This window comes from Schistocerca nitens, chromosome 7, assembly GCF_023898315.1.
Source record: "Schistocerca nitens isolate TAMUIC-IGC-003100 chromosome 7, iqSchNite1.1, whole genome shotgun sequence".
Lineage (NCBI taxonomy): Eukaryota > Metazoa > Arthropoda > Insecta > Orthoptera > Acrididae > Schistocerca > Schistocerca nitens.
Window position 1 is genome coordinate 549037260 of NC_064620.1, and position 72089 is coordinate 549109348.

Here is a 72089-nt window from a genome sequence, read left to right on the forward strand (position 1 = left end):
TGAGTCTGATTTCCCCGGATATTGTTCTCATGTTCCGGTGCAATTCTTCTCTAGGTCTTCGCATCCACCTCTCTCCATCTCTTTTGGGACCTCTCTCTTCTTTCTCTAGTTGTTCTGCCCCATTTCTTCCTAGTGTCATCGTCTCGGCAGCATATAATACTGCATTCCTCACTGTTGCCTTGTAGTGGCTTATCTTTGCCTCTGTGGATATATTCTTTTTATTGTATATCTCTCTCGTCATGCAGAAGGCTGACCTGATCTTCTTTATCCTCTCTGTTATTCCGTCCTTGGTCCTGTTCCTTCCTGTTATAAATTTTCCCAGGTATTTAAATTTGTCCACCATTTGCACAGTGCCTTCCGGTGTTTCCCAGTCTGCAGTGGTGTTTAATGTCTTTGTCTTGTTATAGGCGATCCTCAGTCCCACCTTTCTGGCTACCTTACTTAAGTTGTCGAGTTGTGTCTTTGCGTCTTCTTCCGTCTCACGTACTATTGCTATGTCATCTGCAAAGGCTAGGCAGTCCACTTGAGCCCTGTTATCCTTTTTGTCCATCACATGGGTCTTTGGTATTCCCATTTCCTCGTTTATTGCTCTCCAATGCCTGATCACTTCGTCCAGTGCTATATTGAACAACAATGGTGACAATCCATCTCCCTGTTTAACACCAGTCATGATATCAAATTCTTCTGACAGTGCTCCTCCGAATCTCACCCTTGCTTTTGTGTCGGTCAGAATTTCTTTTATGAGTTCTTGTGTAGTTCCATCAAACCTTCGATGCTTGCACAAAACAGTATCATCTGGCAGTTCTTCCTGCTGTCTGCGTGTACTCCTTGGCAAGCCACGCCGACAAAAATGTGTAGTGAGCAAACGATTAAGTCCCCAGCAACGCCGCACAATTTCTCAGCCGCTGCCACAGCGACCAGTGCTGTTAGCCCAAGTCGTTATCACCTCTTCTTCTGACTCTGGCAAAACGTCGGCTGTTAGACAATTACCTGGTCCCCGACGATGGGCCAGAAGATTGTCAGCCAATCTATAACAGCACTAGTGCTGGTCTCGACGTTGGCGGTTCCTGTCTACAGCGCAGAATGTTTTTCTTTTGACTCGAGGACACCCTGGGTCAGCCCACCGATGAACCAGACAACCTTCGGGGTCCCACAAATGCCTAGACCACGCAAACATGCTGCAGGATCGTCATCCATTTTCAGTGCGGTCCCGTTGCTGGCCCCTGACGATGTCGCCAGTTGCTGCAGTCACAGTAGGCTGACTACTCGTGTGTTGTGCGGATGAGAAGAGCTCAGAGTGGTTTCGCTCCAGTTCATACGCTACCAGACGCGCCCTCTGGCTGGACTCCGAGCGCCAGATCGGCGCTGTTAGGGTGGGAAGACACGCCTGTCACGAAGTTCAGTTTCATAAGAAATAAGATCTCCACACTCTGTTAAATACTCTAAAACAGGTTTTATTAAAGTATTTCATGCAGTTTCTTTACGGATGCTTTGAATTTGCTTAGAACCTTTTCCATTAATCCATGCCTTTCATTGAACTTCCCACATACCAACTTTACTTAAGTGTCCCATCTTTATCACTTTTTATTAATCTCTCTAAATTCTTATACGGTTTGACGTGCTCGACATGTTCCTCAATAATCTTGTAGTGGGATACTATCGGATTATTTATCACGATGTGGAATGCTTGCCGATGTCGTTGAGTAGTTTCTTACGAATGTCCAACAATCACACTTAAGCGCACAGCAGCATCGGCAGTGGGCAATTTAATAGTGCTGCTAATCCTATCTGGTAAATCTATATTCAGAACAGTAGAGTATCGGACACGCTGTTACTTCCACTTCCGTAAAACATTCACCATCTAGCATTCTATTAATCAAATACTTCTCTAGCCAATCACACATTTGTGTACTCGTAAGCAGTCGAAGATTTGTCAGTGTTCAACGCCTTCCGCAAATATTGAAGCTCGAATCCACCTGTTTAATTGGATCTATTGTTTCACATATGTGTATGAATGAAGCAAGTTGTGTTTCACACGAGTGATTTTCTTTGAAATTCTCTAGTATCCTGCAAGAGACTGACTTCAGCGACATTGGTCTGTAAACGGTGATTACAATCTCTTATTGTTTACATATGGAGGAGCAAGCTACGCGCCTTACTGGCGCCTCGGTGCTTTTGGATACGCATGAGATTCCCTATAAGTCTGTGCCAGGAAACGAGCGCATTCCATGGCGTATCCAATAGAAGATCTATCTTGACTTACGTCATGGACTGTGCCTTGTTATCTTTCATTAGACGTCACTGTTTTCCGAAAGCGAGAGCGCCAATACTGATATACCTCACTTGTGAGACTGTGCGGCGACCAGACAACGGCATGGTGAAATCTTCGTAATTGAACATATTTTAAAATGTGGAATTTTGCGTTTTGTGTGCTATCTTCAATTTCAACAGAGTATGTACCCACGAAATTATGAATGAAAAGTTTGGACTCGTTCATTGACATTACGTGCAGCCAGAACTTAGGATCTCGTCGTATACGAGCGGCGGTCAAAGCTAAGTTAGAGAAGGTGGCGGCTCCATACGTCCTTCAAAATGGCATCCATAGTGGAGATGAGCTGCGAGTCGTTGAGTTTCTTTTGGCGCAGAGCATCACAGATACTCTTACGCACTTGCAGAATGTCTATGACAACCTGTCAATGAGCAAAAGGACCGTGAGTCGTCGGGAGAGGCGGCCGCATCATCGCTACAAAATCACGCTATCCTGTCCCATCTCCCACGTGCCGGCCGGCGAAATACAGCTGTAACTCCTGTAATGTTGGAACGTGCGGACATTCCCATTAGAGGTGATCGACGAATCACAATGAAATACCTCGCTGTACCTGGATGTCTATGTTGGCAGTGCTGACTTACTCGTCATCCAGCTGGGGTACTGAAACGAATGACCATCTTTGCGGAATTGTTCGTGAGTTACGAGGCTGGTTATTACAATTATTTAGTCGGACATCGTCACAGGCGATGAAACGTTGTTTCATCACCTCTAACCAGAAACAAAGTGCAATCCATGGAGCGGCACCACATCACCTTTCCTCTGGAAAAAAAAGAAAAGAAAATCGAACACGCACCATGAGTCGATAAAGACTTGGCGACGGCATTCTGGGACTCTTAAGGGGCCCCGGAAAGGCTCAAAATCATGAAAAGTTCAATTTTTACTTTTTTGCGTTTTCTGAATCTGCAGACTATTACCTTCTAATAGATATATAATTTATTCAATTCCGAAGACTACAACTATTTTTAAATTTTTTTTTTTAAATTTGTTCTACATGGGCGTGACCCACTGTGGCGCTGTTAAACTGCTGTCAAATGGTGTTCTTATTAACGTCCGTGTTCATCAGGTACATTTTAGTGATGTGAGATAAAGTATGTGTTGTGGCTAACCTGTGATGGTTCAATATATATCGCTGGTGTGATTGTCGATTGTTTCATGTTTATTTACTCTGTCGTTATCTCGAAAATATTCGTAATTAATTCTGTTTCTGGAGTCTCTGTTTTGTTGAAGTATAATAATGAGTAAGGTTAACTGACAGTGTAATTGACAAAATACAGAACTATTATGGAATGGCTATTATGCAAAATACACAAAGTGTCGACGAAATGAAGAAGGCTGTTTGGGCTCTTTTTTTTCATACTTCTTCAACCGATGAAAATCCCCAACATAGCTTGTGTCCCAAAGAAGAAGACGGTTGCTGTAAATATAACAAAGGATTGCTAACTGGTGAAGTGTACACTAATAAGCATAGTCTGCCTCATGCAATAATGGAGGTGATAAAACCTATTTTCAGAGACTTAGCACCACCTGAACTGTTGAAAAAGTGTATTTACGGAAAAACTCAAAACCCCAATGAAAGTGTAAATAGTGTTATATGGTCGAGAATCCCCAAGACTGTATTTCTTGGAATAGAAACACTTCACTTTGGTGTGTAAGATGCTGTTGCGACTTTCAATGATGGCAACATTGTAAGGTGCAAGGTATTTAGAAATATGGGAATGAAGATAGGTTCTAACATGGTACGAGCGATGCTTGCTTTAGACAAGGAACGCCTTCGGGCTGCAGACAGGGCTGTAAAGAGTCTAGAAATACAAGCAAGAGTAAACAGGAGGAGGAACAAGAGGAAGCTGGAGGAGGAGTTGGACCTGGAATGCACTAAAAAGTTAATCCAATCTTTGTCGCTCGATTCCCAAAACTTTTATTTTCTCATACTAATTACATGTTTTCTAAGGATCTTCCAAACATATTTGTTTCAAACTTTCAGTAAATGTTACACAGTACCTTCTGCATAATTTAACACAGCCTTTTTCCAAAAAACTGTATATTTTTGAATATATAAATAAAAAGTTGCAAAATAATGTTGTGAATTTTCATTACAATTGAAAAAAAAAATCATCTTTAATAACTGAATTAAAATTTTGTAAAATCCCTGTGTTAAGTTGTAGCCCATATTCCAATAAATAATCTGTAAAAAGTTCAACTTCCTACCTCAAATACTTTGTGAGGAAAGACGTAATTTATAAGCGTTATTTTAACATTGCAAGTATAGGGCGTTCCGGAGTCCCTTAAAGGGCTAGGCTTTGTTTCTGTCCCTTCTCATGGTATAACGATCAGTTCTGAAGTGTATTGTGCTACCCTTAGGAAGCTGAAGAAACGACTTCGAAGTGTTCGCCACCACAAAAATGAAAACGAACTCCTTCTGTATGACAGTGCAAAGCCTCACACAAATCTGCACACTAGAGAGGAGCTCAGAAAACTTCATTCGACTGTTCATCCTCATCCACCCTCCACCCCGGATCTCGCACCTTCCGACTTCCCTATACTAGGCGTAATGAAGGATGCGAATCTGTACTCAGCAGTACATGGATGTTGGGAGATTATTGATGCAGCAAGGCATTGGTTCCAACGGGCATATAGGCTCTTGCAGTAAGGTGGTGCAAGACTGTCGCATTGAACGGAGATTATATTGAAAAAGAGTTCTTTTAGCCAAAACTGTAATTAATAAGTATTAGTGAAATCGATGGTGTTGAAAGTTTCAGTGAATGTGATGCGATTACCTGTAGTACTTTCAATGGTTTTAAAGTTTGTAACAGAAACGTATGTGCTTCTTAATTTATTGCAAATATAAATTTTGTTGCAAGAACCCATAGTAGATGTAACGTTGGCCATGATGACGCAATTTGTGTATGGTGCAAAGGACATGATGAGTGTGTGTGGAAATGTTGTTCGTGTTCGTGTTCAGACTGAACATTTTTTTATTCAATAAAGTTGCGAATGTGCAAAAAAAAAAAAAAACTACAGATTTATTTCTCTAAAAGCCAGGAAGCGATTCTTCTTGGTGTGGTAACTCTCAGGAGCACCCTGGGATTCTCTCTCTGTGAGGCACCCCTGTGCCTCTCTGTGAGTCGCAGGTCGATTGCTTATTATTGCGCAACACAGAGCTGTATGACGTAAGGCGCGCCACGGGTACTGCAGTCTGTCCACCGAGCTCGACTGAATAAAACCAACCTGTTTTCAGGTACGAAATGTGTTGCATTACTTATTGAAAGTCCCTCATATCTTCTATAAGGCGTTAACTTTGAAAATTATTGTAAACTTCACGCTAGGGCCTTCTTTAGTGTGCACGACTTGCTACTGACTTTCCTCTGTCAGTTTACCTACAGTCTCTTTTGTGGTAAGAGTATAGTAGTATGTTTTTCGCAATAGCGCCATTATACCGCGGTGGGGCTCTGCCTTCCTTTAATACCTCACTTCGAACGTATTTATGCAGACCGCGATTTGTTAGGCTTCTCAACTTCAGCCACAATTGTTCCGTGTTTGCGGATACGAACTAAATGTCCACTAAATAAGTTGGTAATAACTAGCAGTTCGACCAAACACATATAAATACTATTGTGTCCTAATGTTTTCCTTTGGAGATGTTTCCGCCACCTACCATGTTGCAAGTGTCCTGCAGCTATCGCTGCATCCCGTATCCCTGTCGCCAGATGCCACGATCTCGCCCTCCCTCCTCATTCTCTTCCTTCTTAGATAACACTTAGCTACATTTTCCGTGGTCTTCCTGTTATTCTCCTTCCAATAGATTGCTATGAAGTTAAATCTTTTGCCCATCTGTCTTCATCCATTCTTTTCACATGTCCAAATCAACCTAGGTATATTTCTTCTATTTTACCCGTAATACTATAATGATTCTGTGTCCTTTCTCTTTATTTCCTCATTTTTACACTTGGTCAAGTCGGGAAACTCTACAGCATCTTCTCAGGTGATCCATTTATAAAGCTCTGAGTATCATTTTATTTCTTTCTGTGAGTTCCGAGTACTCGTTCCCATAGATTGTTATTCATTCCACGACGGATTTGTGTAAGTGAATTTTAAACTCGTTTTGAGGATCAAAGTACAGGGATTAATTTTTGGATAGCCGTCTTTCCCTGCTTGATCAAACGAAAAAACTACAAAGAACGAAACTTGTCTAGCTTGAAGGGGGAAACCAGATGGCGCTATTATTGGCCCGGTAGATGGCGCTGTGTTCTAGGCGCGCAGTCCGGAACCGTGCGACTGCTACGGTCGCAGGTTCGAATCCTGCCTCGGGCATGGATGTGTGTGATGTCCTTAGGTTAGTTAGGTTTAAGTAGATCTAAGTTCTAGGGGACTAATGACCACAGCAGTTGAGTCCCATAGTGCTAAGAGCCATTTGAACCAAGCCATTAGATGGCGCTGTCATAGGTCAAACGGGTATCAACTGCGTTTTTTTTTAAATAGGAAGCCCCATTTTTATTACACATTCGTGTAGTACGTAAAAGAAATATGATTGTTTTAGTTGGACCACATTTTTCGCTTTGTGATAGATGGCACTGTAATAGTCACAACCGTGGTATAACGTAACATTCCGCCAGTGCGGACGGTATTTGCTTCGTGATACATCACCCGTGTTAAAATGAACCGTTTATCAATTGCGGAAAAGGTCGATATCGTGTTGATGTTTGGTTATTGTGATCAAAATGCCCAACGTGCATGTGCTATGTATGCTGCTCGGTATCCTGGACGACATCATCCATGTGTCCGGACCTTTCGCCGGATAGTTACGTTAGTTAAGGAACAGGAAGTGTTCGACCACATGTGAAACGTCAACCACGACTTGCAACAAATGATGATGCCCAAGTAGGTGTTTTAGCTGCTGTCGCGGCTAATCCGCACATCAGTAGCAGACGAACTGCGCGAGAATCAGGAATCTCAAGAACGTCGGTGTTGAGAATGCTACATCAACATCGATTGCACTCGCACCATATTTCTATGCACCAGGCATTGCATGGCGACGACTTTGAACGTAGTTTACAGTTCTGCCACTGGGCAGAAGAGAAATTACGAGACGATGACAGATTTTTTGCACGCGTTCTATATAGCGACGAAGCTAATGTTCTACTAATGTTACTACAAGATGTTTCAACGCATGACAGAATGGCGATGTACTTCCAACATGATGGATGTCCGGCACATAGGTCGCGTGCAGTTGTAGCGGTTGTAGCGGTATTGAATAGCATACTTCATGACAGGTGGATTGGTCGTCTAAGCACCATACTATGGCCCGCACGTTCACCCGATCTGACGTCCCCGGATTTCTTTCTGTGGGGAACGTTGAAGGATATTTGCTATCGCGATCCATCGACAACGCCTGACAACATTCGTTAGCGCATTGTCACTGCATGTGCGAATATTACCGAAGGCGAACTACTCGCTGTTGAGAGGAATGTCGTTACACATATTGCCAAATGCATTGAGGTTGACAGACACAATTTTGAGCATTTATTTCATTAATGTGTTATTTACAGGTAATTACGTTGTAACAGCAAGCGTTCTCAGAAATAATAAGTTCACAAAGGTACATGTATCACATTGGAACAACCGAAATAAAATCTTCAAACGTACCTACGTTCCGTATTTTAATTTAAAAAACCTATGTGTTACCAACTGTTCGTCTAAAATTGTGAGCCATATGTTTGTGAGTATTACAGAGCCATCAATCACAAAGTGAAAAAAGTGGTCCAACTAAAACATTCATATTTCTTTACTTACTATACGAATATGCAATAAAAATGGGGGTTCCTATTAAAAAAAAACGCTGTTGGCATCCCTTTGACCTATGGCAATTCCATCTAGCGGGCCAACCATAGCGCCATCTGGTTTCCCCCTTCAAGCTAGACAAGCTTCGTTCTATGTAGTTTTTTCGTTTGACACTTAATTCGTGAGATATTTGGCTCGGTGACGATCAATATATATATATATATATGTGTGTGTGTGTGTGTGTGTGTGTGTGTGTGTGTGTGTGTGTGTGTGTGTTTGTGTGTGTGTGTGTGTGTGTGTGTGTGTGTGGTGTGGTGTGTGGTGTGTGTGTTTTCAGAAGAAACAGTATATCTTGAATGACTACCGATGTTACGTTCTCGTATTCACAGGACTTAGAAATTAGTACGCTCTGCACAAATGATTAGATGATTAGCATTTGAACCTTATTGGCCCACGGGTTTAAGGCCAACATCGACATCGCGTCTCAACCATCTACCGATATTATGTGTCAGAGGCTGTCGCTGTCGCTATAAACCGTAGGTAATGGATCAGTGTTACCTGATCAGACGTGCAGGATGCCTCGCAGAAGTATATGGGTGACACCACCCAGACCACCCCACGAGAGGATCGAACGGCACTGGAGGGATGATGTACAACCATCGCTGGTCTGGCGCAGCTGTGGACCAGTTTAACACATTGAACACTATCAGGGGTGACAATCTGTCGCCGTTCATTACGGTGTGGGTTACATGACATTCGTCCACTTTCCCGTCTACCTTCTACCAACGTGCAGACATATTTCAGATGCAATGGTGTATGAAAAAACATCACGGGTTCAGGAATGGCATCTGATAGTGTTTTCGGTCGAATCCAGGTGCTGTCTGTCTGAGAATGATGGTTGCATTTTTGTTCGCCGCTGACAGGGGGAGCGGTATTACAGTGACTGCATTCACACAATGCATACAGAGCCAACTCAAGGCTTTAGTGTACGTTTATAACTGCCTGTGATGCGATGCGATGCGACGCGACGCGATGCGAGGCATAATGGCCAAAGCGATGTAATGCGATGGAGCGTTCACATTGCACACGATACAGCGAGCGCGCGCGATCTGGCCAGCAATTGAGCAGTCTCGGCACGATGTTGTTTTTCCTCGACACAGTAAATTCTTTTTTATTAGGAAACAGGTCTATGAGAATTCAACACAGTCGTGAATGGGTGCATGAAATCAACAAGGAGAGGGGGGCTTTAGGAGAATTTCATCATTTGTACAGTGACTTGAGAAAAGATGAGGAGAAATTTTGGAATTATTTCAGAATGAGTACAGAGACATTTGATTATATAGTGTTGTCTGTTTCAAATAGATTACAGAAGCAAAACACAAATTTCAGAATGGCTATTACCCCTGAAGAGAAAGTTATGGTCACCATGAGGTAAGGAAGACAGAGATTGGAATACGTCAAGCAAATAATTGAGGACGTAGGTTGCAAGTGCTACTCTGAGATGAAGAGGTTAGCACAGGAAAGGAATTCGTGGCGGGCCGCATCAAACCAGTCAGTAGACTGATGAAAAAAAAAAAAAAAAAACAAAAAAAACTTAATACATTTTTTGTCCTTAGCGAATTAACTGCAAATCCTAAGAAGATCCTACACATCCTTCAATTACGCTCATTTCATTCTTTTTCAGATATTAATCGGTTGGGAAATCTTTCCATGCACTGTCACAGTCGTTTCGGATGGGTCTAACTACAGTCGCACAATGTGTGCATGAAACGTGCGCCGCAATATGTGAAATTCTGAGCCCTGTACATCTGCCTTCTCCTACTATACCACTGCTTCAAACCGCTGCAAAACACATGTGTGCCAACTGGAATTTTCCGAATTGTGTGGGGGCCATTGATGGTAAGCATGTTCGGGTTAAATGTCCCCCTCATTCTGGGACAATGTATTACAATTACAAAAAATATTTTTCGCTTGCTTTACTATCTGTAGCCAATGCTAACTGCAGATTAATAGCAGTTGACATTAGAGGCTTTGGCAAGCAATCAGATGGTGGCACATTTAGAGCAAGTAACTTGTACAGTAATATTTTGAACGAAACTGAAAACTGGCGTCCACCGCAAGAACTATGAGGTACTTCAGTACACATTAGTGTTGGTTGGAGATGAAGCCTTTCCAGTACTGGAAAACTTAATGCGCCCTTTCCCTGGACTGTCACTGACTGAGGAAGAGAGGCTATTTAACAGGAGGCTATCGAGGGCTAGAATGGTGGTGGAACGCACTTTCGGAATTATGGCCAGCAAGTGGCGTCTTCTCCGAAAGGAAATTGAAACTTCTGTAGAACATGCAGACATTATTATTCAGTGCATCTGCGTCTTTCACAATATAATAATCCATTAAGATGGGCCTGACATTTCCCTTCAATTGTCTATTGACCAGGACATAACAACAGCAAGCTTCCAAAATGACAGAGCAAGCAGTAGTGCTTCAAGAAGATCGAGGAGAGTCAGAGAGGCCTTCAAAAACTATGTCAACAGTCATTAATGCAAATATATTTCATGTCGAAATTATCAAATTCTGAAACTAATGTGAACGTCATTTCATTACCAAAATACTGTAATAGTATATATACACAATTAAAATTAGAAAATAAACGAAGTTGTTTGTGTTACTTATTTCTTGGAGTCTTGTAGCTCTTCATTTTTTTTTTTTGTACTTACTGTTAGTTCCACAATCTTCAGCTATTTCATTCCATGCTTGACGAACAATATCCCTGTTGTGGTAATATTTATTTTTCTGGTCCCACAACATGGAGCGTTCACGCACATTGTTAATTAGTCTTTCGACGTCCATCGCAAGCAAGCAATTACTCCAGACAAAGGTACGTTGTCCAAGACGCGACGCACACTAGCGACTGCGACGGGTCGCTACGTGACGTCAGAAGTTGCCTGCTGGCGCATGCGCAGTTCGAGTTTGGGATGCGACGCGCGACTGTTGCGGCAGCTGTCGCAGCACTGCACCAGTGAGCAGTGTTGCGACGGAAGTCGCACGACACAAAGACGTACGGCTGCCAGAAAGATGTCGAGCCAGTCAAGGAAAACTGAAATGAGCCACTCACAGGGTGTGATGCTCTGTGAGCTGGTCTCGCAACATCCTTGCCTTTACGATTTGAAGAACCCTAAATATAGACACTATGTTCAGACACAGAATTTGGGAAGAAATTGGTGCACATTTGAAACTGGCAGGTGAGTGAAATATATAATATTTTCCCATTAATGCAAATTTTTCAGGCCTGTTATGAAAATCATATAATCCATGCAGATGTAGAATTAGAATGATGAAAATGAACTTGAAGGTCAATTTTTGCATTACTCTTTTTTGTGACGATAAAAATTGAAAACGGCAAGTACATTACAAAATGAACAATCTAAAGTATAACGAGAAAGTTACATTTTACAATACCTTCACTTCGAAAGTAAACGGTAGATTGGTGTCTTGATGATACCTTGTAGTTGTGAAAAACCACCACCATATTGTTGTACAGCTTTCTGTAATCAATAGATGTTCGTTTTTGAGGAATGCGTTTCTCAACAGATTGCGCAAACAGTTTGCTGCAATAAGTAATTTGTCACATTCACTTCAATTCATTGGTAGAAGATGGTGCTCAAAAAACTTGTGCCAAAAGTGCACTACTGTTTTACAAGGCCCTTCTGGTCTGACACAGTTCACAATTAAAATTCGTCTTTTGTAAATCCTGGAGTCATCTTTTGAGTGCAGCTTGGCAAGAATAAATGTTCATGTCATCCATAACGACGTATGCTGTCAGAATATAAGAATATGGAAGTTCATTTGGATGGGAATAAAGAGTCAGTCGGCTATGAAAGTTGCCTTAGCTTGTTCCAAAAGTTTCTGCATGGGAGAAACTGACAAGTATAATTTGGGGAAATTTTGTGAACAAGCACGGACATTATGTCTTCCACATATCTGCTAGTGTATACTGTAGACGTTCAGAATGAAAATTCTAGAAATGTTTAAGGTGTAACCCTATCTTGTTGTCAAGAACTTGAAACGATGCAATGACGCTAGCGTGCGCTTATTGTTAATAAACTTATCTTTCATTGGAATTTTAGGTGAAATGTGCAAAAACACATGGAGGAATATTCGGGACTCGTATCAGAGAAATAAACGAGAAAGAAAGCTTGGAACAGGTTCAGATGCCTCAGTAAAACCAAGAAAATGGGTTCTGCTTGATCACTTGGCTTTAAGAAACCTACATTTCGTGGCATTTTAAATGAAATTGTCAAGAGCATATGGAGAAATATTAGTAACTCATACCGGAGAAATATATGACGTAAAATGGTTTCATTAGGTCGAAATGTGTCAGCGAAACAAAACAAATGTATTCTCTATCGTGTGATGACCACACGATTCTCGTTGCGCGTCGACAGAACTGGCGGCTAGTCGCGACGCTCCCGGAGATATATGAGCCCAAATTTCGGAAACGGAGATCGATATCATTCTGATCTCAACTTTAAAAATAATTTCGATATGTTAGCTTCTTTTCATCGGCAACGATGTATGACCTAACGTGAACCATACGTAAAGTAGCCAGCGACCACATTTTTCACTGTACACAATTCAAATTTTATGCAGTAGGTTACTTGTAAATTAAGTATCGGAATAACTGTGACGAATATCGGAAAAATAGACACCTCATTATCAAGCTGTGATGTGAAACTGTAAGATACGCAAACATCAATTTTTTGTGCCTTTTACTTTCCTCACAATTGATAGAGAAGTAATATACAGCGAAAAAAACACGCAAAACCGGAAGAGATACTTTTCAGTTTTTTAAAGTAAAAGGAGAATCTGTACCGAAAAAGTAACTCTGGGAGCCGATGTAACTTTGTTGCATTAACATACAGTATTTTTTAAAGCAAGAAAATCGGAATTCTTATTTTTCTTATGTATTTGAATCCGCCGCCGCCGACCGGAGCTTGGGAAACGGCGACGACTCCAGTCGTGTTGCGGCCGTGTCACCGTCTGCCAGGGTGGGAAAAGAGGAGGGGGCAGCGTCGCAGTCGCAGCCAACTGTCGCGTCTTGCACAACGTAACTTAAACGGGCACCGCTCTGTTGCCACTGTTAAACCAAGCCTGCCCATTGTCACGCGATTTCAGTGTGTCATCGCTCCGCTCGGCTCGGAATGACATCGCATCGCATCGCGGGCAGTGTAAATTTAGCATTATGGTGTCAGGTGTTGTTGGGCACAGCCACAAATCACAGCTGGTGCGTGTTCAGGGCATCGAGACCGATGTGACTTACGTGAATGACATCCTGCGACACCCGAGATTGGAACGGAGGAGAAGCAGCTTAAAGGTGGTTCGCCAGCCGTTGTGGCCGAGCGGTTCTAGTCGCTTCAGTCTGGAACCGCGCGACCGCTACCCTCGCAGGTTCGAATCCTGCCTCGGGCATGGATGTGTGTGATGTCCTTAGGTTCGTTAGGTTTAAGTAGTTCTGAGTTCTAGGAGACTGGTGACCTCAGATGTTAAGTACCATAATGCTCTAAGCCATTTGAACCATTTTGAAAGGTGGTACCTTCAACATTTCGTCAGGCACTTAGCTGTGAATTGGAGCTGTCCTAGTGTCACAAAAGTCATGGGATACCTCCTAATACAGTATCTGACCTCCTTTTGTCCAGTGTAGTGCACAGTGGATAAAGTGTTGGGATGGTACAGCCGTGTTCAAAATTATCCGAACGGCCTGAATTGCATTTCGCCTGATTCGCATGCAACCCGCATAACGCAGCTGTCTAGCAAGCCCTCTAATTGGTACAGTCGTTTCACTATTGAAAGTGGTTTCAACAAGTCACCCACGACTAGAAAAACACTGGTCTGTATCGCAGTAACTCAAGATGTAAAGTAATACCACGATACTACAAATATCAGGAAACACCTTATCACAGATAAGCATGTCCTTAAGGCTTGAAAGCTCTCATTTATTGCAATAAATGACATACCTGAAATGTTGCCACTCTCATTATTACGTCAGATAGGTAATGCACGTAGTAAGTTCGTAGTATTCATGATTTCCTCTTCAAAGTAACATACTGTACTTATTATTGAACACTAAACGACATTAAAAATTTAAGTTATTCGCGAGCAGCTAGATGAGAACATGTATGAACTTCAAATGACCCGGCGAACAGTCTCGTTCAGCATATGGATTCAAACCCAAGTCATGCAGGCTAAGCAAAGACTTCGGGACTGACGGAAACTAACAGTCGTTCCCGACTAGGCATACAGAGAGTGATATACCTCGATTTTAGACAGTATCAGTTAGCAAATATCAACTTTAAATTACATAACGTAAACATTTTAACGGACCCTATTTCTTACCCAGCATGTATTGTCCCTGTTAACGAACTACGAGAGATGTTAAATATTGCTTCTTCACAAGTAACTTACTTGAAATGCCGTGAGGTAAAGCTTTGTGTTCTACAGTTTCGAACCCAGAACCTAATCGGATTGTTATCGAACCACAATAAACTGTGACATAACGGATTTTCTCGGCAGCAGCAAGATGTTTTAATTGAAGTGACGAGACGAAACATTATTTTTTTCCTTCCCAGGACTCCAATGCGGCACCTATCGTTGATATATTCTAAAGAAAGCGAGCGTTAAATATGGGCTTGTTACACCATCAGCGACATGTGAGCCTGTTTGAAATAGAAATTATATGATGAAGACTTCAGTGCTGACTCGTAATCGAACCCACACATATCGTTGTTGACCAAACACAAAGAGAAATCAGCTACCGAATTTTTCTCCATCAGCAGGTCGGAATAACATCCTTGAACTTAAAGAGATCTTACAAATGGTTCTGTCTCTCACTGGGAGTCAAAACCGACAGATAACATTAGTGTTAACAACGAATGAAAATACACAAAATGTCAAAATTTTTATCCACCAGCAGATAGGTGTCCTCATGCTAGAGCTTGATAATACATAGTGAAAACTTTAGTGCCGGTCCAGGATTCGATCCCATTCACGTGCAGTATGTGGAGATGTTGAGGAATCTGCAGTTTTGAACAAACAACAAATAGTATTTAAGTTGTAGTGTCATGCAGGAATCGAATTCCGCGTTAAGGGTGGTCTGTGTTGCATTCCTAGTTCAGAAGCAATTTTATCGACTTTCAGAACCTCAAATAAAAGATGGAATAAGTGTCCTGTGACCTTACATAGCGTTTGTTTCGTCACTGGAAATAAATAACTAATATAAGATGGTTACTGGTGATAGAGTTTCTACACGTTGCCACTCCTCATATTATTGTGGTTCAACCTAACGTCTACTTGGTAGAGAAGGAATATCATGATTAATGTGAATTTCAGAGGCTCAATTCCATTATACCTTTTTCACTTGGCGTAGTCAGAAGAGAATAGAGTCTCTCTCTCCCTATCAAAAATCATCGGCAAAAGTTGGAATCAAACCCAGACCATAAGTATATGAACCGACCATCAATGCAACAGACCACCAAATCCTCTCCTCTGTGACTCATTTTTCTATCATAACGCCGTTGCGCCACACTGGATGAGGATTCTGACTCACAGGCTCCCGGTAGTGGTTTGCAGCATGTTCAGTACATTCATTTACATGGTTGACAGAATAGCCATGAACTAGCTGCCTCAGCTACCCAGTGCATACATTCGACTACATTTTGTAATCACCGAAATAAAATCATGTAACTGCCACCTACACAGAACTGCCAACAGTGTAGGTTGCAGAAATTTAAATGGGAAGTGTTCCTTTCCACTTGAGCTACTCTATTGCGCTATCTGTTTGTTGAAAACGTCGTGCAGTGCAAAAGAAAAGCTGTAACTATCTGTCTCTCAGAAGTCTTGATCCCGCCATATGCCAGGACAGTGGAATGCGGAAGTTCTGGAGGAACTGTTGTTGACTTCTGGAGCTGCTGTAGCTACACGTTAGCTAGTAGTGTAACGATAAGCGTCGTGCACCGTAGAGAAAACTTCGCGAGTTCGAGTACATTCAGTGCTACATTTATTAAAACGCAATTCAGCTGTCTGCTGAAGTTATCAATCCAATGGAACTTTGAACATAATTCCCCTCACTGCTCAACCCAAAATAGTCGCATGTGCAAAAAGGGCTAACTTCTGTGACATTTTGTTCTTTTCAGGTTTAATAGACAGCCAGGCAGCAGATGCATCTCCAAACACTTGCATTATGTATGAGGAGAGTGCATCATGCCAAGATACGTCAGAAAAGTATTTTCTATATTAGCTGTCGTGTGGTAGTGGCATTTTATGCTTCTTCAAAACATGTTTGACAGCTTTAACTCAGAACAAGCATTCTACATGCATGTAATCAATAAACTGCATGTGCATTGTCACACTATTGTAGATAGCATCAGAGACTGCGTTGATGATTAATTTCTGTCTCACGTTTACTATTGTTTTGACAACATTAAAAGAAACTTTACGAAAACTGTGCACTGTATTATAAGAAATGAAATAAAACTATTCACGATAACCCTACGATGACTGTCTGTTTTAATAAAACTGAGTATCTGTCCACAAGCGTACCTCTATCGTCACGAATTAGTAAAATACTACTCACTTAGATTTCGATTGGGTCTGTGCTTAATTGGTATGCTGTGCCATACTCAACAGGTATGCAAATGTGGCATTTCATAAATAAAGTTATGTATTCCTAAAAACCCAACATTTCCTTGTCAGCACTGGAAAGAGGTGTTACCTATTGTGCAGCTTTGTAAGTTTTCACCATTGCACTATGAACCGAAAGTATTATCTTGCGCTTTCCTTATCGATGTTTGATCTGACTGCTTGTAGCTCTTTCACAGAAGGGACAAACCGTTATAGTCAGCGAGACTGGAACCTCAAACCATAACAGACGCTTTTACATAGGTCAGCCCGTTACCACAGAGCTAGCGAAGAGGTATGAGTCTGGGATTTCTGTTAAAAGGCCAATAGTGGCTATAACTCGTAAAGCGCTATTTAAAGGACGATAGTAGTTGCAATTTCCACATGCAACGACTTTCCTGGGCTGAAAAGTGTAAATTTACAATCTTTTGTTACACCTCAAGCGATAATAGATTATTCAGTGGAAATGGCAGGAAAAATTAAGTGAAATTTGAGCCTCAATTCCGTGGACACCAGGAAGTAACTCCTCGGCCACAGAGTTGCCAAGCTTACCTTGCCTTGTTACCAAATCTTAGCTGCAATACCAGCAGGAAGAAGACGAACCGATGTGTTCCTACAGCAGGCTGGGAAGTGACCATAGCTGGTGTCTCAAAGACGTTGCTGCCACGGCCTGGAATACGTAATGCATCTGATTCGCATTTCTGTAACTAGGTTTATGGACTGGAGCGTAGTTATTAATAATACTCAGAACTGACCGCAAACTAAGCATCATAAATCAGTAACTCTCATAGTTATTTTTATATTTCTTTCGTAACTGTACTCAAAACTAAGAGATACATTCACGGACGTTTTCGTGCCTGGCCGATAGGAGAGCGCAACAAACAAATAAAAATAAAAAGGAATGTGTGTGTGTGTGTGTGTGTGTGTGTGTGAGAGAGAGAGAGAGAGAGAGAGAGAGAGAGTGAGTGAGAGAGAGAGTGAGTGAGAAGAGAGAGAGAGGGGGGGAGGGGAGAGAGAGAAATACAAAAAAGAATGAGAGAGAAAATGAAAAATATGTTGTAAAGAAACTGAATCACAGTATGTAAAGAAATCTTTCATTAAAATGACAAGTCCTACATCATTACTAAATGTCATATTCATGATCTATGGAACAAGAATTAATCTAATCAAATCTAATCTACTCTAAACTATTCATATTGGTGACTAGCCATGAAGTCATGAATTACCGAAATTTTCACCAATATCCAGAACCAAATTTAAACTTGAGAATAGAAAACGACAGTTTTTATAATAAACCGGGACTCCCATGAAGACCCTTTCGTCCCTGTTAACTAACCACGAAAGATATCTGATATACCTCCATTCAGAAGCAACAAGTGTGTATGAATTTAAAGATGAAGCGCATCATGTGAAGTTCTGTGACGAAGATACGAACCCAGCACATAATCGGATTGTTAACTAAGTAAAATCAAATGTTACGTGTCGGTCTTTCTCACCAGCTGCTAGGTGTTTGAATCTAAAATAAGGATACAAATTTTTGTGCCTGAGCGACAATCGAACCGCTCACCTACCGTCCTTTTTTTATCATCCAGAAATATAGCTTAACTATCAATTGCTTACTCACCAACAGTAAGAAGTGTGCGTGTTTGACTAGAAATAACGACACCTATTGCGATTGTTGACAACTCATGAACAGACATTAAAAATGCAGGTTAATTTTCACTAGCAGGCCGGTGTGCACGTGATAGGGCTTGAAACGAAATTAGGAATATTTTTGTACTGTATCGGGATTCGGACCCGCATACTTACCTTTGGAGGAGACCTAGAGAAGATTGCAGTCTTGGGAAAAGAAGTAAAATGATTCAACGATACTATTCCGAGAGATTCAGATCCTCGAAAGAGGAGATACATATTCGAATCACAGTCCAGCACCAAATTTTTCAGCGTCTCCAGTTCATTCAAGTACAAGTAAAATAGGAGCCCTGTTCCTTTAAAATGGTTCAAATGGCTCTGAGCACTATGGGACTGAACATCTATGGTCATCAGTCCCCTAGAACTTAGAACTACTTAAACCTAACTAACCTAAGGACATCACACACATCCATGCCCGAGGCAGGATTCGAACCTGCGACCGTGGCAGTCGCGCGGCTCCGGACTGTGCGCCTAGAACCGCTAGACCACCGCGGCCGGCCCTGTTCCTTTAAATGGCCTATGTCATTTCCAATGGCTCTGCCCAGTTGGTAATAATGGAACGTGATGTTTAATGCGGATTCTGGATTATAACGTCTTCCGCTTGACGTTACCAGGGGTAAAGTTAATCTGTTTGTGCCTCTTAAAAGTAAATGCCTGAACCCACGCATTGCACCTGTGATAGTTCGTTCCACCAGAGCATTGTGGCCACTTTTCCCAGCCCCAGGAGTGTGCTGTAACGGATGATGTGCTTAGCTTACAACATTAGTCATGGGGGGAAAAAAATGCGAGTCTCTTAAGTGGTTAAGTAGAATCAAGCTTCTGACACGGAGATCATGCTATTGTCATGTCAGCAGGATGTAAAGACACTTCTAGGCATCATAGCCTCGATGTGAAGCCATTTTGAAATGTTCACTACTTCAGCAAATTTCTTAGTTCGAGAAAATCCACTGTGAAGTGTGAAGTTACCGGATAATTCGATTATTACCGTCATTCTTACTATCATTTTCTTCATACTGCTGCTGGAACACATGTGATTGAAGATCATTTAATGCCTTTTGGTTATTATAGAAGTAGTTGCCCAAGAACATGTTCTTTTCCTGTCTACGGAATCCTTTTAATGTTAATACCAAACATCAGAAAGTACTCGTAGATTTCATTAAATCTAAAGTAACTGATGAAGAAGTTACTTGATAACAAAAACGCGCTGCCTTTCTTCATTTGCTTGCTCCCAGAAATGGCTGTCGAATACTGCCAAACCAAAGGCCAAGGGATCTTACTGCCTTTCGATATACGTCGCTGTCAGTTCTTCCATATGATTTGGTCGACGTGACCTGTTTCAGGTTGTGTATGACAGAGAATGCTTTAGAAAATCAAATGTTTTCCTGTGCAATAAACAGAAAGGTCTTCATTCTAAGCTATCCAAGTTCAAAATTTTCGCAATATTAGCTCAAATTTAATATTCGCTTCTATAATGTAGGAAGGTATTTCACAGTTGCAAAACCCGCATCCGATTCATTGACCTTACACTTAGTCGCTGACCATAAATTCTAGCTCAGAGTTATACCAGTTTAAGCAACCTAATGTAGCGAAGACTGTTTGCCAGTGCTCTTTTTCACCGGAAAATATCCAATTCACTCATTGGGCTGCATAAGTACACTGTAACAGTAATTTCTGTGTGTATGCAATGCATATGGATTGTAGAATTTAGTAGTGCTATCTCTTCCACTTCTGTAGTGGTGGTGGTTAGTGTTCAACGTCCCGTCGACAACGAGGTCATTAGAGACGGAGCGCGAGCCCGGGTTAGGGAAGGATTGGGAAGGAAATCGGCCGTGCCCTTTCAAAGGAACCTTCCCGGCATTTGCCTGAAACGATTTAGGGAAATCACGGAAAACCTAAATCAGGATGGCCGGAGACGGGATTGAACCGTCGTCCTCCCGAATGCGAGTCCAGTGTGCTAACCACTGCGCCACCTCGCTCGGTCCCACTTCTGTATACAATATGCCTGACCTAAGCGGGCCCTTTATCATTACAGGCCCTGGGTAGTGCAGCATCATAATGACAACAGTACTGTGCTTATGCTGACAACCTCACTATTCGTTTTACCTGATTTTGTAATCATTTAAATAAAACATGACCTTCCAGTGGGAGACATTTCGTCCCCCTTTTCTTCTGTGAAATTTGTCAGTAAGCTTTTTGCTTTCCGACCAGCGAAATGCGGCAGAGTACGGCCGGTAAACGATTCACAAATAACGATTTAGTGCCGTTAAGACGATTTCTTTAAACATTGTCGTAGCTGAAGGAATTTAGTTTCTTCTTAAATCGTCTTATGCAGCAACGTTCACAGATATCTCAAATAGGAAAAGCTCTGTATTCAGGTACAAAGGTTGTAAAACAAACTTCCCACAGTTTGTGTCAGGTTGACCCTTTCGTCTGATAGCACTGCGTAAGTATTTTCTCTAAGAGGTATCACAAGTAGTGTTACTGTAGCTGTGGGAATAATTGGTTGAAAACGAGTTTAACACCAATGGGTACAGCACTGCTAAATATTCAAATTGCGCCGGCTGGAGTGGCCGAGCGTTTCTAGGCGCTACAATCTGGAACCGCGCGACCGCTACGTTCGCAGGTTCGAATCCTGCCTCGGGCATGGATGTGTGCGATGTCCTTAGGTTAGTTAGGTTTAAGTAGTTCTAAGTTCTAGGGGACTAATGACCACAGCAGTTAAGTACCATAGTGGTCAGAGCCATTTTGTTCAAAATGATTATCAAAATAAATCTGAGTTAATCCACAAACTTAGGCGTATTTATAGTATTGAAGCTAGACTGTCTATCCCTGTCTCCCTTGACTGAGCACTGGAAGGCGATTACACCCACATATACAATACTATGAATACTTCGAACGCTATAGTTAACATTGCTCTCAAACTATTTTTTTTATTATTCTGGGTCGTTAGAGTGCAATATATGTTGTAGATGCAGTCTTAGACAAAAAAATAAAATAAAATTGACCGCCGAGATGTTCACGTAATGTGTAAGGTGGACAATACGGTCGTGTTACCCTCAGACTTCTATGTCCGGCAATATGCTCGATCTGGCCACATTGTAGACTGTGGCACTTCCCTGAGGAAGTCTTGACTGCAGTCTGAATGCATCACTCTTGACTTTGACCGTAGTTTTGAGGTAAAATCTGAGACTAGCTAATATGAAGTCTGGCAACTAAAAGCACACGTTGACAAAACTTTCATCGCCCCTTCCCTCTCGGGGCTGAAGCTATGAGTGTAATTCAAGCGAAACTACAATATATTTCGCTTTCTGTCACATTTGTAAGAACAGTTTGCTTCAACAATATTTTAGCGAGAGATTTCTTGGCTGACCATCTGCTTCTGAACACTGCATGCGTCTGGGACCCGTTTGCTGCCTACCGCCGGGGGCTGAGGCACTGCGCTGGCTCGTCTTCTGCCGAAAACATCTGCTCCACTCCTCACTCCCGACGATGTAAAATGCTTTCATGTTATTGAGTGGTGACCCATAATATCTGTCTACGATTTATGTTTCTCACTCGATAGCAATGGAGGGCCAAAACCGTTTTTAAATCATGAGTATTTTATTACACTAGTATGTTGTTGTTGTGGTCTTCAGTCCTGAGACTGGTTTGATGCAGCTCTCCATGCTACTCTATCCTGTGCAAGCTTCTTCATCTCCCAGTACCTACTGCAACCTACATCCTTCTGAATCTGCTTAGTGTATTCATCTCTTGGTCTCGCTCTACGATTTTTACCCTCCACGCTGCCCTCCAATGCTAAATTTGTGATCCCTTGATGCCTCAAAACATGTCCTACCAACCGGTCCCTTCTTTTTGTCAAGTTGCGCTACAAACTCCTCTTCTCCCGAATTCTATTCAGTACTTCCTCATTAGTTATGTGATCTACCCATCTAATCTTCAGCATTCCTCTGTAGCACCACATTTCGAAAGCTTCTATTCTCTTCTTGTCCAAACTATTTATCGTCCATGTTTCACTTCCATACATGGCTACACTCCATACAAATACTTTCAGAAACGACTTCCTGACACTTAAATCTATACTCGATGTTAACAAATTTCTCTTCTTCAGAAACGATTTCCTTGCCATTGCCAGTCTACATTTTATATCCTCTCTACTTCGACCATCATCAGTTATTTTGCTCCCCAAATAGCAAAATTCCTTTCCTACCTTAAGTGTCTCATTTCCTAATCTAACTCCCTCAGCATCACCCAATTTAATTTGACTACATTCCATTATCCTCGTTTTGCTTTTGTTGATGTTCATCTTATACCCTCCCTTCAAGACACTGTTCATTCCGTTCAACTGCTCTTCCAAGTCCTTTGCTGTCTCTGACAGAATTACAATGTCATCGGCGAACCTCAAAGTTTTTATTTCTTCTCCATGAATTTTAATACCAACTCCGAATTTTCCTTTTGTTTCCTTCACTGTTTGCTCAATATACAGATTGAATAACATCGGCGAGAGGCTACAACCCTGTCTCACTCCCTTCCCAACCACTGCTTCCCTTTCATGCCCCTCGATTCTTATAACTGCCATCTGGTTTCTGTACAAATTGCAAATAGCCTTACGCTCCCTGTATTTTATCTCTGCCACCTTCAGAATTTGAAAGAGAGTATTCCAGTTAACATTGTCAAAAGCTTTCTCTAAGTCTACAAATGCTAGAAACGTAGGTTTGCCTTTTCTTAACGTTTCTTCTAAGATAAGTCGTAAGGTTAGTATTGCCTCACGTGTTCCAACATTTCCACGGAATCCAAACTGATCTTCCCCGAGGTCCGCTTCTACCACTTTTTCCATTCGTCTGTAAAGAATTCGCGTTAGTATTTTGCAGCTGTGACTTATTAAACTGATAGTTCGGTAATTTTGACATCTGCCAACACCTGCTTTCTTTGGGATTGGAATTATTATATTCTTCTTGAAGTCTGAGGGTATTTCGCCTGTCTCATACATCTTGCTCACCAGATGGTAGAGTTTTGTCATGACTGGCTCTCCCAAGGCCATCAGTAGTTCTAATGGAATGTTGTCTACTCCCGGGGCCTTGTTTCGACTCAGGTCTTTCAGTGCTCTGTCAAACTCTTCACGCAGTATCTTATCTCCCATTTCATCTTCATCTACATCCTCTTCCATTTCCATAATATTGTCCTCAAGTACATCGCCCTTGTATAAACCCTCTATATACTCCTTCCATTTTTCCGCCTTCCCTTCTTTGCTTAGAACTGGGTTTCCATCTGAGCTCTTGATATTCATACAAGTGGTTCTCTCCTCTCCAAAGGTCTCTTTAATTTTCCTGTAGGCAGTATCTATCTTACCCCTAGTGAGATAAGCCTCTACATCCTTACATTTGTCCTCTAGCCATCCCTGCTTAGCCATTTTGCACTTCCTGTCGATTTCATTTTTGAGTATGCAGTATATCAATGTGGCACATAATTAATTTCATTGTTTCTGATCCAGTGCACTGTAATTAAAGCGTCACACCCTGTTCTTTTTCTTTTCACAGGAGATTATTCATAAATTTATTTTTGTCGTGGATCCATATGTGTTAGTCAAGGCATAGAGAGTAAATGCAATCTAATGTCTTTGGTTTCTTTCTTTGATTCCCTATAGTAAATGGATGCGAAACATTGAGTCAATACCTCTCAGAACCTACTCTATAGCTACTCAGGGACATTGCTTGTTTTGAGGTCCACACAGTAATTTATGGAGAAAGGAACGCCGTTCAAAAGTGATATTTAAAATATTCAATTGGATCTAAGGCGACAAAATTGCCCATATTTGAAGTTACCCAGAGTAAAAGTAAGTTGCTAAAGCTGCTGTTAGCAAATGTCTGCAGAGAGTTCCTAATTGCAACTGTGTAAATATACCATAAGGCCCTATAGTAATCAAGAGGTTCATTTCCTTCATAATTATCACCCTGGCATGGGAGTCTTAAGTGAAGAACTTCCACATTCCACTGTGCTGTGAGATAATGCATATGGCCGGATCTCGACTTCTGAGAGACAGACAGTTACAGCTTTTCTTTTGCACTGCACGACGTTTTCAACAAATAGATAGCGTAATAGGGTAGCTCAAGTGGAAAGGAACACTTCCTATTTAAATTTCTGCATCCTACACTGTTCGCAGTTCTCTGTAGGTGGTAGTTACGTGATTTTATTTCGGTGATTACAAAATAGAGTCGAATATATGCACTGGGTAGCCGAGGCAGCTAGTTCATGGAGATTCGGTCAACCAAGTAAATGAATGTACTGAACATGCTGCAAACCACTACAGGGGTCCTGTGTGTCAGAATTCTCATCCAGTGTGGCACAACGGTGTTATGGCAGAAAAATGAGTCACAGAGATGAGGATTTGGTGATTCAGTTCCGTTTGTGCCACGCTAGTGTACACTCGTACCTCGTGTCCGCTCCATTGCAGCATAAACAAGCCGCAAACTAGTTCATTTTCTTTGTGTTTTCTTGTGTTTCTCGTTACAAGGTACATCGTCCTCGTGTCTTCATGATTCAGTGTTGTGCAGAGTCTTTTGTGTCTTATTTTTGTTGGTTTCGACTGCTGAATAACAGTTTAACATGGAAAGAAAAGTTACCAGCAAGTTTTGAATTTGATAAGTCCACCAGAAATGTTCAGGAAAATTCCTTGGAAATCCACGATTGGATCGTTGATGTCATTGGAATTAAGTCCGATCAAGTCCATACGGCCTTCTTCGACACAGATCAATTCTGTTTTTTTTTTTTTCGTGAAGCTATTAAATCCTGTGATCCTGGATAAGATCCTGTTGAAATTTGGAGGGACTGCAGAATTCCGACATCGGGACTCTTCGGTGAGTATTGTGACTATTTGCAATGCTGGAATACAGTACAAGAGTGTTCGTGTTTTCAACCTGCCACTGGAAGTAGAAAATTGTTTTCTCAGAGACGTTTTATCGAAATATAGAGACGTGAAACAAATTCGGCACGAACGGTAGTCTCAGCACAAATTTCAGAGCTATAGTGATGTTCGTTCAGTAGAGATGCAAATCAAGGAAAATATTCCCTCCCACGTCTTTGTTTGTGGTTATAAGGCCTATGTCGTATGCAGTGGCCAGGTGGAGACCTGTTTCATTTGTAACGAAAGTGAACACACGCGCCATGACTGTCAAAGGAGAGTTTTTGTTCTAAAAAGTTCTTTACCACAGCGAAAAAAATCTCACGTTAGCTGATTTAGTGACTACAAACCAGGTGACAGATGTTGTAGCAACGACACCCGGTGTCAGTACTCAAGATTGTGCGGTAATGGCCCCTGCGGAGTTCCCACCATTACCACAGAAAGAAATACCGGCACAGGCTCCCTTTAAAAAGGTTACACCTTCTGTTAACCCGGCGTCACCAAACAAAATGAGACGAAGATGTGATGAGGATAGTCCGAATGAACACTCCTCACACAAAGATCGGGATACCAGCAAAAATGCCAGTTTTGTGGCGTCTGAACTTAAAGTTTCGGCTACCAACATAAACATTAACACCTAATCAGTCCTACTCTCGGCGGTAAACAACACGCCTGGTGCGCCTGAACCGCAGCAACGGGAAGAAAGCAATTTCAAGTCCAGCAACCACAACAAGTAGAGCCAGAACGTAAACAAACATAGTGTAGTCGTGAGCCGGTGGAGAGTGAAAGTAAACATACCGGCCGACATCAACATATCTTCCATAATAAACATGGGCGGGGAAGCGAGTGTTGATAAACACGCGGTCAGTGAGAGTGTTGGAAGAAGTAGTGAGCCACCGCAGAGCACGTCGGTTGAAGCGCAGGCAATGGACGTAGCGGCAGGTGAGATGAACTCCGACATCTGCCGCGACCCCCCACCCCCACCTTCTGCAGAAGGATCCGGCACCAGTCGGAGGCGTAGCAACGAAGTACAGCCCAATGTAAACGTTACGCGGAAAAAGAACAAAAACACTGACATTGCTGCTGAAGCCGATGACAGTCAAGAAGCAAGCGGACAGGTCGAACCGACAATAGATCGGTACGAGGGCACGAAAGTTCAACTCATGGAAGAAAGATAGTCATATACACATAAGACACTGATGCAAGCGTACAAGGTACTGACACAGAACGTTAACAGTATTAAGAAGTCCACACTCTGCCTATCTAACCTGTGTTAATTTCGGCAAGTATTTGACCCATTTCTAAAAAAACTATTTGATGCAAGACGTTAATATTTTTACTGTATGTTACATGATGCTAATAGAGTCAACTGAACTAAGATCTAATTTATCCATTGTATAGTTTTTAAGAAATACTTTTTTAAATTTATTAACTAAAAATATTAAGTTTTTTTCTGCAGAAAATATTTTTTGTGAACTTCCTAGTTGGGGGAATATTAATGACTGTTGTACCAGAGGTGGCTTTTTATGTTATGCAGAGTCTCTGAAAATTTCATTCATTTATCTATGATAGTTTCTGATATAATGGGGCATATGTACTGAAAATTTTAGTTTGCAGGAAATTGACCTTAAAGAAAAAACTTTAGAAATTTGTCACTTACAGTTAAAACTTTCCTGCTGCATATAATGGCCCTTATTTGGCCTCTAGCAGGTCTTCTAGCCTCTTTTTCACCTTCCTGGATGTTTGTCTTGCTTTCATGGCCATATTAGATGCAGACGTCTGCATCGGCTATCCTCATTTTAATGCAATGTTGCAGTCCAGTGATCATATTTTCACCAGAATTAATTACAAGCTTTTTCAGTACCCGACACTTTCCAGTATTACCGCAATTGAATGTAACAACAGCATCATGAACTCCTAGTTTCATTGATGCATGCCTACAAATACAGTTTTAGGAAGGCGGTTCCAAATTATGCTGTTGAAACATTCATTTGGGTTCTGTGTCTGCGCATGCGGACATTTCCTTAGAAAGTCAGGATGAGCCAAGTCTCTGAAAATAGGTTTAATTGCTGTAATAACAGCAGCAGGAAGAGAATTCTGGTGAGAATGTGATTCTGCAGTTGCCTGGGCCCTATTGTATTTGCACCACGAATTTTCTCCTGATGGACACAATCCATGACATGGCTTATCATCAGTAGAGGACATATGGAAGAATATGGTCCAAACATCTCTCTTCATTGCCTCCAGATTTTCTTTATTTCTCCCAACTGCCTGCCCATAGTATACCTGCAAGTTTCCTATAACATATACTGACAATCACACTTGAACAAAACAAACAGTGTGTTTGAAAGTGTGTTGTTTACAAATAGCAGAAACAAGAGAATACCAACTGTAGCATTCCAAGGATAGCCAACACACTCGGGAGTAAAAAAAAATCCCTAATGTGTCATGTAGGGGATATAAAGATCTAAAATATAAGCAGAAAAGTGGGTGATGGAAAAGTTGGCGTGGCACATAAACACACGTGGTAGGAGAATGCTCTTTAAATGCTCGAAAAAAATTTTTTTCAGCAAAATTCTTTACAGTGTACTTAAATAAAACCTTAATCTATTGAAATATGATGAAAACCGAAAATCGATTTTTTTCGACCTGAACACGGTGTGGTCCACTTAAAACAGATTTGGTTATCGCGGCTTTACAGCAATTACTCTATGAATCTGAGGCCGACATTGCATTTTTACAAGCAGTTGTTTTTACGGTTCTTTATATATATGACCTTAATACCATAGAATACGTAACTGTAGAAGACACTGCATGAACAGCTATTTTAATACGGAAAGGCATTCCAGTTAAAGACATTGAGCTGTTAGAATCCGGCAGAGGTATCGGCTGTACAATATATGAAGTGACTGAAGTAAATTTATACGCACCTTCCGGTAACACCAAAAAAGTCGAACGTTCCAAATACTTCAAGGAAGGTATTATTTATCTTTTTCGAGAAACCCCGCACTACCTCATTTTAGGCGGCGATTTCACTTGTGTCCTGCATGAGAAAGATCAGTCTCCAAAATACAACTACTGCAATGAATTACATGATCTTGTGAAACACCTTAGGCTAAAGACGCTTGGGAACTAAAATTTCCCACCCTAGTGCGATGTATGATTTCCAGCTCCACTTCGTCCAATCGTCTTGACCGAGTGTACATCACTGACAGCCTCTGTGACCGAATTCTTGCAGCTGATTTTATTCCGACCGCTTTCTCCTATCACTGTGCAGTTTGTATAACCATCAATTCGGACAAACAACCAACGAAACTATACAGAAACCTGTGGATGCTAAACGTATGGCTTTTACGAGACAAGGAGCTGGACGATGAATTTAGGGCATTGTGGAATGCTTGCCTGCCGGCTGCTGGTGGCCGAGCGGTTCTAGGCGCTACAGTCACGAACCGCGCGACCGCTACGGTCGCAGGTTCGAATCCTGCCTCGGGCATGAATGTGTGTGATGTCCTTAGGTTAGTTAGGTTTAATTAGCTTTAAGTTCTAGGCGACTGATGACCTCAGATGTTAAGTCGCATAGTGCTCAGAGCCATTTGAACCAATGCTTGCCTACGCTCATTCCATAGGCATCCATCCGAAGTAGACTGGTGATTAATATTGCAAAACGGAAACTACGCCAGTGTCTAATGTTTTATGGGAGACAGAAAGCAGGAGACAGTATGAAGACTACTGAATTTTATTATTCTGTTTTAAGGGAACTACGAGGGCCGTTCAGAAAGTAACCTCCGGTTGATTTAAAAAAATACACCAAGTTAAATAAAAATATTTTAATATATACATCTTACAACTACATCTTTGCACTATTTTTCTACATAGTCTCCATAGCGATTGAGGCACTTATCGTATCTCTTCACAAGCTTTGAAATTCCTTCTGCATAAAAATCACCCGCTTGTGCCTGGAGCCAGCCTGTGACCGCATCTTTGAGCTCTTCGTCGTCATCAAACCGCTGTGACCCGAGCCATTTCTTCAAATGCATGAAGAGGTGATAATCACTTGGCGCCAGGTCTGGGCTGTAAGGTGGATGGTTGATAACGTCCCACTTGAAGGACTCAAGAAGGGCCGTTGTTCTGCGAGCAGAGTGAGGACGGGCGTTATCGTGCAAAAAAACGATACCGGAAGTCAGCATACCACGGCGTTTGTTCTGTATAGCCCGTCGTAACTTTTTTATTGTTTCACAGTACACGTCTTGATTAATGGTCGTACCACGTTCCGCCGGCCGAAGTGGCCATGCGGGTAAAGGCGCTGCAGTCTGGAACCGCAAGACCGCTACGGTCGCAGGTTCGAATCCTGCCTCGGGCATGGATGTTTGTGATGTCCTTAGGTTGTTAGGTTTAACTAGTTCTAAGTTCTAGGGGACTAATGACCTCCGCAGTTGAGTCCCATAGTGCTCAGAGCCATTTGAACCATTTTGAACCACGTTCCATGAATTCAACCAACAACACCCCTTTGGCATCCCAAAACACCGTTGCCATCAGTTTTCTGGCAGAAAAATCTTGCGAGGCTTTTCTTGGTTTGGTAGGCGAATTTGAATGTGCCCACATCTTTGATTGTTCTTTTGTCTCAGGGTTCACGTACTTAATCCAGGTTTCGTCACCGGTCACGATTCTGTTTAACAATTGTTCTCCTTCGTCCTCATAACGTGACAGAAAGTCTAATGCAGAGGCCATTCTTTGAGTTTTGTGGTGGTCGGTAAGAATTTTGGGCACCCATCGTGCACAGAACTTGCGGTAACCCAATCTTGCTGTCACTATCTCGTACAAGAGAGTCTTAGAAATCTGTGGAAAACCAGTAGACAACTCCGACATTGAGAAACGTCGATTTTCACGAACTTTTGCATCAACTGTCTGAACGAGTTCGTCAGTCACCAATGATGGTCTACCACTCCTCTCTTCATCATGAACGTTTTCTCGTCCACTTTTAAATAAACGTACCCATTCACGGACAACTCCTTCACTCATAACTCTTGGTCCGTACACGGCACAAAGCTCACGATGAATAGCTGCTGCAGAATATCCTTTGGCTGTAAAAAACCTTATGACAGCACGCACTTCACATTTGGCGGGGTTTTCTATTGCAGCACACATTTCAAACTGCCACAAAAACTAAACTAGCGCAGGTACGACGTTCACTCGACCACGGCTTGATGCCGACTGACCTGTTGAGTGCGTGAACGCACAGATGGCGTCGCTACTCCCCCCACAACCCGCACTGTGACCAATCGGAGGTTACTTTCTGAACCGCCCTCGTATATGGTGACTCTCGTGATATAAACGTGTCTCTGTCACGAATAAAAAGCATCAAAGCTAAAATCGTTGTTGTGAAACGTAACCAAGTGTAAGGACTCAAGATAAAGTCTAAAACTCATTCTGTGCTGCAAGATGAAATAACATCCATGTATCACCTCATCAAACATAAGTCAAATCGTAGGAGGACCTTCATTGATGACGTGCTGACAAGCAATGGCAGAGTACTATCCAATGAAACTGACATCGTCCACTAACTGCAACAACATTATGGGAACTTACATTCTGCAGAACGTGTTGACGAGGATTCACCAGCTGTAACTGTCAGAACATTACCCAGTGCCTTTACTACTACCGACAATAATAAACATTTAGTCGATTATACTGAAGATGACTTTTAAAGCTGATTAGCAAATCCGCTGCCCATAAAAAGTCTAGCACGAGCCGGATTACCGAAGGAATTTTATTATAAATTTTGGAACGTCCTAGGGTCTACTTTTACTACAGTTTTAAATGGGATAATAAAAGGAGTGACCATCCCAAGGAATTTTAAGGAAGGGAAAATTGTTTTAGTGCCTAAGACCAGGGCACAGCACCGCATCGACAATTTCAAGCCGATTACTTTATTAAATGTTGACTACAAAATCGTTGCCGGGGTAATCAACAGTCGACTGTCTCCACTAATCCGCAAAATCTTCGCAGACGTCAGTCCTGCTTCCCTGGCCGGACAGTCCTGATGACGGTTTCACAATACAGAGACAATTCAGTAGCCTCAGTAACTAATTTGAAAAGTGCATTACTCTTCAGTGATTTCCATAAGACCTTTGATATTGTCAGCTACCGATATGTGGTACACATTATGAAACAAATTGGCTTTGAGGAAATGGTCACAGGACTAACAGCACGAATAACCATCAATGGTCAGCTGACACAGACAATAAATATTGAGAGAGGCTTTCCACAGGGCAGTCGCCTATCTGTGTTGTTGTTTGTCCTGTCATTGGAGCCACTGCTGAGGAGAATAAATAATACACTATCTGGCCTTTCAATTTCCGGTGTACCTTTCAGTGTAAGAGCTTACGCTGATGACGTGGGAGTACTGATTCGACGAGACTCGGAAACAAAAATCCTGAAAGGCGAACTAGAAAAATACAGCGCTGCTTCAGGAGCGAAAATCAACATTGTGAAATTTAAATTAATGAATATTAGAGGTTCTGCCGACTTAGCCATACCATTGGCCGAAACCGTAGACCAACACAAAACTCTAGGCCTTACACTCTATAGATGTCCATTAAAAATGGCGACAAAGAACTGGAGAGTGACCATCAACAAAATGGATGGCACCACATTAGAAGCTAGCTGGAGATCAGTGAATATAATTGAAGCAGTACGAATTGTTAACACCTACCATTTCTCCAAAGCATACTATGTGGCTCAGGTGTTTCCCATATCCAAGATGCAAACGAAGATAGCAATGCAGCTTGCAGCCACATATGTATGGAGAGGGCATATCTTCAAACTCACTTATGCTACTATCACCAAACCACGATTGACAGGCGGTCTTGAATTAATTGATTCAAATAGGAAAGCCACTGCATTGTATCCCAAAAGAATTGACAGTATAATAAATGAGAACCCAAACTCCATCACAACTAAGCTTTTCACCATACTTAGACATAAAAGTATATACCCGCCGTTTAATATCCAAAATATCAACTTCCATCTCAAACATGTTCACATATTCTATCTTGAGATGAGCTACTTAGGGCATAGTACCGTGAGAATCGCTTCTTTAAGCACAACGAAAATAATTCGATACTGGCAAAAGGACAAGCCTAACAACATCACCAATAAGCACGCAAATGTCAACTGGGCAACGGTTTGGAGCAACCTGCACCTGAAGATCCATACATCAGAAGTCTCATCCACCTGGTACCGAGTGGTCAATGAACTCATACCGTCCAACGAGAAGTTTCATCGCATCGGCGTCAGTGACACATACAGATGCCTTCAGTGTGGGCTGACGGACTCCCTGCTCCACAGTTTCGCCTGTAGTGGACACGTCCACAACTAGACATGGATGAGGAAAAGACTCCCTGTACTCACCAGAAGCTCTGAAACAACGTATACGCCGGAGATACCCCTGTGGCCCGATACATCCTTCTATCCGAAAATAACACGATTATGTGGCTGTTAGGTAACTACGTGAAGCATATTATCAACGAAAACAGCGTCGACAACCTAACAAGTTTCCAATCTTACATGGAAATTGAAAGATGGAGAACTACACAAATAAGCGACGAGATAAAGCACTTCAGCAACATGCAAGCCGTGATATTTGAAAAGCATGGCATAGGTTAATAAAAGTGAAGTTTTTTTTTCACTAAAAAGCGCAGTCCTTTTACTTTCCCTTGACACTGAATATTCAGTTTTATTTTCCAAAAATGCAAAAGTTTGGTTTTACATTCTTTATTTAAAATGTCATTAAGCATTATTAAATAACAATGCTGAAATGAAAGAGCGACAGGATCTACACGTTTCACATGAGGAAGCCTATTTAATTCCATAAGTGATGGGACAGCAAAAAGAGGAGAAATTTATTTATTTATGTATTTTCTTTCTTTCCTCTTATCAGTTCTATTGTGAAGAAATCCCTGTCCAACACAAATCTTTACCTCACGGCATTTCAAGTAAGTTACTTGTGAAGAAGCAATATTCAACATCTCTCGTAGTTCGTTAACAGGGACAATAGATGTTGAGTAGGAATTCACGTCCGTTAAAAATGTTTACGTTATGTAATTTAAGGCTGATATTTGCTAAGTGATACTGTCTTAGACCGAGGTATATCACTCTCTGTATGCCTAGTCAGGAATGACTGTTAGTTTGCGTCAGTCACGAAATCTTTGCTTAGTCTGTATTACCTGGATTTGAATCCACATGCAGAACGAGACGATTCGTCATGTCATTTGGAGCTCATACATATTCTGAACTAGCTGCTCTTGAACAACTTAAATTTTTAATGTCATTTTGTGTTAAATTATAAGTACGGTATGTTACTTTGAAGAGGAAATCATGAATACGACGAACTTACTACGTGCATTACCTATCTGATGTAATAATGAGAGTGGCAACATTTCAGGTATGTCATTTATTGTAATAAATGTGAGCTTACAAGCCCAAAGGACAGTCTTATCTGTGATAAGGCGTTTCCTGATATTTGTAGTATCGTGGTATTACTTTACATCTTGAGTTACTGCGATACAGACCAGTGTTTTCTAGTCGTGGGTGACTTGTTGAAACCACTTTCAATAGTGAAACGACTGTACAAATTAGAGGGCCTGCTAGACAGCTGCGTTATGCGGGTTGCATGCGAATCAGGCGAAATGCAATTCAGGCCGTTCGGATACTTTTGATTATGACTGTACAACCAATCACTTGAATTCACAATACGATGACTATTACTGCACTATCCGTTTGCTCTCACACTTCGAATTCCCGGAAGGCTCAGACATCAAGCACTTACAAAAGAAATTATACCTACAAAAACCCCAAAATATTTTAACTGTATCCTTTCTGTGTCGCAGTACGTTAGTACTATAACAAACTGGAACATATGATGCCAGTTTTTTCATCAGTCACTATAGATACAAATGCCACTGTTTCATTTTATTGTGAAATATATTCTCTGCACATTTCCAGTACTTTTTGTTATACCTACAACGTCCCACAGCAAAATTCAGATCACTCAAGGTGGAATTTCAGTAGTGAGGTTTTTTGGTGGCGCTGCGCTTCATTAGGTCCATAACAATAACCCTGTAAATTCTAAGACATAATATTCATTATGTTCATTTTGCTATGACCATTGACGGTGGCGATTTTGGTGGTGAATTTCACTAGGTCCATGACAATTCATGGAAGATTAGAGTGACCCATGTGACTACACAGGAGAACAATTTCATCTTCCGTGCACCGCAGGAAGCAACCGGCGCTACACCGACTTCAATGGATCGGTCGTGCTTCAAGGGACAGTGTTTTCTTTTTTTGTTTTGTTTTTGTTTTTTCTTTTCTAGTCATCTTCTTCTGACTTGTTTGATGTGGCTTGCCACGAATACCTCTCCTGCGCCAGCCTCTTCATTTCGGTGTAACACTTGCAAGCTACGTCTTCCATTATTTGTTGGATGTATTCCAGTCTCTGTCTTCCTCTACAGTTTTTACCCTCTACAGCTTCCTCTAGTGCCATGGAAGTTATTCCCGATTCTCAACAGATGCCCTATCATCATGTCCATTCCTCTTGTCAGTATTTCCATATATTCCTTTCCTCGGCAATTCTGCGGGGAACCTCCTCATTCCTTGCCTTAACAGTCCACCTAATTTTCAAAATTCTTCTGTAGCACCACATCTCAAATGCTTCGAGTATGTTTTTTCTGGTTTTCCCAGAGTCCATATATCACTGGCACATAATTCTTGCAGTCTTCGGAACTGAATGGATGATGTGGTTCTCGAAAGTTAGACGGTATATGGCGAGATTCATACGTTCTACACACCATCGTCAATAGTCGTTTTGTTGTAACTTCATCCAAGGATTCGAGAAATTGTGATGGAATTTTATCTATCCCTTCTGCCTTAATTGACTTTGTCTTCCACAGATCATTTAAAGTACACTCCTGGAAATGGAAAAAAGAACACATTGACACCGGTGTGTCAGACCCACCATACTTGCTCCGGACACAGCGAGAGGGCTGTACAAGCAATGATCACACGCACGGCACAGCGGACACACCAGGAACCGCGGTGTTGGCCGTCGAATGGCGCTAGCTGCGCAGCATTTGTGCACCGCCACCGTCAGTGTCAGCCAGTTTGCCGTGGCATACGGAGCTCCATCGCAGTCTTTAACACTGGTAGCATGCCGCGACAGCGTGGACGTGAACCGTATGTGCAGTTGACGGACTTTGAGCGAGGGCGTATAGTGGGCATGCGGGAGGCCGGGTGGACGTACCGCCGAATTGCTCAACACGTGGGGCGTGAGGTCTCCACAGTACATCTATGTCGTCGCCAGTGGTCGGCGGAAGGTGCACGTGCCCGTCGACCTGGGACCGGACCGCAGCGACGCACGGATGCACGCCAAGACCGTAGGATCCTACGCAGTGCCGTAGGGGACCGCACCGCCACTTCCCAGCAAATTAGGGACACTGTTGCTCCTGGGGTATCGGCGAGGACCATTCGCAACCGTCTCCATGAAGCTGGGCTACGGTCCCGCACACCGTTAGGCCGTCTTCCACTCACACCCCAACATCGTGTAGCCCGCCTCCAGTGGTGTCGCGACAGGCGTGAATGGAGGGACGAATGGAGACGTGTCGTCTTCAGCGATGAGAGTCGCTTCTGCCTTGGTGCCAATGATGGTCGTATGCGTGTTTGGCGCCGTGCAGGTGAGCGCCACAATCAGGACTGCATACGACCGAGGCACACAGGGCCAACACCCGGCATCATGGTGTGGGGAGCGATCTCCTACACTGGCCGTACACCACTGGTGATCGTCGAGGGGACACTGAATAGTGCACGGTACATCCAAACCGTCATCGAACCCATCGTTCTACCATTCCTAGACCGGAAAGGGAACTTGCTGTTCCAACAGGACAATGCACGTCCGCATGTATCCCGTGCCACCCAACGTGCTCTAGAAGGTGTAAGTCAACTACCCTGGCCAGCAAGATCTCCAGATCTGTCCCGCATTGAGCATGTTTGGGACTGGATGAAGCGTCGTCTCACGCGGTCTGCACGTCCAGCACGAACGCTGGTCCAACTGAGGCGCCAGGTGGAAATGGCATGGCAAGCCGTTCCACAGGACTACATCCAGCATCTCTACGATCGTCTCCATGGGAGAATAGCAGCCTGCATTGCTGCGAAAGTTGGATATACACTGTACTAGTGCCGACATTGTGCATGCTCTGTAGCCTGTGTCTATGTGCCTGTGGTTCTGTCAGTGTGATCATGTGATGTATCTGACCCCAGGAATGTGTCAATAAAGTTTCCCCTTCCTGGGACAATGAATTCACGGTGTTCTTATTTCAATTTCCAGGAGTGTATATTTCCAATAATGAATCCACTATTTCTTTTATATCGACTCCCGTTTCTTCTTCTATCACATAAAACAAATCTTCCCCCTCATATAGACATTTAACCTAATGTTTACACCTGTCCGATTTCTCCTCTGCGTTTAACAGTGGAATGCCCATTTCACTCTTAATATTATGGGTTCAAATGGCTCTGAGCACTATGGGACTTAACATCTGAGGTCATCAGTCCCCTAAAACCTAGAACTACTTAAACCTAACTTACCCAAGGACATCACACACATCGATGCCCGAGGCAGGATTCGAGCCTGCGACCGTAGTAGTCGCATGGTTCTTAATGCTACGGTCCTGGCTTTCAGTTCCAGCGAAAGTTGTTTTGACTTTCCTATATGCTGAGTCACTCCTCCTGACAATCATTTCGTCTTCGATTTCTTCGTATTTGTAATGCACTCCTTTGTGCACTGACTCGTCCTGACTAGTCACTTAAACCTTAGCTTACATTTCATCACAGCTAAATTGTGATCTGTATGTATATCTACTTCTGAATACACTTTATTATCCAATATCTGAATCCGGAATCTCTGAGTGACCACGATGTAATCTAACTGAAATTTTCCTGTTGTCCGGCCTTTTCTAAGTATACAGCCTCCTCTTGTGATTCTTGAACAGAGTATTCGAGGTTACTAGCTGAAATTTATTGCAGAACTCAATAGATCGTTCTCCTCCTTCATTCATGGTACCAAGCCCAAAGTCTCCCATAACCCTTTCTTCTAATCGTTCTCCTACAATAGCATACGAATTCCTTACGACTATAACATTTTCGTTTCCCTCGACGTACTCAGTTACCCGTTCAGTATCCTCATATTCCTTCTCTGTCTCTTCATCTTCGGTTTGCGACGTCGGCATGTAGACCTGAACTATCGTGGTCGATGTTGGTTTGCTATCGATTCTGGTAAGCATAACCCTACCACTGAGCTGTTCACAGTAACACACTCTCTGCCCTACCTTCTTATTCATAACGAGTCCTACTCCCATTGTACCATTTTCTGCTGCTGTTGATATTATCCTACACTCATCAGACCAGAAATCCTAGTCTTCTTTCTATTTCACTTTACTGACCCCTACTATATCAAGACTGAGTCTTTGCAGTTCCCTTTTCAGCGCCAACGACTTCCAAACTTCTGACATTCCATGCCTCGATTCGGTCAACGTTATCCTTTCGTTGGTTATTCAATCATTTTCTCCCTTCCCGGAGATCCGAATAGTGGACTATGCCGGAATCTTATGCGAATGTAGAGACCATCGTGTCGCTTTTCAGCTGCATACCACATGTGCCGTGGATAAACGTTATGTGTCTTTAATGCAGTGGTTTCTAGTGCCTTCTGAAACCTCACGGCGTTGACCATTGCTGGTTCTTTCGACTTTATGGGCAGCTTCCCTCTCCAAGTCAGTCGTATGCCCTGAACCTCTGTTCGCCCTCTTGGACAAGACCATTGGTTAAATGAGTGGAGAATTATTATTACGGAAGTCTCCGGCCACCAGTGCTGATGAGGTTTATTCAGAATTTATGTGATGGCGGGGTTCGAACGTACTACCTAGGACGTTTTGATTACTAATGAAAGACGCTATCCCAAATAATAGGTTACTAAATCGTTACTCCAGGACGATCACAGAGAAAAATAATTTGGTGAGAACTTTATAATATTCTCTCTTGTATCTTACCAGAAAATTGGCATGGAACATTCACTTCTTTTTGCTTGCCATGGTCAGTATTTCATGTGTGTGCGTTAACCGTTATCGTTTGTTGTGAAGTTATGATATTTATCTTGAGTCGAACGACATTGACTTAGTCTGTACAAAATGTTTTACAATATCACTTCAGCTGGTAAACTTTTACAACCATTGTTTGTTTCTATTTAGTTATATGATACTTTTGGGAATGACAAAGGAGGACACAGTCTCTGCATCCCTTAACCCCTACAATCTTTTATTGTTATTCTCTGAAAATGTTTGACAATATAATTGGCATCTTCCGTGAACTGATACCCACATCTTATTACTTGTTTAAATCGGTGTTTTAAACGATCTAAACACTTCTCTTTGTTCTTTTTGCTGTCTGTTACAGTTATGCATTATTCAAAGTCCTGACAAATTCTTATCACTATTCCAAAGGCTTTTTTAGGGCTGGTTACGCCAGCACCATTGAACCCGAGATAAACCTCATTAATTGTCAGGTAGTAAAAACTTTGCAATTCATTCAGTTAGTAAGAGCCTATTGTTGTTTCCTAATTTGTCATATGTTGTTTTGCTATTGAACTGAGTTAATATTCTTGTGTGGTTAAATGTTGAGATACATTTTCAAGAAATTCTAAGTCTGTTTCTTTAGAGGACTCAGCTAAAAACATTTTGTGCTGATAGCCTTGTAAAAATTAGTCGTGGGATCTTACAAGTTACCACTTGCCTGTCTGAGCCTCCATGATCATATGTTCCTAGAAAGCTACTACGTGAAAGTAGTGGCCGGTGTGGCCAAGCGGTTCTAGGCGCTTCCGTCTGGAACCGCCCGACCGCTACGGTCGCAGGTTGGAATCCTGCACCGGGCATGGATGTGTGTGAAGTCCTTAGGTTAGTTAGGTTTAAGTAGTTCTAAGTTCTAGGGGACTGATGACCTCAGTAGTTAAGTCCCATAGCGCTCAGAGCCATTTGAACTGTTTTACTACGTGAAAGCAGCTTTCAATAGCCAGTCGCTGCCATTTTTTATTTATTTTTTCATCATTATGTCTCTCTAGTGAGTAACATAACTAATTATGTTCGTACATTCATTGATGCTAGTCTGGCTACAAATTCATTGTTCCTGATGTGGAAAAGTTAAACACGTTATTTACATGATTGTGTGAAATGTCGTGCCTGTGTTTACCGAAGACATGTTAAGTCCGATATGATATGTTTATTGAAACATCTGGAATTCGAAATAGGAGAAACTGGAGATATAATGGCGAGTTTCTTAAAACACGTTATTTCACACATTTCAAAATTAAATCAATTTGTGCATCGTTTCTGAAAGTTTGAAAGAATGCGGCGAAGTAGCAATGTAGCCACTAGAATATCAGGCTCAAAAAACGAAGATCAAGCGAATAACAGATTCTGCTGAGACTGACGGCTACCAAGCTTACATTGATGAGTTAGCGGCGGGAGAGTGGTGGTACAGAGAGGAAACAAATACGACCACACTGGACTAGAAAAGGTAAGTGGCACTGTCTGGTGTAGAAAAACAGTTGCATGTTTCAGCCATCAAACCGTTACACCCATGTTGAAATTGACCAAACAGAAAATGTAATTCGCTCCTAATTTTTAACGGTTCTACTTTATGGTGTCATTACTGGCTGCAGTCAATCAAATTGCACAATTTTACTTCACCATACCTGAGACACGATTGATCAGCTGCGTGAGTAACATTCAGTATCCACTTAGATCTTAGCATCTGATCTCCATTCGCGAATGTAGACGAAAATCAGTCGAAGTAACTCTATGCAGTAAGGATGTTCCTCATAATCGTGTAAAGGCCACGATTCCTTATTGCAACCATTCTTTCTTATTTCGTGCTGCATCGGTGGGTCTTAATGATTATCACTTGTGGTTTCCTCCAGAAAAACTTCCATTTTCTCCATCACACATAGTTTTGACGATGTCTCACCAGACCTGTCTAGAAACGAATGTTTTCTAATCGGAATCTTTCACAAGAAACATTTGAGATTTATGAGGCATGTTTGATCTGGATACAACACCACAAGAAGCAGTCACAAGATTCAATAATCAAAAGTGAACAGTTGGTAGCTACATTCATAGTTTGTCTTTATACTGTTCCTTCAATTATGCAGATTAATAACAAATTACGTAGATTAAGTTGTAACTACTATAAACGAGGTCGTTTTTCTCTCTTGGTGACTGACATACACTCTGGGAACCTTTGTTAAATCCGATGCCCAGTTGGTCAGCGTCTGTAGCTGTTTTGACCTCTGTTTGTCGTTCAGTTGACCCCAGACACATGAATGCATAAAGCATATGACAGCGCCGTGGTGACTTCGAAACGCACCAAGCGGAAGAAAAATACAAAAATATATGAGTATTTTCGTATCCAATATTTCACATGTGATGTAAAATCTAAGTAACACTGTATTTCCCCTATACACTTATTTATAGATTTTAACAGTTGTGGAAAAATGGTTATTCGCAGGTTTTTGCCGTTGATGAGACTGCCACAGGCCTTCTCTGCTCTACGAAAACGTTCTGTATTCACGTTCCTTCATTATTCCGATATTAAGTGAAATATTCAGATTTATGCTTAACGAAGCTGAAATTATTAGATTAGTTGTGGCATCCCACAAGTAACCTGGTGTCTGGTAATAACCCATCTGTTTCGAGTCGACATCAGTTTAAGACCCGAGAAGCAGCCTGTTAGTTCCACCTTCTTGAACGGCTATTATTTCGGTTGAAGGGCTGCATTTCTACGTCACTACGAAATTATATTAGCCAAATTACAATTGAGTCTCCTTCTCCTCCGAGAGGCAATTTCTGCTTGCCGCAGTTGATTGCATTAGTTAATTCTGTTGCCCTCTCCTCTCTCAACCCGGTGATTTACGACCAGATTCTTCCGCTGCTTTTCGACCACAAAACATTTCGTCCTGCAATGACGCTTCATCTCCATTATTAGCAATGTTTTCCGTTGTATGCTATTTAGACCGCAATGGTTGTCCATAAATATCCTCGAGTTATAGAAATGCGATAATGTGCATCACGCGAAAATTTAAATAAATCGTGACCTATCTCATTCATGCTCAGTACATTACATTGATCAGAGTTATAAGTTAAACATTTCCTGAGCATTTTTAAAACGATTTTTCACTTCAATTACAGTATTTGTTTTTCCATTTTTTAGCGCTTACGCTTCATTCATTTTTATTAAAATACACTTATTTCTCTTAAATCGCTTCTGTTTAGCTATCTTATATTTTTATTGCGTCAGTTATGCAAATTTCTGTTTACGATACCTAAATAAAAACTAATGAACCATTTGGTCTTAGTCACTCTCTTGTAATGCTACACTTCAGACAAATCGTTCCCAAAATACAGAGAGTCCTGCTTAAACGTATAATAATATGAACTGTAATAACTTGAGAAATAGTTGAGATATTTATTGATTGTATGTTTCTAAGAATGTGGTAACTGAAATCTAATAAACCTCGTTATGCGCACCATTGGCAGCGCAACTAAAATCATATACGTATAAAACGTCTCTCCAGGTCTTTATAAACACTGGAGTCGTTACGTTTGCAATAGTTACACGAATACGATGCCGCAGATCTGGTAGATAACAAACTGGTGTCTAACGCACTAAATTCTTGATGAAGCTCCACAGAAAAGAATCAAGTTCGGCAATGTCTGTACTTCGACAGGGCCAAGCAGTCGAAAGATGTCCTCTCCCAGTCCAGTGCTTGGGGAACTATGGTCCAAGAATGTTCGCGGAAAGTTATAGTGCATCATCTTGTTCAAAGATCATGCCATAAGGAAGTTGTGGCACAACACACAGCTCCACTACGTCTGCGTATGTTGTTGCGTAAACTGTTGGTTCTACGAAGAAGAATGGGCCTATAACGTGTAAGGGGGAAAACGGGGTTTATACTAATGTTTGTCCAAATAAGACCAGTGTAAAGGTAAACGCAACGGCTTGATTAATACGCATCACATATGAAACGACTTGTGATACGCATGTGATACTTAAGAAAATATGAAAGTAGTAGAATTTTGATACGGTATTTAAAAATAAATGTCCACGTACATGTTTCGTGACTATTGGGGACAATGCTGCTATCCTTGCTGTTGCGTTCTGTTTAATCACATGTCCGATATTATAACAGTGGGGATAGGTACTGAACAAGACTGCTAGAAAATAGTTACAATTTTTCAAATATGAAAAAACGAGTGCGTTATTCGAATGCAGAGCGTTTTTTTCTCAAAGGATAACCAAACAACATTTTCAATACATATCACAAATGGATTTTGCTGGAACAGAATAGTCAGGAATGCAGAAATGACTAACCAAAGTTAACGAAATCTAAGCTAATGTATGTTATGTACTTAAGAAAAAATAAAAAATAAGAAAAATGCACAGATAAATCATTCATAGAAAACACGTTAGAGAGTAGTATATACATCTGCCACGAAGACAATTGTTTTGCACAGTTAAAATATGGACGCAAACTTCTCAAAACTAAATCGAATAGTTGTCACTTACATTATCAGCTAAAGCAACAGTTATATCTCGTGAAAGTTGGATAAATCCTGCCCTCCTTAATGAGATCGAACAAAACACCTTAAGGTCACTAGTCATCATGTGGTATTATATGGATTAAACACTGAAAGAGATTCAGCCTGAGGTAAACTGTCAGCTTTCGATTACCAACTTTCAATCAGTTCCCAAAATTTATAATGCTGCCGAAAAATAGAAGGCCTAGCAGCAAGCAGGTGTGAACACTGGCTTCCATATACACTCCATAACCTGTGAATCCTACAAGGCAATCAAACAGAAACAAATGCAATTAACTCTGAACTTCCCATCGTGATCACTTTAACTCCTACACATAGCTCTACTTTTTAAATTTTACTGTATTATACGGCTTACAGTATTGTTCTTCCATTGTTTTACACTTTTAAAATTTTGACATGTACTTTATGTTGAACACTTTTAGTTTCTAAAACGATTCCATTTAATCTCGTCTTATCTGCAAACTTTTACTTACACGACATGTTTCGATTACTTGTGACTTACTTCAGATCTGAAACAGAGTAAAACTAAAAATGTACTGTCTAATAGAATCTAAGAAGTAGAAATATGTATCTAAATATAGACTTTACCTAGATAGTTTCTTCAGTAAACCAGCTTGTCAGTCAGAATCTCATATCGTAGTACTATATTTGACAACTGCAGTCAGGGTTTTCATCAGGTATCTGATGGCGGTATGGGAGAGAGGAGGAGGATAGTGGGAAAGAAGGGAGGGAGGAGCGATGTTAATGGGGAGAGGAGCAAGGAAGAGATGGTCGGAATAACACTTTAACAACAGGGTCTTGCTGAAATTGTATAATTATGTAAAACTTATCATTAAAATTGTAAACCTGTACAACAAATGACGTGTAAACTGTAAAAGGCATGAAACAGTAAATTTATAAAATCGATCGAGAGGAATTGAGAGCAGTGAAAGAGTCATTGGAAAGAGGAGTAGCGACAGTGATAGGGATGTAATGGGTCTAACAATAGAGGGTCTTAGAGTCAAATTGAAAAAAAAAAAAAACAGTCATGTGAACATTTTCCGTTAAAATATTAAAAACGTAGACCAATGGATGTATAAAACTGTAAAGGGGATAAAATAGTAAATTATCAAAAAGGAAATAAAGTAACTAAAACTCAGTATCATGAAATATTAACTGTGAAACACTGAAAGCATAAAACCATGAAGTCCCGTTCTGAAAATATAAAAAGTAAATTTTTTACAAAAATTCTAGCTAAGGTAATCAAAGCATTGGACAATGGATGTATAAATAGTAAACGACGTAAATACAGTGAAATTGTAGAAATGGAATTTTGTGGAGTACCTAGAATTGAGTGGAGTGTCATTAAATATTACAAATTTTAAAAATTGAAGGTATAAACCAAGAATACCATTAAATAACAAATTGTAAATGTGAAACAACATGTAGCAACTCAAATTAGAGGGAACAGGATGAAGCAGGTATAGTTGATATAGCTGACTGCATTTGTTTCTGCTTGGTGGCGTTGTACGGGGCGCAGTTGTACATCAATTAAAACGTTCACTGCAGTTGTGAAACTCAGTACTCTGATGTGAGGTTATAAACAGACAAACTGGGTTGCTGAAGCAGCTACTTAGGTAAATTCTACATTTATGCGCCGTTCTCTACCACTTCCTGTAATTTATTAGATGGTACACGTTTAGTTTTACTTCATTTCAGATCTGTGGACGGTCCAGAGTGATCGCAACATATCATGCAATTAGAAATGTGCTACTGATACTGGAAAATAAAGGAGAATTGTCTTATATATAAATACAGTTGCTCCTTCTTTCGCAACTGATATGTCAGCTGATATATAGTAGTAGCAGTAGTAGTAGTAGTAGTAGTAGTAGCTTTATTCATCCTGCTGTGACTCGCCGATCGTTCAAAGTGCCGCCGCGCAGTTACGCGCGTCCTCTACATTCGGCGCTGTCTGCCAGCCATGCAGCAGCAGCGCCACCTAAGCGGCCAACCAGCCAGCGGCCGCTAGACTTGGGCTCAGTTATGATTTGTTAAACTGTACACACGTCTTACTCTGTTTACTTGATATGTGACTTTCATGTATTGCGTCTTCCTTGAAATGTATTTGTTCAACTTGGAGTTATTACACATCCATTGATCTCTTTTTGCAAGGATATAGGACATGTCAAAGTATTTACAAATTTAGATCAATTTAAAATAAGCTAATTCGTATACACATATATTTACAGACTTCTAGTTAGAGACAATAATTAGATTTACTCCCGGTATACAATACTTTTCTTACAAATAAGTTATTAAATAATGTAATGCCACACTGTTCACTCATATCTCACCATCAGTCACTGCACACACTATGAACGCATTGTTTCAAAACACTTCACTCACTACACACACGCACACACACACACACATACACACACACACACACACACACATACACACACAAGCTGAGTCAGCATCCCCCCATAGTGAGTTAGATGTTGAGCTCAGAAAGAGGAGGAGATGTTAGTATTGTGCTATGCATAGCTTGGGGTAAGTATTTCTAGAAAGGAAAAAAGAAGGTAAAAAACATAAAGGGAAAGTGTTATGTGGAATGTTGGATATTTTATAAACACTATTATTATTACTTATTTCTATAAAATTTTTTATTAAACACCTGTATTTTAGCTAAGTAATCCTTCAATGTATAAAATGTAGTACATAACAGGTACTTTTTAGTTGTCTTTTTAAATAAGTGTATTTTTCCTATATCTTCAATCTCTTTTGGTTTTTATTGTAAAGTTTTACGTATAATGCAATTTTGAGTTTTATGTTGTTTTTTTTTTTTGTAAATGTAAGTTGAGTCTATCTATTGTTGCATGGTCATGGACACAGCTGTTTGTGCAGTAATTACCAACGTTATTTCTATGTGTACAACTGCCTGCTAAATGTGTTCATATGGATCAGTAGAATCTGCTGTGTTTTGAACAGGTGTTTACAATGAGCTCGACTAGTATTTTTGGTTATTATTATTATTATGACTCTCTTCTGGAGTTTGAAAGTTGTGTTCATATTTTGTGCATTTGTTCGCCAAAAAAGAATACCATAGCTAAGAATTGAATGTACATAAGAATAATATGTAACTAAAAGACACTGCATGTTACACACTGATGATAGGATTATAAGGGCATAACGTGCTGATGACATTCTGTTTGCAAGTATCTTGGTGTGTTCACACCACTTCAGCTGAGAATCAATATTTATTCCTAGAAGTTTTGCATTTGTTACACAGTCTATAGAGGAGCCATCTACATTTATTTTAACATTGTCATTTTTCCGCTTTAAACCGAAATTCATGGCATTAGTTTTCTTTATGTTCAATGTCACTTTATAGCTTATTGACTAATCATAAACTTCCTTGAGAATTTCATTTGCTTTCTCGGCAAGGAGTTCTCTTGTTCTTACAGTGATTATAATGTTGCTGTCATCAGCAAACCGAATTTTTTCACCATGAGTAACACTACTTGGAAAGTCATTCATATACATCAGGAACAGTGTTGGTCCTAATATATTTCCTTCCAGAACCCCTATATTAATGTATTTTATTTCTGATAATTGTTTTACTAAATGTTTGGATCTATTTGAAGTATGTGCTACTTGAAGTATCTGCTTTCTTTGTACCCTATCTGTTAGGTATGATCGAAACCAGTCATTAGCTACCCCTCTTATTCCCAATGCTTTTAACTTATTTAATAGTCTTGTGGTCAACTGTATCGAACGCCTTAGAAAGATCCAAAATCATGCCTGTGACACTCTCATCTTTATCAAGAGCATCAAGTACAACTTTTGTGATTTCTGCTCTGGCTGACTCTGTATTTTTGCCACTTCAGAAACCAAACTGTGATTCACTTAAAAGATTGTATTTATTCAGGTAATTCATTGATCAGTCTTTCATAATTGCTTCTATTATTTTTGAGAATGGTGATAGCAGGAAAATGGGTTGGTAATTTTCTCTTTCTTCAGCATTATCTTTTTTAAGAAAAAGGTACAAATCCTGTCTGTTTTAACTTTTCTGGAAATGTCCCTGATGTGAAGGATTCATTTATTATATTTGTTAAGGGGCCTTATATAATTCCTATGCGCTGTTTCAGTACAAACATAGGTACTTCATCTATTCCGACTGACATTTTATTTTTTAGTCTCTGAACAGTTTTATTGACTTCATTCTCTGTGGTTGGAAGTAACATCATTGTATTTAGTGCAACATTACTTACAGGTGTTATATTTGTTTGGGGGAATTTTTGCTGTAACTTCTCTGCAACAACTGAAAACTGCTAATTTACATAGTTTGCTAAGTGTTGTGGATCATTTATTACCTTATCCTTCTCCCTTAGCAGTACATTATTCTGCATTTGCTTGACTCTCCCGGTTTCCTTTCTATAACATCACAGGCTGCTTTGCTTTTATTCTCTGCATTATGTATTATTTTGTCATTAAATGACTTTTTGCAGCAATCTGCACCTTCCTATACATTTTTTGTATATATGATAGAAATTAAAGAATTCTGAATCACTGCGAATCCTTTTCGTGGAACTGAGGTATTTAAGTGTTTGGGAGGACTTCTGAATACCTGCTGTTATCCATCTGTTTTGTGAGATGTTGATATAGACATGCATACTTTTCGAAATGCCTTTTCAGAGTTCAATATAAACAATGTGGTTTCCTTATACACTTAATCCCAGCTTTGTTTTTCTAGTTCTTTTGAAATTTTTTTATTTTTATGTATAATAGATGTCGTTTGTAGGCTTGTGGTTGAGGGAATGATTCGATGCCTGATTTTATTGTTATTTGACAGAGATTGGGAAATGTGTAATGGCAGTGACACACCAAAATCACAATTTCAATGCGTTGTAGTTGCTACGTATTTTACTAAATTCAAAAGCATTATAAAATCACAATCAGCATAATACAGGAGACTGCCTTACAAGGCCAGATCACTTGGAGAAATAACAAATAACTTTCTTTAACCGCAACAAGACCCATAAAGCTTGAAATTTGAATATGACTATGTAAATATACTCAGGTAAAGCTTTACTTAAACACTACAAATGTCCATAAAATCCCCATCAGAACTCTCATTAATGCCAATCAGCTGAGGAACAGATTAAGGGTAAGAACACAGATCTTTTAAGGTTTGGCTAGCCAACTTTCCGAAACAAACTATATACAAGTGATTAAAACAATTAAGGAGGTGCTTTAATTTTGAACAACCAATCTTCAAATTTACTTGCTCAGTTGACTAATCAACACTATTCTTAGAGTGATTACAACTAGACGTGACCAAATGACAATACCCCTAAAATGAGGTTGCTTCAATATTGGGTGTGAATTAGCGATAGACGCGAGCAGAACAAGGATTCAAACAAGACGAGAGATCCACGAGACAGGAATGACACAGAAATGTACTCAAATTTGCATTGTCACTGAACTTCAGATGCTATAATTCTCCACCGGAAAGATGGAATCACGCAACCGTGACAACATAACCCAAGATGTAAAGGAGAGGACAGGGCCTTAAATATCTCCCTGCCCCGTGGTGCTCTGCTCCCAGTGTGCTCGCGTCGACCACTGCCAATTATCTGTAACACAACACACATCAACGGAAGACAATATTCTGAGACATAATCTACACAATATTATCTAGAGAACAGGTGATCAGTACAACCGAATAGAAACAACGTAGCCTCCGTGAAACACTTGGCCAGTGCCAACCCTTAAAGTTTGATTAATCACTAAAAAATCATGCCTCAGAATTAAGATGACAAGAATGATCTCGGTGCTCATTTACACGCCAAACTACCAAATGAACTACAAGGTAGAGTCGAGGACGTATCTCGGCGTGTCTTGAAACGCCGTAGCCGGACTTACTCACTACTCGTTGCACTTCTAGCTACGTCTTTAACCAAGCTTCAGGTCGTATGGTTGGGCGTAGCCACACTTCTTCAACTGCCGTCAAGATAGTTAGTCACGACACCGAGGTAAGTGATAAACAACTAAAACAATTCCAGAGGATTTTTAGTTCACTGTCATATTCAATTAAGCCGCACGCAACCCACCGAAGTAACTCGGCGACTCCAATTCAATCGGCCGGCGTAGCTTATAACAGACTCAAAGGAGCTTGTCCTCCCCACCTCCAGGAAAACCAAATCACCATGGGCGGTGGAGCTTCCCTCACGACTCAACACGCCGTAGCCGCTGGCCCCGCTCCTGCGTTGTCCGACTCGTTCGCTTGCCGTCCTGCCTACGTACACAGTCCCACTTGACTATCGCTCACCTCCGATCCCGACACACTTCCCCAGCAGAGCGCATGCGCTTCCGTTAAATCCGCGCCGCCAAAGACGAGCTGAAGAGAAATAAGCATCGAAGTCGACTCAAAGATCAATATGACGATCGATGAAAACTGGCGCCAGAAACGCACCGGCTCAGATGGTCTGATAGTCAGACATCTTTTACAGCTACATCACATTTTTCCCTGTCCATATTTGTGGCCACATAGTCAGTTACTGATTAAGTCGTTGTAGTAACCCTTGTTGCACTAACCAATAGGGACATGCCAAAACTTTGAAGGATGTTCATGAAGGTGCTGCTGAAATCGTTTATTATATTAGTGTTGATGTTAATGTCCTCACAGAGAATTATGTTGACCTTGAGACTTTATCTAGAACTTCTCTTAACGTATTGAAAAAAGTGTCCATACTACCACTGAGAGATCTATACATACACATAATGATTAATTTCTTGGTGATATCAAGCCCTGTTAATTCAATAGCTGATATTTCAAAGTGTTTGGCTTCACTTACTGTACTGAGGTCATGTCTTGATTTGAACTCAGTTCCTTTTCTGATATAAATACATGATCCTCCACTCCTTGAAGTAGTTCTGCAGTGGGAGTTTGCCTTTTGATACAATGACAATACTAAATGTTGGATTTCTGTGTCTCTACACCAGTAATCAGCAATACAAACTACAGAGCAGTTCAAAGACTGGAGATCAACTTCTCAAACTTATATTTTATTTTTTATTGATTGCATGTTTTTATGGACGATTGTTAAGCCTTTGAAAAGCCCCATGTTACTCTTTCCAATGGTTTGTTTTTCTTTGTGACATCTGGTATATAAGATATTTCAGGTGTTAAAATCTGGCTTGTGAGTGATTCTTTTAGTATTTTTTTAAGTGCTGGAGATTCTGTTTAGGCAGGGGAAACTGTTGTCTGAATTCATCCTAAAAAGACCTACTTTTCCTACCTATGACAACAGGTATTTGACCATGTGTGGTCCGAGATCCACCCCCTATACTTTCATGAATCAGCTGCACCAGTCTTCCCTTCCCAGTCCTGTTTAATCGTAAGCCATTACTAGTGAAACCCCATCTGTTGATAGCCCCAACGGGCACCAAAGAAACATGAGCAAAGTGGGCTGTTCTCAGAGCCATCCCTAACACCACAGTGATTGGCTTCACAGCCCCATCAAGTTGTGGTCAATCATGACACTGGAACAGCTCAACAATGTGTACGTTGGTGCCATGAGTCAGGGAAGCTATCTTTTCCGGGTCACGACCTATGTCATATGCCCCATCCTTGTCAACTGTTTCCTGCCGCACCCACTATCACTACATGGTCCTCTTTCATAAAGTCCTTACATAAAGACCCAAAGGTCCTCTATCACATGACTTAGCCCTGCATTTGGCTTGAAGATACTGGTGGCCTGGCACGCTACCCCTAAACTTTCCTGTAACTGAGGGCCTACACCTCGACCATGGCTACTACCTAGAAGCAGCACTTTCTTCTTCCTAAGACTTTGTACATTTCTAGGCTTCTTGGCCTCAGATGAAGTGTGCTCCTCATTCTACCTGAGGCTCTTCTCCACATAACTCTGGCAGTGGTAGATACCTGTTTCTGGTGTTGATGATAAAACTGTCAGATCGTGTTCTCTTTCTTCCTATCCTCCTACCAGCTGCCAGTTCCCAACGACCCTCCTCCCCCATATCTCCCTTGATCCTTATGAGTTCCTTCCGTGCTTCCTCCAACTGTGACTGAAGGGACAGATTTTCCTTTCCTGTTCCCCAATCAAAATGCTCCTACTGCATACTCTGCGGTTCCAGGAGAGAGCCACTTCTATTCTCCCAACATTCTCCCCATTGCATCCCCACGAATGAAAATATTTCCTACAAAATTGGCAAACAAATCCGTTTACTCACTATCCTATAACAGCTTCCTCATTTTTCACTTATAGTCCGTTTCGAAAGAATAATTAGGTCTGAAGATTGGTTGTGTGAAAACAAAAAACGACACAAAGGTCTTATGTGCGGTGGTTGTTGTTTTTGTACTGATTTAGAGATATAGTGACAGAATAATGAATTTGTAATTAATTTGCTTTTAGAGACATTACGTTATCTGGCGTGTTTTGTCAGGTTTTTAAACGTTTATAATTCGGAAAATTTAGGCCTAGATCACGTCTATCCAACTAGTAAACAATACTAAATGTGTTAGTTAAATTCGATTTAGAAACGTTTAATTACACTTTTATTGTGACAATAGACACTGATGAAATTACAATTTTTTGTGTTTATGTCACGCAAAATTTCGGGTTATGTCGTGATTATCGGGACTTCGGCTAAGGAACAAGTTTTTTCATGAACAAGCGCTGCTGGGACGCTAATATTCAGTTGTGTGACAAGAGCGAACACTACAGCAAGTTTACAAAACAAAGAAAATTTAAATTTGACACTATTTCCTCTTAAATAAGTTTTTTTAGTGGACGAAGAAAATACCTGTGATCTCACTCAGCGGCCGTCTTGGTTATATTTTTACATTTATGATTTCTCTGTAAGTTTCTCTCATTTGGATGTGTTACTATAATGTTTCACCGAATGTAAATCCGTTATGCTGATGTCATTCTTCTCATTCCCTCTCCATGACGTCTGTCCCCTACGCCAATCCTCCTCACCTCACTTTTCATCCCCCACTCCTTTTGCTAACTATTTACCTCCCTCCCTTATCCCAACAAGCTGCGTATTTAAGCTGCAGACCGTTGTTTGCATAACCATAATATTCTGATGTGTAATTCGTGTATAGGTACGTGGTGTTGCTGGAGCAAGTACATAGGTAAATTTGACAGTTACCAACAATAGTTTCATTCTTACGGAAAAGTCGTCGAAAGCTCATACTACGTTTTTAACCGTTTTGCTGAAGATCATCTGGTGTGGCCGAAATTACTCATAAAGTAAAGGAGATCAACTGAGACGGTAAAATAAACAATATAACTTTTTTTAAAGATATTCATAATTTTTCGAGTTTTCTCACCCATCTACAGCATTAACGTACCTAACACTCCATGCTCCAGCGCGTAGAAAACCGAAGTAGGTTTTCTCTGATGACAACATCTTCCTTCAGAGACACCATACAGAAATCGGAGAGGATATTTACGTTTTTCCGGAATATTTTAACCCGGCAAGTGGCAACATATTTAAACCATAATTTAGGGCTGTACGTCCTCTAGCGATATGATGCCTAATTTCACGTGGATCTTATCTGTAGAAGAAACGCTAGGATAATTACCAGTGCACAGCAAACAAAATCAATTCAGCAAAACTCGATTGTGTACCACGCTTTCAGTGTTTCCATCTTGGATGTGTTTCTAATGAAACTATTGCTTCCACTGGTAACGATCACCTTACATAACGAAATTCCTTCCTCCGTTTCTAGCACTTAAGCATTCAGGATCTATGTGCATTCAGTTGTTCAACACTCATGCCGTAGCTGATCGGTCAGCTTATTTGAATACAAAGCTTAAGGCTGTTTCTTGATTCCTTCTACTACAATGAATATTTGCTTTTCTAGAGAACAGCCACAACGTGTTCGCAGCCTAGTGAGAGCCACTGAGGGTTTTTTGGAGCAGAAGTAGTGGCACCACTAACAAAAAGCTGACGTTAATTTGTGGGAATTCATAACATCCCCCTCTACAAGAACGTACTTTTATGCCATGCAAAGACCGTGACAAAATTTCGAATTGTTATTTATATATTTTAAATTCCTTCGAGTATTTTGTCATGTTGATAATATAGTCATCTACGTATTACTAGACGTCTTAGTAAAAATGTTTTACAGTTTATTTTCAAGTTCATATCACTGTTTCTTTTCCATTTATGTATTACATTCACGCAAAAATTTACCTAATACGCACTCGTATAGTTCATGGGTAGCAAACAGTCAGCAGAAGTTGTCGCTCTTCACAAGATATTACTAAAAGTGTCAGTACATGTTTTTGGTGACCGCTCGTTCCGAATGTAAGAAACGCATGGTCCGTCTGATATTATTGATGTTGTATCTCAAACTCTAAATAGCGACCCTGTAACATTGATTAAGTGATAAAATGAACCGTGGTTGAGTATCATTCTCATTAGCGATGTTATTTGCCTTCTGTTTCCTTTAAACGAAGTAAACCTTTGCGCTATCTGTAACTTGTCTTCATGGTCCCTATATGCAAGATAGAGATATGAAGACTGTCTCTAAATTCTTCACTTGATACTGTTTCTTGTAACTAGATAAATAGGCTTCCAAGGAATAAATGGAGTCTATCTTCAAGGTTTGTCAGATAAGGTTCTTCAACATTGGCGTTAAGCTCTTCGCCGAGTCAGACACCCGTTAGCATTCGTACCAGACTTCTTTGTGTACGTTCAATATTTCATGTTAGCGCACCTTGGTTATGGGTTCCACAAACCTGACTAATATTCGGAGATGGCAAGCACAAATTAGTTGAAAGCAGTCTCCTACATTTCCGGGCGGATTAGTGTCGAGGTCTGGTGTGCCGGCCAATCTGCGGATGGTTTTCCAGGCGGTTTTTCATCTGCCTCGGCGAATGTGGGCTGGTTCCCCTTACTCCGCCTCAGTTACACTATCTCGGCGATTTCTGCGCAAACACTGTCTCCACGTACGCGTACATCATAATTACTCTACCACGCAAACATTTGGAGTTACACTTGTCTGGTGTGAGACGTTCCCTTGGGGGTCCACTGGTGGCCAAACCGCACAATAACCCTGGGTTCCGTGTGGGGTAGCGGTGGGGTGAGTCGACTGATGTGAGGTTGTGAACCACTGAGGGCTACGGCGGGTACGAAGCCTCTCCGTTGTTTGTAGGTCCCCAGGTCAATACAATACAATCTCCTATGAACACTGACTGCATTCCTCTAATATCCTACCAATGAGCCGTAGTGTTCCTCGAAAGCTTTTTCTACTGGCACAAAAAAGTGTTTAGTTTAGTAATTTATTTTTAAATGATGTCATAGTCCGGCACCTATAAATGTTGAAAACTACTTCCATCTACAAAATTGTTAAGGCTTTCGTGGCCACTCGTTGACAAACTGCCTATTGGCTTCTGTCTCGGGTTCTTCGGCCGACGTTCATCTAATGATTTTTCTGACGTTTCGCCAGCACGAGTGGCTGGCATTGTCAAAGCTTCACCCTCCATTGCCGGTGGTGAACTGGAGGCGAGCTCGCGGCCGCAGACTATATGTACCTGGCGCGCCAACGTCCGAGGGCTTCTCAGCGGTCATTTCCGGTGCGGTTCTCCTCTTGCTACCTGCGACGGTCGTTCGCTGCAGTACGGGAAGCCAGGATCCGTTTACCTTAAGGCTTTCCTCTTTCTTGTTGAAACTGTTCGCGTGTTTTTGGATTTCTACAGCTTCTCTGAACAAGCGCGTGTGATAGTGCTTCTCTACAGCCAGAACTTCCGTGTCGGCGAATTTTATTACGTGGTCGGTCTCATTCAGTGCGTGTTCTGCCACGGCCGATTTCTCCACCTGCCCCAACCTGCAATGTCGCTTATGCTCTTTGATCCTGGTGTTAATGGATCGTCCAGTCATTCCGACATAAACTTTTCCGCATGTGCAAGGTATACGGTATATTCCCGACATTGCAAGTGGGTCTCTTTTCTCCTTCGCCGAAGGAGAAAAGAGACCCACTTGCAATGTCGGGAATATACCGTATACCTTGCACATGCGGAAAAGTTTATGTCGGAATGACTGGACGATCCATTAACACCAGGATCAAAGAGCATAAGCGACATTGCAGGTTGGGGCAGGTGGAGAAATCGGCCGTGGCAGAACACGCACTGAATGAGACCGACCACGTAATAAAATTCGCCGACACGGAAGTTCTGGCTGTAGAGAAGCACTATCACACGCGCTTGTTCAGAGAAGCTGTAGAAATCCAAAAACACGCGAACAGTTTCAACAAGAAAGAGGAAAGCCTTAAGGTAAACGGATCCTGGCTTCCCGTACTGCAGCGAACGACCGTCGCAGGTAGCAAGAGGAGAACCGCACCGGAAATGACCGCTGAGAAGCCCTCGGACGTTGGCGCGCCAGGTACATATAGTCTGCGGCCGCGAGCTCGCCTCCAGTTCACCACCCGCAATGGAGGGTGAAGCTTTGACAATGCCAGCCACTCGTGCTGGCGAAACGTCAGAAAAATCATTAGATGAACGTCGGCCGAAGAACCCGAGACAGAAGCCAATAGGCAGTTTGTCTACTTCCATCTGCTAGAAGAGTTGCTACATTTTCTGCTAAGAAATAGCGAAAACTGTACATCCATAGATTTACTGGTGCTGGGTATTTCTGTGTTGCCCTGCTTCAACCACCTCGTCCTATGTGTTGCACTTCATAACTGTCCTCTGCTTTCAGCTAATTTATTGCCACTTATTTTCACAGTACTTCGAGAATCAGGAATGCGAGAATATTGGGCGCAGCTGGTGAGGATGGTAGCGGCCGCATTGGCGGCTGATGCCGGCCACGAACAGAGAACGTACGCTCCTGCGGGGCGAAGCAGTAGCCACCCAAATTATGCACTGCCGGCGCCTACGGTGCTCCGTGTAGGCTGCCCGCGCTTCACTTTCAGTGGGAGCATCTGAGCACGCTGCATTCATCACGTTGTGACCTGGATTTGGGACTGGCACGGCCCTGAAATAACTGCTATTGGCAGCTTTCATGTATAATATCAGCATCAAAGAATACGACTGCTACATTAAATTCTAGAAGGCTAAAAATATTTCACACATACAACATAACACGCCAAATTTTTTATATAAATATCAACAAATCATTAAAACCTGTACGTAGAGCTAATAACGGAATAGCCCTGAACAGTTTTATGAGATAGAAATATACGTGCATCTGTGATAGCAGCCACTTCCAATTTTAAATGAGACAACAGATTTGCAAAACAGGAGGTTTTTGGACAACCGTCACATTTTAAGTAACATATGAATCAGTTAACGCAAGGGGTTACTTTGAGTATCTCGACAGATGGAAATTGATACTTTATGTAATAATGACTGTTGTATTTTGCGATTTTTCAAAACGGTGGTATATTTTATGCCACAGTAACGAAAGTAATTGACTGTGTTAGTGACGTTACTGTAAGAAGTTTTAACAGTTTTAACAGATTTCGGGAGCTTGTTTTTAGGCAGCCGCAGTTATATTGTATTAATGTTATGATCTAAGAAACGCAAGTTTAGTTCGCTGATATTTGGCCATGTTATAAAAACCACATTATGTTTTATGTAGTAAGAACTATTGTTTTCATACTGATGAAATTATGGTGACTTTTTTAATTACGATACATAGGACCTACTGTTGAACACAAGTGGTCAATTTTACCACTGGCATGAATTTTAATAGAACCTCGGCGTACTTTATGCAGCAACAGCAGCTCCACATTTTTGGGAGCCTCATGGTTCCCAAACAGCTGTGTCAATAGCTTTACTACACTTGTGCTGCGAAAGAGATTTGCTGTATACTATATTTTCTCCTGATTTGTAGTTGAACTGAGATTATGCTTTGTGAAATGACACTTACTAGTGGTTATGGGCAGTCTTATATCTGATTAGGTCGTTACAGCATACCTGATAATGGTCTATTTATGACTTAAACTGGTTGTGCAATAAAGTAATTAATATGATTGTGTGAAGTCACGATTTTTGTAAAATTTCTAGAAACTGTAAATCATTGATTCCTCAAAATAATGTGATTCTACAACTGTTTCTGCTTGTAGCGTTATCGTAATGTTTTAACTTACATTTTTTATTTTAGCAATAATAACAAGGCTCGTAATGCACGCATTACACTTATAATACGTCTGTAGCATAATCATTGACGCTCCTTAAAAAGTCACAATGTAAACTTATTCTTTGAACATTGTTCCTACATTTTTGTATTCACTGTGACTACTACACTAACAGAGAAAGGACACGTTGTGCCGTTAACTACATTAAGCAAAGACTGAGAAGCGTTTTGCTACAGCAGAAATGTTACAAAATACGTTACTGTATTCAGTATGTTACGTGCTGGAGTGCCCCAGGGAAATGTGTTAGTGACGCCGTCGTTCTTTATATATATAAATGTAAATCTGGCTATTAATTTGTATTACTGGCGTTTTCTCTCAAAATTAATACTACATTCATCAATCCGTTGAGTAGTTTCCTTTTGGTACTCTGATCGCAGAACTACGTCGCTAACTTTTTTTAATAATTAGTGCCCTTTACAATTTACAATACTATTACATCTTAACTACGCGACATACAAACACATTTCTCTTTGTACGCTTGTGATCTCCACATATTGTCTAATATGTGAGTTATTGGACTGCAGCATTAGTGAAACAGATATGACCACTGTACCCTGCCATAATCATTCCTTCATACCTTGTTCTAGAAGTGAAGTCTATTATTACTAACCAACATGTCCTGGGTCACATTTTCGACAAGAACCACTGTTTATATTTTCAACAAAAATCATCATCAATGACGCGGAAGGCTTCCGTTATAAGTTGTCATCCGCACTAGGCCAATGACCTTGTGAAAGAAGACAGAAGAGCGGATAGTGTTTCGTGGCACGCTGTTGTGCTTGGACTGGGAAAGTGCCGCTATTTCGGGAGAATCAGCAAAGATCAATGGCATTAGGATACAGAAGCCAATGGATGCCACTGTGTTAAAAAGTGTGACGTTTCTCATATTTAATGGAGTAGTTGAACATATTTCGCTAAACTGTTAACTATTGCAACATCCTGATCACGAGCGCTTAAACACAGTAATAATGCAATTCTAGGTCAGATAAACGTCCATTAAATACCGGACAAGATGCAATGGGTAAGTGATTAAACTGTCTATTTTTGTTCTAAATGTATATCTGCTTACATGTTAAATAAAGCTCTTCCCTACTTAAAAGTAATAGAACCCAGTAGATTGTCCTCTACGGAGAGTGGGCAGAAATCTGAGGTTGTTTGCTGATGATGCTGTGGTGTGCGGTAAGATGTCGAAATTGAGTGACTGTAGGAAGATACCAGACGACTTAGACCAAGTTGCTAGTTGTTGTGGTGAACGGCAGCTAGCTCTAAATGTGGAACAATGTAAGTTACTGAGGATGATACTGTATTACTAGTGGACTGCTTGATACAGTCAAGTTGTTTACATATCTGGGCGTAACGCTGCAAAGCGATATGAAATGGAACAAGCATGTGAGATCTGTGGTAGGGAAAGCGAATGGACGACTTCGGTTTATAGGGAAAATTCTAGGGAAGAGTGGTTCACCTGTAAAGAAGCCCGCATATTGTAAGCTGGTGAGATCTATTCTTCAGTATTATTCGAGAGTTTGGGATCTGTGTCACGCCGGCTTGAAGAAGGACATTTAAGCAATTCACGAGCGGGCTGCTAGATTTGTTACCGGTAGGTTCCAACAACATATAAATTTTATGGAAATGGTTCGTTAACCCAAATGGGAACCCCTGGAGGGAAGGCGACTTTCTTTTCGAGAAACGCTATAGGGAAAGTCTGGAGATTCGGCATTTGATTCTGACGGCCGAATGACTCTACGGCCACCAACATACATTTCGCATAAGGACCACGAAGATAAGATTAGGATTCACACGGAGGCATACAGACAATCATTTTTCCCTTCCTGTATTTGCGAGTGGAACAGGAAAGGTACTGTCTAGTAGTGGTACAGAGAACTCTGTCACGCACCTTGCAGAGGCTTGTGTATCAGCTATGTAGATGCAGGTGTGGTAAAGTTTAAGGATCAACGAATCGATATTAGTTCCCAGAAATAAACATGCCTCTCTAGATTCACGTAATATTCCTCAACTAAAATTCTACAATGCGTTTAACAGACTGAAAATCCGTACAGTTACTTTATGAAATCTCGGTAAAAACGAAGAAATACTGGAATGACGATATTCAACGCATGTTCTCGAAAACAAACGTTACTAGCACTACATCTTGTATTTTACTGTATAAATTCATTGAAATAAACTAACCTGCTCCAACTAACATCAGATGTCATTCCGATATTTACACACTGCAACGACTGACTCACTCATGTTTTCAGTGGAATCTTTAGAAACTGGTGTTGGCGTCTGGAAGGTTTTTGCTAACTGATTTACTGTAATGCTGCCAACACCGCGCACACTGTATGACCAGGTACGTCTTTCCCCAGCGAGTCTTATCACTGCAGGAAGGAGTGTTACTTGTGTAAATGGTTTTCAAACGTCGGTAGCGGGTGATCAATAAAGTTGTTCCCGTGCTACGGACAACCGAAAGATATAGCCTGTGTTTTTTTGTTTTTTTTTTTTTTCATGTGAGGATGGGACGGGTTGAGCGGCTTCGTGGTTTTTCCTAGCAAACGTCTGACATAATGAGCGAGCACCTGTTCGGCATCTGAAAGCGTGACACCAAAACGTGGAGACCTCAGACAGATGTAGGTGGTGTTTGACGTTGGTGAGGTGGACTTGGCGAAACAATACATTCCATTTGTCATAAGTGCGAACTTGAAGTGAGATGATTCGTTTGTGTCCTTCTCCATGCAAGGCGGCAGCCAATCCACCTTTCATGTGATTTTGTAGTTTAACAGGTCTGGTAGAGTATTTTTTCTCTGAACTGTATGAGTTTTCACATACTTCCGTCATGCAAGGGTAGAAGATCACGCTGGGAACCGAATTCGTTGATGGTGGAATTTTAGCTTCATTTTTATTATACTTAGTATTCAGCATCGTTCCTAAACCTGGATAGTTGCTAAACTGTACGAATGCAGATGTAATCGCAAACATATGTGCATATGTAGATTCGGGTGGAGTTCCTTTGTTCAGCTATGAAGCAGGGCTGGGAACAGCTGTTGAGTTTAATATTTTTTTGAAGTTGGCTTGGGCTGGCGGAGCGTCTGTCTGTCGAGATATTCTTTATACATGGCCTCTCAATTGGTCTCCTGGGACCCTACCGCAAGCCAAGCGCCTGTTAAAATTGTAGACCTTGAACAAATAGAATATTCTGAGAGAGGGAATCAGGCGCTGTGTCTCCTATCTTTTGACTGGAGGAGACGCCTGGTACCACTGAAAAAATTCGTCCCTCCCCCCCCCCCACCCCTGTCCATATAGCCGAAGAGGTAGTCTTTCGAACGGAGTAGCAGCCACAGCACTGGATTCTGGTGACTATGACGAGCCGTTTCTGTGCGCACAAGGAAGATGGTTTTGGACGGGATTTAGTTTAGATTTTCGTGTTTTTTTTAAATCTATTGTGAGATGTATTATGGGGTCTCATGAGTGATAACTTTGCTGTTGTTTAAATAAATTCAGATAGAGCCGACTTTGTTCTTTATCCGGTCACGATTCACCACATGCATCGTGATCCCGATTAAATTTCGTGCTTGTACATTTCTGACAGAGTCCACCAATAAACTTTCCGTTTAAGTCTGGGCAACAATAAGTCGCGTAATCTGCTACGCGTGCCGCACACCGCTCGGGGTGTGGTCGACGTAGCGCTACTGAAAGGAAACTCAATGGATTAGACGAGATGCTATTTTCATACTAGTTTAGCTAAAAGCACTTTCCCTCTTTAAATGGCAGCAATTTGTAAAGTCATTCTCCGGAACAAGTGGTCTAGCTTCTTTACCGTGTCTCCACGCATTGTTTTTGTCCATTGCATAACTGAGGTATGGTGACGTCTCAATTACCGTGGGTGCAATACCTAACTATGCTGTAGTCGGAATCACCAACTTGCTGAGTGTAGTTCTCGCACGGTTGTCAAGAGCGGATGAAAGTATCAGATCGCTTACAACCCAATGGTCACGGAACTCACGGATCCAAAATGGTCGCTAGCCACTCAACAGCGGCTCAGTAGTACCCACGAAAACACTGTCACAAAATGGTCTTAAACAGACAGATGGATACTGCGCTCTAAATCTACACGTATGCTCCACAAACCGAAGTGCATGGCAAAGGGTGCATCTCATTGAAAGACGTATCCCGTTCCATTCACGTACAGAGCTCTCTGTCCGCACTATAAGTAGTCTGTTCTTAGCGATCCTTATGGAAGCGACTAATGCGGTGTTGACCGATACATTGTTGCATTTTCAAAATGGTTCAAATGGCTCTGAGCACTATGGGACTCAACAGCTTAGGTCATAAGTCCCCTAGAACTTAGAACTACTTAAACCTAACTAACCTAAGGACAGCACACACACCCATGCCCGAGGCAGGATTCGAACCTGCGACCGTAGCAGTCCCGCGGTTCCGGACTGCAGCGCCAGAACCTGGAGCCTCCCGTCGGGTACACCGTTCGCCGGGTGCAAGTCTTTCGATTTGACGCCAATTCGGTGACTTGCGCGTCGATGGGGGTGAAATGATGATGATTAGGACAACACAACACCCAGTCCTTGAGCGGAGAAAATCTCCGACCCAGCTGGGAATCGAAACCGGGCCTTTAGGATTGACATTCTGTCGCGCTGACCATTCAGCTACCGGGGACGAACGTTTACTTAATGCTGATTCGTGAAACGCCGTAAGTAAATTCACGGTGGATTCTGTCTTCAAGCGACTGCCAGTTCACGCTCTCCACTGGATGAAACAGACGTGTGACCATTCAGGCTGTCCTTTTCTTCTATACGTCCATATCTATATCGTATGCGTCCCACACGCTTGACTTACGTTTTAGGATGGGTCACACGACTGTGGACACTTTTTTTCTGGTACTATACCAATGAAACTATTTCTGCCAGTTGCTTTATTACAAGTCAGCCTATGTGATCATTCGATTTCATACACCTAAAAATTACTACACCCTAGTATAGACAGGGTGTATAAATACATGTGTCCTTCCACACTTTGCATACTTTGTGGACAACTCGTGGCGTGTTCCGTATTTGGCCGAAATTAATTTAACATACGCTTCCTCCGAACATCGTCTTTAGCCACAAGAGGTGAGCACATCAAGGATTTCAAAGGTTCCCAAAGGAAAGACTTCATTGCATTCAAATATGGCGATCCGGCAGTTTTTAGCTAAACAAGTACGAAACTATCATTGCGTCTGGTCCACCTCGACCTAGCCACCACCTACTCGGAAACTATCGAGATACTAGAGAAACGTCAGTGTAAAGTGAGACGGAGCAACATCGTCCATAAATGACAATCCTTGTATGACGTCTAGAGGTACAGCATGAAGTAAATGAGTCAGAGAAATTCCACATTCTTTTGTCCATTAAGACTTGGCGGAAAGAAGAAGGGGACAATGAGATGGCCACCAATATTTCCCCATGCCACACGTTGGGATTGAAACTGTCTTTCTTGTCATTCTTCATGAGAGTTCTCATACGCCTAGACGCGATTGCTATGGTCCGATGGTCTGATCACCTGAAAAGCCAGGCTTGCCAGTTAATGATGATGATGATGTTTGGTTTGTGGGCCGCTCAACTGCGCGGACATCAGCGCCCGTACAAAGTCTCAATGTTTGCACACTCCAATATTTAATTCATCCTATCTAGCAACTTTCACGAATGATGATGAAATGATGAGGAGGAAACAAACACCCAGTCCCCGTTCAGAGAAAATCCCAAACCCGGCCGGGAATTGAACCCGGGACCCCGTCATCCAGAGGCAGTAACGCTACCCACTAGACCACGAGCTGTGAACTTGTTAGTTAAGAGGGTAAATGACAAGTACTGCGGAAACACAGAAATCTGTCCTAACATCCATTGACAGAAAGTTGTTCTTGGATAAAAATTTGCCTCATTTAATACTGCCATCCACTGATGTCTATATGTGTACACAAGATACTCATGCAGCACCTTCCAGAACGCCTTCACTTCTCTCTCTTATCCTTGCACTTCTAGATGGAATTTCATCCACAGTGAGAAACACGTTCTCAGGTGTTCGTACATCCGTACATCGCGTGCTATCCCACAATCTACAACTCTATTATCAGATGAGCTTGTCTCTCTGAAGCGTTGGTGGGATCGTAGCAACATTACTTCAAAAGGTAACTGCGTCCCGGATTAACGTTTTGCATAAAGTTGACATGCTGCGACGTATTACCTAAAACACACAATAACCGTGCTGACGTTGTGATACTGTGTTCGGGACTGTAATGTATTCATCTACAGTATCAATTGAAACTACAACCAAGATGATAGGTTCATACTATCTAATTTTCTGGAATCGCCTGAAGGCGATTTAGATAAATCACGGAAAACCTGAATCAGGATGGCCGGACGCCGGTTTGAACCGCCGTCCTCACGAATGCGAGTCCAGTGTGCTAACCACTGCGCCATCTAGCTCGGAAAATGTATGGGGTGAGAAAGCTGTTGTGCAATAGGATAGTTTGTGACATATCTCCGAGTGAACTCGATTTTGTAAAACGCAGCCAGTAATGGCGTTGAGTATTAAATTTATTGGTAATTTGTTTTGTGGAAAGAAATCGTATTTTATACCCATTGAATTTTATTTAGTTTCGAAGTTACGAGATTTGTGGTCTAATTTACTTTTGGAAATCTGATTCGCTGAGATTAGAAATAATGAGATTATACAAGTGGTCGAGACGATCTAAATGTCTGCCTAACATACTAGCCAATAAGAATTCAGCATTTGCCACGCTCGGGGCTTTGTGCCTACGATCTGTGACACGATGTAGTCGCTCAGGAGCCGTAATCTGCTAAACACCTATGTTAAACAGCGCTGATAAAAGTTGTACCAAAATTAAGGCACACGCTCGTTTGGTCGTTTCTCGTGCAGTTGACGAAAAGCGACTACAGTCTTTGGAACTTTGTGACAGTTTGAGCTTCGTGAGTGGTTTACCTTAGGAGACATTCGCATGTCAACATTTCATGCCGTACATGAATTCCGAGTGGCGTGTTTCGTGCAGATCACAAGAAACCTACTGAACGAATTAATGTGTTAACTCGCAAGTTGTCGTGGGTCTGTGACTGTTAAGAACGTTCGAAATATCGGGTCAGACTAAATATCTTCTGGTTGCTTTCAGGGGTGAACTTGTAACAGAGACAGTCAGTAACATTGCATAACTGATGTCGGGATATTAAATAAGGACTTGACAGTCATTTTCCTTGTTTTGAAGACAATAAACCAATTTAAGGGAAATTTTAGGCATTTTTTCAAACGAGTCCTGCAAGAATCCCGAACGCTCGATAGTTAAACTAACTTTCAGCTCTAACCCATGAGCTGGAGCTATGCGGTCTTTGTGTTGTAGATATTTAGTCAAATTGTCGTCAACGCTGCTTTTGGCAGCTAAACCAGTGTCTACGATCGCAGAGTGATAAGGCAGACAACCTGGAACTTACCGAGGGATTTGGACTGATTCTTTAAAGAATAGCGAGAGAACGACCGGGCCTGTCGCAACAGTAGTTTCCCGTGCCAAAACATCATATGTGTTGTCCTGCTCAGATACAGTGTTACAGATTGGCAGTGGGAATAACACGTCACAAATAAAACATTGCTAATAAAGACCTAAAGATTTGCCTAACAGGTATACCATAAATAGACTATATGAAACGCACCTGCCAACAGCTCCAAGCAGATGCATGGTGCTAGAATGACAACTCGCTTACTGCAATTCGCTGGGACCATTGCAACAGCCGACCGCGGTGGCCGTGCGGTTCTAGCGCTGCAGTCCGGAACCGCGGGGTTGCTACGGTCGCAGGTTCGAATCCTGCCTCGGGCATGGATGTGTGTGATGTCCTTAGGTTAGTTAGGTTTAAGTAGTTCTAAGTTCTAGGGGACTGATGACCTAAGATGTTAAGTCCCATAGTGCTCAGAGCCATTTGAACCATTTGAACCATTGCGACAACACATCTGATCCCTTTGCTGTCCGGAAGCGTTGGGCCCATCCTGCGGTCAATCAGCGAGTGATCCCAATGCCCGTACGATTTTGGTGGTAGCCACTGACTGCTGATGACCACATCACAAGGAATGACGTAGTCTGTCCCCGCGTGTACATACAGATGAAATCAAGTCAAGTCATTACATTTCAAAAAGACTTGTCATATAGCAGGTGTCTTATACGGAGGTATGTTTGAGAACATGAGCACACTCCTCCACACGTTGCCCATAACCCATGTGATCACGAAGGCAGCCAAATGCGTACTGAGCAGTAGTTTGGGTTTCACCCACCCAGAGGCCACATGAACGTCACCACCTGAACAGTCCAGTGGTGACATTATTGATACTTGATACCTGGGAAACCACCTCTGCACTCAAGTCTCGACTTCCTGTTTGTGTGTGATCCAACGTCCTTAAACACATGAATGGGGTTTTCCATCCCTCCTCAGAACGCTACGCTCCTAATCGCATCTGCTGGTGACGAAGGGAAAGTTCATACAACTGTGATACAGTAAATGGTGGTAAATATACCATTTGCACTATCCTATCCAACCAATTGTACAATAATTTACAGGAGTCAAACGGATCGCTTAAAACACTCATCACCACCTTACGATGACTCTTCATTGTATTTTTAACGTTTCAGACTAACACGCAAACATTATGCAAATCAAGTAACAAAACTGCTGTCACATATCGATCGCAGCGCTAAATATAATCGAGGTCTTAAATGCATCGATGTTTGAGAATACGAGTACAAGTACCCTTCGCCAGCATAACGTTTCCACTAAACACATCTGGCGAAAAAAACTTCTAATCGCACACACACATGTGGTTGCAAAGCGTGAGCTGTAAACCAAATCCGGCCACGATAGCAGTTGCGGTCACAATAGATCCACAGGTGCAACAGAGATAGTCGCCGTGGGCGCCAAACTGTCAACTAGTCACTTCACATGACGGGGAATATCGTTCGCGCTAATACCACTCATACTGAATCTTCTCACGCAAGACATATGTCCACTTCTTTCTTTACCAGAACACTGACAGGTTCACTATTCGGCCATCCAGAGGGCGCCGTCACCAAGACTTGTCACCTCGACTGCTGGCAAGAGCCGACAAGTCTCAGCGTTCCTTTGAGTTGCCGCTCGTACGAGGCTAAGCCATATCTTCCTGGGCGCTGCAATATTTGACATATAGATCTAACCGTAGTTCAACACTGACATAGACTCCCCACATTAATTCAACTTCACCCAATCCGAAATGGTGATGTCGTTGTCCATACACCTACCATTTTTCTTGTAAAATGTACATTTCTTCCTTTTATACCAATTATTTTCGATGTCAGAACAAATCCGACTATACACGCGTTTTACCGTATAAAGTATCGTTGCTTGTTGTGAAAATCCAGCACAACAGTAAGACAAGGGCTATATTTCCTCTTATACCAATTATATTGAATCTTCTCACGCAACATATATGTCCACTTCTTTCTTTACTAGCATACTGACAAGGTCACTACTCGGTAAGAGACTTGTTTTTATCTGCTTAATACCTCATAAGAATACAGTATTAAATTTATTTTAGCTCATGACGGAGTGCTGAGAGCATGCTGTACTATCAGATTAATACTATGTTGTGTTGTAGTAGTCTTCAGTTCACAGACTGGTTTGATGCAGCTCTCCATGCAACTCTATCCTGTGTAAGCTTCTTCATCTCCCAGTACCTACTGCAACCTACATCCTTCTGAATCTGTTTAGTGTATTCATCTCGCTGTCTCCCTCTACGATTTTTACTCTCCGCACTTCCCTCCAGTACTAAATCGTTGGTCTCCTGATGCCTCAGAACGTGTCCTACCAATCGATTCCTTCTTCTAGTCAAGCTACGCCACAAATTCCTCTTCATTAATTACGTGATATACCCATCTAATCTTCCGCATTCTTCTGTAGCACCACATTTCGAAAGCTTCTATTCTCTTCTTCTCTAAACTATTTATCGTCCATGTCTCACTTCCATAAGTGGCTACACTCCAAACGAATACTTTCAGAATAGACTTCCAGACATTTAAATCTATTCTCGATGTTAAAAAATGTCTCTTCTTCAAAAACACTTTCCTTGCCATAGCCAGTCTACATTTAATATCCTGTTTACTTCGATCATTATTAGTTATTTTGCTCCTCAAATAGCAAAATTCATCTACCATTTTAAGTGTCTCATTTCTCAATCTAACTCTGTCAGCACCATCTGATTTAATTCGACTAAATTCCATTAGCCTCGTTTTGCTTTTGTTGATGTTCGTCTTGTACCCTCCTTTCAAGACACTTTCCATTCGGTTCAACTACTCTTTTAGGTCCTTTGCAGTCTCTGACAGAATTACACTTTCATCAGCAAACCCCAAAGTTTTTATTTCTTCACCATGGATTTTAATTCCTACTCCAAAATTTTCTCATGTTTCCTTTACTGCTCGCTCAATATACAGATTGAATAACATCGAGGATAGGCTACAACACTGTCTCACTCCCTTTCCAATCACTGCTTTCCTTTCGTGCCCCTCGACTCTTATAACTGACGTCTGGTTGCTGTACAAATTATAAATAACATTTTGCTCTCTGTATTTTATCCCTGCTTAATAATTTTTTTGTGGAATCTAAAATTTAAAAACCTCTCTCACACCGGCCTGATTTAGCTTCACTGATCAGGATAGTAAAAACATGCGTATGTTAAGGGAATTTTCATTCACAAAGCAGGCTTATCACATTCACACACTTCAATACTGTTCTATTCTGATTAAATTGAGCTTAACTTAAATTCCATAAGGCAGTGAAGCAATTTCGAAGTCTCGGTGCGACGAAAATTGTCAGTCGATCTCCTGGAAACATTTGTAATAATTATTAACTTTCGGTGATCACATAGGGAAGACCGCATATCTGCTGGTAAGACCGTGTTAGCCTGTTTATTTGAAGTAACTGGATATCTTGAGCATACAAAACGGCAGGTTCGTCCAGTGTAAATCAGACGTTCCCCACTGATCCCGTGCAACACAGCGTAGTAAGCAGACACTGTCAATAATAATCAGTTAAATAATACGCGAACACACTTACTTTAGTTTAGTTCATGTATTAAATTCATTCTCATACAGAACCTCATCAAGATGGCGACTAGCTCAACAATACATACATATACATCCTCCTTCTTTCACGACTAATCGGCAAGAAGCCCTTCATTCTTTTCATAAGAGAAAACATAGATAGCAGAGAAGCTATTCCACGGAGTAAATGGACGCTCCAAGGAATAATTGGGCTTGAAACTACTTTGCATTGATAATCGGTAAGATAAGAAGAGATATTTCGAGATACGTACTGAGTTACATAATTTATAAAATTTCTGAAAATATCGCTTAGAGACCGCTGCAAGAGACATTACATCGCCCCTCGGAGCGAGCAAAGTTGATATTTATCCACTTTGCGAGCTAACTATTGGCTTAGCTAACTCGTTAGAATTTGTGGAACATACGTTCCTACAAATTTTAAGAAGTTAGTAAGATTTTTTTGATTACAAGAATTGAAAGAGATTTGGTATCTTCGCTACCTAGATACCTAGTTGTTGCTTTCACGTGTACTGGGGCATACCCGCATCCCAGGTACACAACCAGGGAAGATGGACTTATATAGTTGTTCATCAGGTCTACCTATTCAGGAACTGGCCTTTACAGGGAAACCCCGGAAAACCTGGAGGCCTAGACCCCAACAAGGTATCACAGATGATAGGAAAGGCAGAATAATTTAGAAATTTGAGAGATATTCTAGAATTCATGGGAAAGATAAAATCTGCCTCATAGCCAAAAAAAAATCTTTACACATGCAAATTTTTTACAATATTCTGAAAAATTTTCTTCATCGATGTTTTGCTGAACTGCGATGAAACTGATCTAACAGGAACATGGGACACGGCACGGAGGACTGGCGTCGCATTGGCGTAGCGGACAGGAGCCGTAACGGGTTTGAGAGACCAGAAGGAACCTCAGGAACAGGTACCCAGGATTGTGGCATGAAACAATCGAAATTCGTCTAAGGAATGGTCAACTATTAAAGATTCCTGGAAGAGAAGGGTTAGTCGAATTTCTCCAGATTCATTTTGAACTCAAATATGGACCTGATCCATCCAATCTTCCATCTCAGGAATGGGAAAATCCATTCGTCTTATACTTTCCACACCTAGGTGTCTTAATCGACACTGTAGTTGCACAATATCACAACTCCAGATCGGAAAACAATTTTGAAAACATGGATAATTTCATCCATCTTCTTGAGTAAGCCGAAAGGTTCTAATCCTGGTTTTAATTATTTATTTATTTTTTTCCTTTTTTTTCGTTGGCTTTTCCGGGTGGAAGTAGATCTGAATCTTTCCTAATTTGGTTTCAAGTACGAATGTGGATAGCATGTCAGAATGTTCAAAACTTTATTATTTGAGACAATTTCCAAAAAAATTATATCTTACTCATACATGATTAAAATGAAATTTTGCTGAAAGAGAACGTTTAATTAAGTCTTGCTGCATGACCTCTCCAGCTGAAATTAATCTTTGTTATTATTGATTGACGATCAAATTTTTCTCTTTTATACTCCGATTGCCGCATTTTCTCATGAACATATATGAATGCAATATAACAATAAACAAACCCAACCGGAAAATGAGACATCATTATAAATTCAATGAAGAACTTTCTTATTAACTCTAATTTTATAAACACACACTAAGCTAGTTAATTAAATTCTCTTGAAAAAAAAAAAAAAACGCGAGTCTTCATATCTGTGGAGAGTAACAATCGATTATAATTTCCTAACGCGGTTCATTTGTTCTCCTGTGAACTGTCAGTTTACAAACACTAACTTCACACACAAGCGCCGTATTCGATCATATAGTTTCAGTAAACTTATTCTCACTGCAGATTAAGACTCCCTGAATGTATATTATTTCACACGCACAAGCTTCTTTGGTGATCATCGTGTAGACAGATAATCCGTAAGTGTTCACAGCAGCAATAGCTACAGTTCCACTTACTTTTCTAAATATTCCTATACTATCAGAGAAGCAATCGCTTACTGTTCATTAAACTATCACAGATGCTTGGCATGCTGTCATTTAACCTATCACAGTAGCTGAGGCATACAGTCCTTCGCACTTCAATTCTTTTTTTCAACACCCAAATACTTCATACAGACTTTTCATTTCATTTGAAACACTCTTCTTAAAAGTACCTCTTTAGGTCTGCATGGGGAAATAATCCTTTTATTCTTCCAGAATCCGGATATGCTAATAAATACGGACCAGGATTCGGTATATCAACTATTATATATGGACATGTATAAATTAGATTCCATTTTCTGATGGTCTTCTTCAACCTTGATGACTTAATGTGTCTTCTTAAAAGAATTTTCTGTCCGATATTGAAGGTCTGAATCCGTTTGATGTTTCTGTCATGGATTTCCTTTCCCTGTCTTGCTTTCTCCGTAATATTAATGAGAGCATTGCGAATTTTTTCTTCCCATGACATTTTGGTGTCCTCGAGTTTAGGCAAGTTATCTACCCAAAAGTTTCTTTCATTATCTCTGAACATCAGTTCATTCGGGGTAAAGTCTGTAGAACTATGAGGTAAATTATTATAAATCTGCTCAAACTCGGTCAAACAGTTTATCCAAGTAGTTTGTTTATCATGATAGTACGTTCTCATGAATCTGTTTAGTTCTCGAAAAACCCGTTCTATTAAATTCCCTTGTGGATGATAGCAAGATGTAAATATCTGTTTTATTCCTAGTTGTGATACTAATTTTCTCCATAAATATCCAGTAAATATCTTCGCATTGTCAGAGATTATAGATTTTGGAATCCCTGCATGAGGAATGTAGTCATTTACAAACTTTACTGCGGCAGCTCTTGCAGTGGCTGATTTTATAGCATATAGTTTAACATATTTTGTAAACACATCACAGAATCCAATAATGTACTTAACACCACCTCTGGCTCTAGGAAGTGGTCCACAAATATCACATGATATAAGTGATCTTGGTGCTTCAGGTATTATTGAGTGAACCGTAATTTTACTTCCCTTGTTGTCCGGCTTAGCCTTTTGACAGAGAACACATTTCTGTATGACTTTGTGCACTTTTCGCCTTATATTTGGGAAGTAACAATAATATCTATTCTTATTAGCACACTTTACAACACCAACATGACCCCAGGTCAAATGTGTAAACCAAATTAATCGTTCTTCATATTCTTAGGGTATGCAGACACACAACTTTGGATTCTCAGCCTTCCCAGATTTAAAAAATAAAATATTATTCACAAGCCGGTAGTATTCCAAATTGACCATAGGATTTTGTTGATTGAATTGTCGTATTATAGCATTCCATCGTCGATCCTTCTTCTGAAGCTGAGCCATTGTCTTACATAAATGAATATAATATAACTTGTCATTATTTTCTTGAAGAAGAAGCACTGGAAATTCTGCCTTATTATTTACATCCAGTTCAGGTGTTATTCCTTCTGGAGATCTTGACAACGCGTCAGCTATAATATTTTCTTTTCCGGCTACATGAATAATTTGAAACTGATATTCTTGCAGCGCCAGCGTCCACCTTGACAAGCGAGGATGCAGCAACTTACAAGTTTGTAAAAAGGCTAGTGATTGGTGGTCACAATAAACGGCTATCCTTGAGCCATATACATAATAATTAAACCTTTTCAAAGACCATATAACTGCTAAAGCTTCTAATTCCGTAGTGGTATATGCTCTTTCACAGGTGGATAAAAATCTGCTAGCAAATGCAATTGGACAAAAGGTTTTTA